Source organism: Nicotiana tabacum, chromosome 22, assembly GCF_000715075.1.
Source record: "Nicotiana tabacum cultivar K326 chromosome 22, ASM71507v2, whole genome shotgun sequence".
NCBI lineage: Eukaryota > Viridiplantae > Streptophyta > Magnoliopsida > Solanales > Solanaceae > Nicotiana > Nicotiana tabacum.
Genome location: NC_134101.1, coordinates 34,409,868 through 34,481,956, shown reverse-complemented (window position 1 = coordinate 34,481,956; position 72,089 = coordinate 34,409,868). Strand labels below are relative to the sequence as shown.

General features: G+C 39.3%; 3 protein-coding genes across 3 annotated transcripts; 2 read left to right on the top strand and 1 right to left on the bottom strand.

The window, feature by feature from the left end:
* Positions 1-56,169: 56,169 nt before the first annotated feature.
* LOC107800503 (mitogen-activated protein kinase kinase 5) lies at positions 56,170-57,333 on the bottom strand. Its single transcript, XM_016623687.2, has one exon. The coding sequence runs from the start codon at positions 57,194-57,196 to the stop codon at positions 56,312-56,314; it is 885 nt and encodes a 294-aa protein (XP_016479173.1). The 5' UTR covers positions 57,197-57,333; the 3' UTR covers positions 56,170-56,311.
* A 1,334-nt stretch (positions 57,334-58,667) lies between these two features.
* Positions 58,668-62,642, top strand: LOC107800505 (glutamate receptor 2.9). Its single transcript, XM_016623689.2, has 5 exons — positions 58,668-59,222; positions 59,433-60,772; positions 60,930-61,242; positions 61,334-61,740; positions 61,849-62,642. Exons 1-5 carry the CDS (start codon positions 58,940-58,942, stop codon positions 62,419-62,421), a joined length of 2,916 nt encoding a protein of 971 aa, XP_016479175.1. The 5' UTR covers positions 58,668-58,939; the 3' UTR covers positions 62,422-62,642.
* A 2,634-nt stretch (positions 62,643-65,276) lies between these two features.
* On the top strand, positions 65,277-69,441 carry LOC107800506 (glutamate receptor 2.8-like). Its single transcript, XM_016623691.2, has 5 exons — positions 65,277-66,047; positions 66,247-67,586; positions 67,725-68,037; positions 68,123-68,529; positions 68,639-69,441. Exons 1-5 carry the CDS (start codon positions 65,765-65,767, stop codon positions 69,227-69,229), a joined length of 2,934 nt encoding a protein of 977 aa, XP_016479177.2. The 5' UTR covers positions 65,277-65,764; the 3' UTR covers positions 69,230-69,441.
* The last annotated feature ends 2,648 nt before the right edge of the window (positions 69,442-72,089 follow it).

The following is a 72,089-nucleotide window of genomic DNA, read 5'->3' as shown; positions in this document are numbered from 1 at the left end:
ATTAAAGTTTATGTTTACATGTGGTATCATGACCCTGGATTGTTTGAATGGTTAATCTTCATAAAGGATATATTTTAACTATATGTTATGTCACTGCCGCAAAAGTAGTGTTTTTGACCAATATTGTCCCTTATCTTTGAGGGTAGGTCTATTTTGGCCCCTCAAATATAACCCTAAGCATATTTAGTCCCTTAAGTATGCTAAAGTGGAGCACCTTTAGTCTCACTCATACAATATGTTCAAAAACTAACGGTGTTATCCAACTCTGATTAATGAAGCAAATCTTCTGCTCTGAAACAAAATGTTTCCTCTCCTTTTATTGGATAACGCAAATTATCTGTCACGACCCAAAATTCCCACCTTCAGACCGTGATGGCGCCTAACATTTCACTTGCTAGGCAAGCCAACGTTAGAATTATATTATTCATTTTTAAAATAATTTTTAAATTTATTAATAATAGAGAATAATTGCGGAAGTAACATTTGAAATATAGTGAATAATCCATAAAAATAACGGTGTCTAAATATCATCCCAGAATTGGTGTCACAAGTGCACGAGCTTCTAGAATAATACAAATAAGGGTCTAAATAAAATAAAGCTGTCTGAAAATAAACACACAACTAAAGTAAAGTAGATGGGGACTTCAGAAACTGCGGACGTCGTGCAGTTATACCTCAAGTCTCCTCTAGTAGCTGAAATCCAAGCAAGTCTATGGTACGCCGCTGGGACCAATTCCGAAATCTGCACAAGAAGTGCAGAGTGTAGTATCAGTACAACCTACCCCATGTACTGGTAAGTGCTGAGCCTAACCTTGATGAAGTAGTGATGGGGCTAAGGCGGGTCACTTACATTAACCTGTATGCAATATTAGTAACAACAACAAATAATAGAAATAAATCAGATAACTCATTTATAATAATTGAAGCCAACTGTAACGACCCGACTTGTCATTTTTAGAATTTACGCCCCGTTCAGTGACTTAAGGTTTCGAGCAGCCTCGCAATATGTATTATGACCCGCGTGTGTGGTCGAGTTTGAATTACGGATGATTCGGAGTGATTTGGGACATTTCGTCCCTGAGATGGAAGCTTAAGCCTTAGGATTTTTACCGTAGTCGGAACTGTGTGAAGACGACTCCGAAATAGAATTTTGTCGGTTCCGTTAGCTCCGTTGGGTGATTTTGGACTTAGGAACGTGTTCGGACTGTGAATCTGAGGTCTGTAGCCAATTTAGGCTTGAAATGACGAAAGTGGAATTTTTGAAAAGTTTGACCGGGGGGTTGACTTTTTGATATCGGGGTCGAAATATAATTTCGAGAGTTAAAACAACTCCGTTATGTTATTTGAGACTTGCCTGCAAAATTTGACATCATTCCGGGTTAGTTTGATAGGTTTCGGCATGAGTTTTAGAAGTTGGAAGTTTTTGAAGTTCATAAGTTCGATTTGTGGTGCAATTTGTATTTTCGGCGTAATTTGATGTGATTTGAAACTTCGAACGAGTCCGTGTTATGTTAGGGGACTGGTTGGTATGATTGGACGGGGGTCCCGAGGGGCTCGGGTGTGTTTCGGAGTGGTTTCGAACCAAATTGGAGTTGTTTGGACTGCTGTTGCTGAAGTATGGTTTCCTTCTTCGTGAACGCGAAGAGAGTCCCGCGTTCGCGAAGAGGAGTTTGAGAGGCTGATGATTTTTCCTTCGCGAACGCGAAGAAGGAGCAGGGTAAGCCTTCGCGAACGCGCCCCAGGCAACGCGAACGCGAAGAAGAAAAGGAAGATAGGGGCCTGGGGTCGTTTGTCCTTCGCGAACGCGAATCTTGGAACGCGAACGCGAACACGAAGGAGTTGGTCAGCTGGTCATCGCGAACGCGACGAGGACTTCGAGAACGCGAAGAGGAAATGATGGGGCAGCAGCAGTTGGCCTTCACGAACGCGACGGTTGTCACGCGAATGCGAAGAAGGATTGGAGGCAGCTGGATTTTTGGCCTTCGCGAACGCGAAGGAATGTGTATCTGGGCAGAATTATAAGTCCCAAAAACGGGTTTTTGAGTTCATAACTCAAAATAAAATTGGGAGCTCGGTAGAAGGTGATTTCTGGAGAGATTCTTGCGTGGGTGTTTGGGGTAAGTGATTCTTATCCAGTTTTGATTAATTTCCATGATTATGTCTTTGAATCCATCATTTAATTCGGATTTAATGGAAGAAAAATTAAGATTTTTGTAAAATCTTCCAAAAACGAAAATATAAGATTTGGAGGTCGATTTGTTATTGGAATGCGATAAAATTGGTATGGTTGAAGTCGTATCGGAATGGGTGTTCGTATTTCATGAAAATTATGTCGGGTTCCGAGAGGCGGGTCCCATGTTGACTTTTGTTGACTTTTTGGAATAAATTTTTAAGTCGACGTATTATTATCCGAAATTATTTTCGATGAATTTTAATGAAGTTATACAATTAATTTGTATATATTTGAATGGCCCGGAGGTCAATTCAAGCAAGAAGGCTATTTTGGAATATCGGTCTAACTTCAAAAGGTAAGTATCTTGCTTAACCTCGAGTGGAGGAAATTCCCCTTAGTCATTGAGTCTTATGTGCAACTTGGGTAATTGAAAATCATGTACGCGAGGTGACGAGTACGTACTTGGTTTATATGTGCAAAATTTATTGAGTTAAAGTCTTGAGCATATTGGGCAGTAAATTGGATAATTGTTGGCATATATTTAATCATCTACTTGTCGTGCCTAAACCCTTGTTGTTGACTCTGTTGTTATATGACAATATGATGTGATTGTTATTTGATTATTTATGAAATTTCGTGAATTTGCTGGCTTGATAATTATTGAAATTTAATTTAATTTTGGATTTTTCCCTCTGCAAATAATTAATTAAATGAGCTTAAGAAGAGGTGTTTATATAATTATTGAAAATTTGATCTTTTATGAAGACTTTGCTTTATGTTGAGTAATTTCTATCTTTATTGATTATTTTTGGGTGTTGTACACATTGTGTGGAGCATTTGGCTATTTGCTGTGAAATTAATTGACTTGGTTGTAGCTTTGAAATTTGGTTGTGGCCATTGGGCAAATTGTGATATGAATTGATTTTTGTTATATTGTTGTGATAATTTCCCATGTAAATTATTGTGTTGTGTGAGTTGTTATTTTGGGGATTTAAGGGTGGCATTTCATCATTGATATTATATAGTTATAAGGGTGGCATTTCACTGTTGTGTTTGTTGGCTATTGATATTGTCTGGGTGGAGCGATACGGGTGGCTATAGGAGTGATAAGGGTGGCTATTGATATTGTCTGGGCGTAGCGATAAGGGTGGCTATAGGAGCGATAAGGGTGGCAATAGGAGCGATAAGGGTGACTATTGTTAGGGACGATATATGATGATGTGGTGTTGTGGTGTTGACAATTTTCATGTGATGTTGTGATTTTCTTGTGTTTATTTTTATACCTTGTGCAACTTGTCTTGTTGTTAGAGAATTGATAATAATCTGATTTATGTTGAACTTGGGAGCCTGTGGTTATTGCCAGGCGGTTTATGAAATGAAATGTGGGCACGAGGTGCCGTGAATTGTGATATGAAATGGGGATATTGGCACGTGAATTGTCCGTGCAGTTGAGATATGAAATAAGGGCACGAGGTGTTGTGAAAATATAAAAATGGGTTGAGACTCGCATTTACGAAAAATATGAAAATAGGCTAAGACCCGTATTTACGAAAAATATGAAAATGGATTGAGACCCATATTTACGAAAAATATGAAAATGGGCTGAGACCCGTATTTACGAAAAATATGAAAATGAGTTGAGACCCGTATTTTGATGATTTTGAAATGAGGTGTCACATGGTGAATTTTTAATTGAAAGAATTATATTCAAATATTTATTTGGAAGGATTTTTACTTAGGAAGTATTATATAAATGAATTGTATTTTGAAAGATATGTTTTTGAGAAAATTGTATTTGAAAAGATTTATTGAAAGAATTATATTTGAAAAATAATTATTTGTGAAAATTATATTTGAAAGGGAGTTATCTGGAAGAACTATGTGAAAGACATTTATTTGAAGGGCTTGATTTAATTGAGTGTAATTGTGTTTATTAATTGTTGAGTGATATTAATGGTATTCTTGTTGTCTGTTGTGCATATCACTCATTGTTTTATTCTGCCTTTATTATTATTTGTTTCCTATTATTTTGAATATCATATTGCACAGGTTATTAGACTAGTGAGTGTCTTGACTGTACCTCGTCTCTACTCCATTGAGGTTAGTCTTGATACTTACTGGGCACCGCTGTGGTGTGCTCACTCTACATTTCTGCACATTTTTGTGCAGAGCCAGGTATTGAAGATATCGGACTTGAGTAGAGTTAAAGCGCGATCATAAGGATTCAAGGTAGAGCTGCTTGGCCGTCGCAGTCCCTTGGAGTCTTTTTATTTCATTGTACTGTTAATTTGTAATCAAACAGTATTGTATAATCGGTACTCGTGATCATTCCATATATTCAGTTAGATTTCGTGACTCAGTACTACCAGTCTTGGGAGGTTGTGTATTGTAATTATTTTCGCTGTTAGATTTAAAAAAATGGCTTCAAAATGTAATAGAAATGGGCTTACCTAGTCTTAGAGACTAGGTGCCATCACAACGCCTGTGGTGGGATTTTGGGTCGTGACAAGTTGGTATCAGAGCTCTAGGTTCATTGGTTTTACGAGTCACGAACGAGTCTAGTAGAGTCTTGCGGATCGGCACGGAGACGTCTGTACTTATCTTCGAGAGGCTACAGAACTGTTAGGAAATTTCCATTTCTTTCATTCTTGTCATGTGGAATTTGTTGAATTTGGAATTTGAACCTTTGTATCTCCATTCTCTCACAGATGGTGAGAACACGTACTACTGGGTTAGCTGAGCAGGCATCTGCACATACCGCTAGGGCTGCAAGAGGCTAGGGCAGAGGTAGAGGCCGAAGTAGAGGTCGAGGAAGGGCACGTGCTGCGACTAGAGCACCTGTCGGAACAACAGTTGAGGAGCCACTAGTAGCTACAGTTGGGGGACAGGTACCAGAAGCAACTGTTATTACCCCAGGACTTCAGGAGACTTTAGCACAGTTCCTGAGTATGTTTGGTACATTAACTCAGGCGGTATTGATCTCTATTGCACCAACCATTTCGTAGATTGGGGGAGTAGCTCAGACTCCTACCACCACTCCAGAGCAGCAGGTACTCGTTGGTCAGGTTCCGGGTGTAGTACCGGTACAACCTGTTATTCCGGTTCGGCCTGAGATCAGGCCCGAGGCATCATAAGAAGAACAAAAGAGACTTGAAAGGTTTAAGAAATATGATCCACCAATGTTCAGTGGTACAACTACAGAGGATGCCCAAGGATTTCTGGAAAATTGTCACCGTATTCTCCGCACCATGGGTATTGTGGAAGTGAGCGGAGTTTCCTTTACTACATGTCAACTGTCAGGCGCAGCGTATCGTTGGTGGTAAATCTATGAAGAAGGTAGACCAGCCGATGCCTCACCACCAACTTGGGCTCAATTTTTGGAAATATTCTTGAAAGAGTTTGTTCCCCAGACTCTCAGAGATGCATGGTGCCCAGAGTTTAAACAGTTGCGTCAGGGCACTATGACAGTGTCAGAATATTCTATCAAGTTCAGTGAGTTAGCCCGTCATGCACCTATTTTGGTTCCTACAATTAGAGAACGGGTCCGCAGATTCATTGAGGGGCTCGATTATGATATCAAAATATGCATGGCTCGAGAATTGCAAACTGATGCTTCATTTCAGCAAGTAGTGGAGATTGCAAGGAAGATTGAGGGTGCTTTAGGCGAGGAAAGGGGTCTAAGGAGGCCAAAAGGTCTCGAAGATATGGAGGGTTTAGTAGATTTTACTCTTCAGCTAGAACCCATTATAGCGGAGGCTCGAGCAGCCGGTCAGCTCAGTCTGCACACCAGATTACTCGGAGTGCTCCAGTTTATAGTGCACCATCGACACGATATTTTTACAGTGGTTATTCCAGTTATCTGGCACAGACTCAGTACGAGCAGCCGCGACCTCAGAAGGGTTGTTATGAGTGTGGTGATACTAGGCATATCATGAGAGATTGTCCCAGACTTGGGAGGGGTGGATTTCATCAGAACACTCCAGCTATAAGCTTTATTCCAGTTGATTCTCCATATGCATAGTCAGCTAGAGGTGGAGGACAGGCAGGTAGTAGGCGCCTAAGAGGTGGAGGCCCGACCCGTTGATTTGATCACTATGATTTGGCTGAGGCCAATACATCAGATGGTGTCGTTACAGGTACAATCCTGATTTTTATTATAAAAGGATATTTTCCTTAATTTGATTCGGTTCTGAATATTGAGGTGAATCCTCCTATTATGCTCCACTCATGGGCGAGTTTCGTAAATTTGCGACCCATTTATATGTGTATCCCTGTTGGGAGATTTAAAGATGTGAGCTCGTGTCTGTTATTTTATTTCTGTACACCATTGAGGGCTATAAATCTAAAAGTAATTTTTATTATTCATTACAATGGGTTTAATGTGTTTCGGAATAATTGATTCCAATTTTTATGAATTATACGCCCTACCGGTAGGAGGGTTCATTATATGTTACGAAAATTGTTTATGAAATATATTGAAAAGAAGAAAGAAAGGAAAATTGAAATTTCAGTGGGCACAATGTGCAAAATACTGGTGATTCGGATTTGAGGACGAGATCCTCGCATTTTTACATGATGTGAAATATTTAAACCGGACTGCAAGCCGCGATGGAAGTTCTATAAGGACGAGGTCCTTGTGGTGAAATATTTATGAGTTTAAGATTCTCCCTTGTGAAATTTAATTTGTGAAATAATATTAATAGGGAGTCATGCCTGTTAGGTTTATTTGATAATGCTTGTATATTTTCTGTTCATATTCATCCATTTTTGTGCTGTAAATATTAAGTTTTAGCCTATGAGGTGAGTGTCCAGGTGGCGTTAAATGTGACTCATTAATCCGAGTAAGTAATCATGAGGTCTTTATGCCTCACGTTCTATTGTCAGTATTGTGAAAATTCGAAACGAGGTGATGGTTAATATGAGATTAATTGATGATGTTGGAATTAATTATGAACAGCTTTTAAGACCAGAGATGTGGTGGTGAGCATACATATGATGTGCTTCATGTCCTGATATCATTATGATCAGTCAATGCTGAGATTAATGTTATTGATATATACCCTGTGATATTTTGTTGGGTTGTGGTTATGTTGTTAGGAGTTGTTTGGGTGTTGCTCTGGCAGGTGGATAGGCCCAATTACAGGGGAGACTCTGCCGAAATTTCTGAAAAATTTGGGAGTTAGTAAAATTTGGGGGATTGAGATTTGCAAGGGAAGAGATAAACTATGTTATGTGTTTTAGGGTGAATGATCCTAAGCGGTAAATAATATAACACCCCAGAGAAAGGTTTGAATTACTTCAACATTATTGATATGTGCATAGGCACGAGTTGCTATAGCCAGTTGAGACTAATATTGTGCGTTGTTGTAAGAACTCGTGCCTTTTTGAAAATATTAGAGCATAAGAGAATGGCCTTAAAGTTTTCAAGTATGGATAAAAAAAATAATCTCAATTGAGATGGTGTTGTCGGACCCGTGTTAAATTGCGGGAATGTAAAATCACTCACAAGTATGTGTGCAAGAATATACTCAGTAATTTAAAGTCCTCGGAAAGATTCTTAGCACATTCGAGGACGAACGTTTGTTTAAGAGGTGGAGAATGTAACGACCCGACTTGTCGTTTTTATAATTTACGCCCCGTTCAGTGACTTAAGGTTTCGAGCAGCCTCACAATATCTATTATGACTCACGTGTGTGGTCGAGTTTAAATTACGGATGATTCAGAGTGATTTGGGACATTTAGTTCCTGAGATGGAAGCTTAAGCCTTAGGATTTTTATCGTAGTCAGAACTGTGTGAAGACGACTCTGGAATAGAGTTCTGTCAGTTCCGTTAGCTCCGTTGGGTGATTTTGGACTTAGGAACGTGTCCGGACTGTAAATCTGAGGCCTGTAGCCAATTTAGGCTTGAAATGGCGAAAGTCGAATTTTTGGGAAGTTTGACCGGGGGTTGACTTTTTGATATCGGGGTCAAAATGTGATTCCGAGAGTTGGAACAACTCCGTTATGTTATTTGGGACTTGCCTGCAAAATTTGACGTCATTCCGGGTTGGTTTGATAGGTTTCGGCGCGAGTTTTAGAAGTTGGAAGTTTTTGAAGTTCATAAGTTCGATTTGTGGTGCAATTTGTATTTTCGGCGTAATTTGATATGATTTGAAACCTCGAACGAGTACGTGTTATGTTAGGGGACTGGTTGGTATGATTGGACGGGGGTCCCGAGGGGCTCGGGTGTGTTTCGGAGTGGTTTCGGACCAAATTGGAGTTGTTTGGACTGTTGTTGCTGATGTTTGGTTTCCTTCTTCGCGAACGCGAAGGGAGTCCCGCATTCGCGAAGAGGAGTTTGAGGGGATGATGATTTGTCCTTCACGAACGCGAAGCTGTGAACGTGAACGCGAAGAAGGAGCAGGGCAAGCCTTCAAGAAACCCGGCCCAGGCAATGCGAACGCGAAGAAGAAAAGGATGATAGGGGCCTGGGGTCGTTTGGCCTTCGCGAACGTGAATCTTGGAATGCGAACGCGAAGGAGTTGGTCAGATGTTCATCGCGAACGTGACGAGGACTTTGCAAACGCGAAGAGGAAATGATAGGCCAGAAGCAGTTGGCCTTCGCGAACGCGACGCTTATCATGCGAACGCGAAGTAGGATTGGAGGCAGCTGGATTTTTGGCCTTTGCAAATGCGAAGAAGGTGTGTCTGGGCAGAATTAAAAGTCCCAAAAACGGGAGTTTGAGTTCTTAACTCAAAATCAAATTAGGAGCTTGGTAGAAGGCGATTTTTGGAGAGATTCTTACGTGGGTGTTTGGGGTAAGTGATTCTTATCTAGTTTTGATTAATTTCTATTATTATGTCTTTGAATCCATCATTTAATTCGGATTTAATGGAAGAAAAATTATGATTTTTGTAAAATCTTCCAAAAACAAAAATTTAAGATTTGGAGGTTAATTTGTTATTGGAATTCGATAAAATTGGTATGGTTGAACTCGTATCAGAATGAGTGTTCATATTTCATGAATATTATGTCGGGTTCCGAAAGGCGGGGTCTCGCGTTGACTTTTGTTGAATTTTTGGAATAAATTTTTAAGTCAACGTATTATTATCCGGAATTGTTTCCGATGAATTTTAATGAAGTTATACAATTAATTTGGATAGATTTGAACGGCCCGGAGGTTAATTCAAGCAAGAAGGCTATTTTGGAATATCAGTCTAACTTCAAAAGGTAAGTGTCTTGGTTAACCTCGAGTGAGAAAAATTTTCCTTAGACATTGAGTCTTATGTGCAACTTGGGTAATTGAAAACCATGTACGCGAGGTGACGAGTACGTACTTGATTTATATGTGCAAATTTTATTGAGTTAAAGTCTTGAGCATATTGGGCAGTAAATTGGATAATTGTTGCCATATATTTAATCATTTACTTGTCGTGCCTAAACCCTTGTTGTTGGCTCTGTTGTTATATGACAATGTGATGTGATTGTTATTTGATTATTTATGAAATTTCGTGAATTTGCTGGCTTGATAATTATTGGAATTTAATTTCATTTTGGATTTTTCTCTCTGCAAATAATTAATTAAATGAGCTTAAGAAGAGGTGTTTATATAATTATTGAAAATTTGATCTTTTATGAAGACTTTGCTTTATGTTGAGTAATTTCTATCTCTATTGATTGTTTTTAGGTGTTGTACACATTGTGTGGAGCATTTGGCTATTTGCTGTGAAATTAATTGACTTGGTTGTAGCTTTGAAATTTGGTTGTGGCCATTGGGCAAATTGTGATATGAATTGATTTTTGTTATATTGTTGTGATAATTTTCCGTGTAAATTATTGTGTTGTGTGAGTTGTTATTTTAGGGATTTAAGGGTGGCATTTCACCGTTGATATTATGTGGTTATAAGGGTGGCATTTCACTGTTGTGTTTGTTGGCTATTGATATTGTCTGGGCGGAACGATAAGGGTGGCTATAGGAGTGATAAGGGTGGTAATAGGAGCGATAATAGTGGCTATAGGAGCGATAAGGGTGGCAATAGGAGCGATAATGGTGACTATTGTCAGGGACGATATATGATGATGTGGGGTTGTGGTGTTGACAATTTTCGTGTGATGTTGTGATTTTTTTGTGTTTATTCTTATACCTTGTGCAACTTGTCTTGTTGTTAGAAAATTGATAATAATCTGATTTATGCTGAACTTGGGAGCTGTGGTTATTGCCAGGCGGTTTATGAAATAAAATGTGGGCACGAGGTGCCGTGAATTGTGATATGAAATGGGGATATTGGCACGTGAATTGTCCGTGTAGTTGAGATATGAAATGAGGGCACGAGGTGTCGGGCAAATATGATGATTTAATTATGGGCACGAGGTGTTGTGGAATTATGAAAATGGGTCGAGACCCGCATTTACGAAAAATATAAAAATGGGCTAAGACCCGTATTTACAAACAATATGAAAATGTGCTGAGACCCGTATTTACGAAAAATATGAAAATGGGTTGAGACCCGTATTTTGAAATGAGGTGTCACATGATGACCTTTTAATTAAAAGAATTATATTCAAAATATTTATTTGGAAGGATTTTTACTTAGGAAGTATTATATAAACGAATTGTATTTTGAAAGATATTTTTTTGAGAAAATTGTATTTGAAAAGATTTATTAAAAGTATTATATTTGAAAAATAATTATCTGCGAAAATTATATTTGAAAGGGTGTTATCTGGAAGAACTATGTGAATGACATTTATTTGAAGGGCTTGATTTAATTGGGTGTAATTGTGTTTATTAATTATTGAGTGATATTAATGGTATTCTTGTTGTCTGTTGTGCATATCACTGGTTGTTTTATCCTGCCTTTATTATTATTTATTTCCTATTATTTTGAATATCATATTGCACAGGTTATTAGACTAGTGAGTGTCTTGACTGTACCTCGTCTCTACTCCATTGAGGTTAGTCTTGATACTTACTAGGCACCGCTGTGGTGTGCTCACTCTTCACTTCTGCACATTTTTGTGCAGAGCCAGGTACTGAAGATATCGGACTTGAGCAGAGTTAAAGCGCGATCATAAGGATTCAAGGTAGAGCTGCTTGGCCGTCGCAGTCCCTTGGAGTTTTTTTATTTCATTGTACTGTTAATTTGTAATCAAACAGTATTGTATAATCAGTCCTCGTGATCATTCCATGTATTCAGTTAGAGTTTGTGACTCAGTACTACCAGTCTTGGGAGGTTGTGTATTGTAATTATTTCCACTGTTAGACTTACATTACCTGTACGCAATATTAGTAACAACAACAATAATAGAAATAAATCAGGTAACTCATTTATAATAATTGAAGCCAACTCAGCAGTCATAACCAATTATCATTTCCATCAATTCTGTTGCAGCGTGCAACCCGCTCTCACAATATATTCACATTCAATTCTGTTGCAGCGTGCAACCCGCTCTCACAATATATTCATTTTCAATCCTCTCATATAATTATTTTTAATCAAGTATATATATTGACTTTTAAATAAGTCTATTGCGGCGTGCAATCCGATCCCCCAAATATTGACTTTTAATATGTCTGTTGTGGTGTGGAACCCGATCCTCCAATATAGACTTTTTAATAAGTCTGTTGCGGCGTGCAACCCGATCCTCCAATATATTCATTTCAATCAATTCTGTTGCGGCGTGCAATCCGATCCTCCAATATATCCATTTGCCAATTCTTATAGAAGAAATTTTCCAAATAAATGCAACAATTAATATAAAATTATAAGACAACAAACATACAATAATTATGATTTAATTATGAAACAAACAATGACAAATAGCAAATTATTATAGAAATGAGGGAGAAAATAGGTAGTTTAATATTTAATATACTAGATGTCAAGTAGCAATTAATGCACATAATTCAAATAAGCACGTAGCAATTATTACAGGAATTCAAGAAATAATATTTGACAAGGAATTGTGAGTGAAACAATTAATATAATAATTCATTCATGATTTAAATGATTTATGATTTTCAAATAATTATGCAAACAATTAATTCGATAACGTATAGACACTCGTCACCTCACCTATACGTCGTTCACATGCAATTCACATAACAAATAATTTAAGGGTTCTATTACCTCAAGTCAATGTTAACCACGACACTTACCTCGCTTTGTAAATTCTAATCAATTACTCGACCACAACTTTTTCTTTTAAATTTATCTCCAAAAGCTTCAAATCTAGTCATAAACAATTCAATATACTCAATACAAATCATAGGAATTAATTCCATATGAATTTACTAATTTTCCGGATAAAAATCTGAAATTTATTAAAATATTCGATAGTGGGACCCACATCTCAAATATCAAAAAACTTTACGAAATACGAACACCCGTTCCGCTACGAGTCCAACCATACAGAAATTATCCAATTCCGATATCAAATGGACCTTCAAATCTTAAATTTTCGTTTTTGAAAGAATTTAGAAAAATCTGATTTTTCTTCCATAAATTCACGGATTCATGATATAAACGAGTATGAAATCATGAAATATAATCAATATAGGATAATGAACACTTACCCCCAATGTTTTCCCGTGAAAATTGCCCAAAAATCGCCTTAACCGAGCTCAAAATGACCAAAATAAGTAAAAATGTCGGACTCTTCGATATATACACTGCCCAGGCATTTCCGCACCTGCGGTACTTGGGCTCGCACATGCGAGCTCACATTTGCGAGAAAAATCTTGCATCTGCGAAATGGGGCTGCCAGGCGAGGCCTCGCACCTACGGAGGAAAAAGGCGTACCTGCGCTGACCTCCGCTTCTGTGATTATTGTGTCCGCTTCTGCGGATGCGCGGGTGCGTGCAGGTTTCCGCACCTGCAGACTTTTGCCCAGCCACGCCCGGGCGCATCTGCGATCGAAGGCTCGCTTCTGCGAGCTTGCACCTGCGGTCAAAAATCCGCAGGTGCGATTACACCAGAAGGCCAAATTTCAGATTTTTGCTTAAGTCCAATTCTTGTTCCGATTTCGATTCAAATCACACTCGGATTACTCAGGACCCCGTCCGAATATACCAACAAGTCACGTAACATAATATGGACTTACTCGGGGTCTAAAATCATGTCAAATAACATCGAAATTGCAATTCACGCCTCGATTCGAACTTTGAGTTTTAAACTTTTCCATTTGCAATTCTCGTGCCAAAACATATTAAATGAATCCGGAATGACTTCAATTTTGGCACACAAGTCCTAAATGACATAACGGAGCTATTCAGATTTCCAGAATCGAATTCCGGCTCCGATATCAAAAAGTCAACTCCGTGGTCAAACTTGAAAATCTTTAGCCTATAAATTACCAGTTTTCGTTAAATGGTCATAACTTGAGCTAGGGACCTCCAAATTAAATTCCGGACATATGTTCAAGTCTCAAATCACGATACGGAGCTATCGGAACTGTCAAAATACTGATCTGGGTCCATTTGTCAAAAATATTGACCAAAGTCAACTCAGTTGAGTTTTAAGGCTCTATTTCACATTTTAATCCATTTTTCACATAAAAACTTTCCAGAAAATTTTACGGACTGCGCACGCAAGTCGAGGAATGATAATTAGTATTTTTTGAGGTCTTAGAACATAGAATTACTTATTAAATTTAAATATGATATTTTGGGTCATCACATTATCACTTTAATTCCTTATTTTTAGATAATGTCTTCTAAAATTTTGACCTTGAAAATATCCCTTTATGTGCAAGTTTTCAATGAGAAAATGATACTGTATAGCCGCTGTAAAACTAATAGGCTAAAAATGTATAAAATTTGTATATTTTATTTGTATATATATACATTTAAAAATTTCGGTTGATTTTTCCAAAAAGCAAAGTTAAAATTTGAAAACAATAGAGCTGCCAGGATCACTTCTAGGCATATTATTGAAGCAAACGAATAACCAGGTTGTATTATCACTTTTAGCACGTGCCAGAAACTATTTACATATGGTAGCGGGAAAAGTATATAAAATTTGTATAATTTTTGTATATTAACATACAAAATATATATATATATATATATATATATATATTATTTTCTCATTGAAAGCTGGCACAGAAGGGGATATTTTCATGGTCAAAATTTTAGAAGACATTATCTAATAATGAGGAATTAAAGTGATAATTTGCGTTATCCAATTAAAGGAGAGTAAACATTTTGCTTCAGAGCAGAAGATTTGCTTCATGAATCAGTGTTGGGTAACACAGTTAGGTTTTGAATATATTGTGTTAGTGAGACTAAAGGTGCTCCACTTTAGCATACTTAAGGGACTAAATATACCCATGACTATATTTAAGGGACCAAAATAGACCTACCCTCAAAGATTATGGACAATATTGGCCAAAAACTCGCAAAAGTACTATTCTAACTCTAAAGCCTTTAATTTGTTTTAAAATCCTGGAACAATTAGACAGACAAATTGACAAAATTAAAAGATTTATGCTTACTGCTTTTGCACAATAAAATGAGTTGAATTTGTGCTTACCCTAGAGATGACTAGATCTAAATTGTATATGTGTTTTGGAACAAAGGAATTACAGAGGACTTAGAACCTTCACGACATAATAACATGTATATTTTAATAGTAAGTCTCCTATTTGGTCAAAATCCTTTAAAGATGTTTTGGGTTAACTTTTCAGGCACTAAGCCAAACTACATAACAATACGGTAAGTAATTTTCACTTGGCTTTGATTTTATATATTTATTCTCCAAATATTTCTAAACCTAAAACTTTGAATTTTAAATTGAAATTTAGGGGTTTTATGTACAGCTTAAGAGGTTGTATTTTTGAAATTTGAGAGTCGATTTGGACCCGATTTTGGAATCTAATCATATATTATGACTCGTAGGGTTATGGATAGTCAGGATCTAACCCGTGAACTCAGGCTTGACCGTGTCGTCCCGGGTTAACTTTTATTGACTTTTAAAAATTAGATTAAAGATTAAAACTTTATTGTCTGGACGTATTAACCTAGTTACGTAAAATTATGAATAATGTTTAAATCCGTAAGGTAGTTGGTTCATCTTAAGTTCAGCCCTACGTTTTCAGTGAAGGTAACAAAGTAATTTATTTTGGGCTACTAAAATTGTTTCGACTATTAAGTCGATAGACCTATTTATTATTTATTTTATGTATGTGATTAATGTTTATATAGTTTGTTAGTCACCAAAGTGATAAAATTAGATTATTTAAAGTATTTACATGAATAAGATCTTCTAATATTTATTTTATGTGTGCATTATATTCATATAGTTTGTTAATCACCAAAGTGGCCAAACTAGTATGTTTAAGAAATTACGCATGCATAAATTGTAGTTTATCCGTAAACTAATGAAATGCCTATTATTGAAAATAAATGGATGAACTAACTTTCACTATTGCTAGAACTTAAGGATTTACCCAAAGGTGGATCAATTATTCTATGAATAGTGAGTATGATGAGGTAAATTAATATTCTTTAGTTAAATATATATTTCCTGTCCAAAGATGTCATATATGTTTGGTTAAGAATATTTAATTACCTATTAAAGACTAAATGACATTTAACTTATGATAGTGTATCGTAGTATTTACCCAAAGGAGAATCGCGATATGCTTTAACTGTTTTGCTGAATCCATATTGATTTGTCAGCATGTATTATCTATTTTGCAGCTATTCCTCTTTTAAGGAAGCTTATTGTTGTATTAGCTTTGCTTTGGCTTCAATCTTTTTGAATAGAGCCTTTTAAGGTGACCGTTGAGAGTGTTACATCGTTTTTTTGAGTTTCTGCTGGAAAAGCTGCGCGAGTGTTTGAGAAAAAGCTTAGATGTTGTTCAAGAGGAGGTGAAGTATTTGAGAAGAAGTGTAGATGTTATACAAGAGGAGGTTGTTGATACGAGTGCTGAAGCTTACAGGTATGTTACGGCTATCCCTCCTTTCTTTTGGCATGATCCAAATAACGATACATAAACGTAATGCTATTTCATAAGTATTTCTACTCTTAGCAGTTAAGGATATCTATGTTAGTTATTCCTGTAAAATGATATTCAAGCATGTCTAAGTATATTCCTAAGTCCCTATTGAGCTATATGATAGAGATGTTAATGTTTATAATATAGTGATACATGCATCATTATTTACCACTGTGCTACGGCTAGTTGGGCAGTCATGCATCATACAATATGGATAATAGTCTCAAAGAGAAGCATTGTATATATATGAGTATAATAAGTATGCATATACGATGGCACTTCAGAGATTCATGTTGATTCTCATATGTCGTTAATTAATGTTCTCTTATTGTTATGTTTCTGTCACGACCCGAAATTTTCCACCGACGGGACCGTGATGGAGCCTAACATTTTATTTGCTAGGCAAGCCAACGTTAGAGAATCATTAACCAATTTCTTATTCCCATTCAATAATTAACAATAATTAACTAAGATAAAATATATTAAGTGCGGAATATCATAAAACTGTATTAATTACTACCACCTAGATCTGGAGTCACAATTCACGAGCATTCTAGAATTTACTACAAGTAATAGTATGAAAGAAATATAATTGTCTAAATGAAAGAAACAGTAGAACAAAAAAGATAGACGAGGACTTCAAGGTCTGTGAATGCCGACAAATCTACCTTGAGTCTCTGGACAGCGGACCAATAGCAAAATCTCGATCAACCCGAGCCGGTATCAAAATCTGCACAAAACGTGCTGAGTGCAGTATCAGTATAACCGTCCCCATGTACTGGTAAGTGTCGAGCCTAACCTCGATGAAGTAGTGACGATGATAAGGCAAGGCACCTACAAATCAACCTGTACAATTTAACAACGTATATACAAATAACAAAAATGAAGAATTAAACAGGAAATGTCGGGAGGGGAATATACTGAGGGGAATAAAACATAAAGAACTACAACAGAATGATCACCGGAGTAGTCAATATACCATGAATCAACAGGAATAGTGAATACAGTAAGGAAAAATGTACGGCATCACCCTTCGTGCTTTTACTCTCAATCTCACCATAAAAATCAATAGAAACGGCACGGCATCACCCTTCGTGCATTAACACTCGCAATATGGCACGGCATCACCCTTCGTGCATTAACACTCACAATATGGCACGGCATCACCCTTCGTGCATTAACACTCACAATATGGCACGACATCACCCTTCGTGTATTAACACTCTCCCTTACCATAATGCAATGCATAAATAACAACAGGGAAATAGAATAACAAGTACAAACCTTACTTCAACATTTGGTTCCATAGTATCAATCTCAACTTTGAAATAAAAACTCAATTATCACCAGAAACACCCTTCGTGCATTAACACTCACAATATGGCACGGCATCACCCTTCGTGCATTAACACTCACAATATGGCACGGCATCACCCTTCGTGCATTAACACTCTCCCTTACCATAATGCAATGCATAAATAACAACAGGGAGATAGAATAACAAGTACAAACCTTACTTCAACATTTGGTTCCATAACATCAATCTCAACTTTGAAATAAAAACTCAATTATCAACAGAAAATTCGTAAATATGATAATGACGATGAATTGACCAACACTTGTATAACACATTGCAATTAGGCCTAGGAATGAGACAATATAAGAAAAACTGAGAAACATGGGAAACAGGTAATTTGGCGGCGCATAAGTACTCGTCACCTCACATATACGCCGCTCACATGAATTTCACTTAGGAAGTAATCTAAGGTTCTTAATTCCTTCAAGTCAGGGTTAGACATAACACTTACCTCGCTCTGAAGGCCGCTTAATTCTCAATCACAGCTTTTCCTTTGGAATTCACCTCCAAACCACTCGTATCTATTCAAAAATGACTCAACAATATCAAATATTGCTAAAAAAATTAATTACATTGCATAAATTTAGATTTCCTAAATTTTCCTCCAAAAAGTCGAAAATCGACCCCAGGCCCGCTTGGTCAAAACCCGAGGTTCAGACCAAAATCTATTTACCCATTCACCCCCGAGCCCGAATATATAATTGGTTTTGGAATCCGACCTCAAATTGAGGTCTAAATCCTCAAATTTCCGAAATCCCTAGTTTCTACCCAAAACCCCTAATTCTACCATGAAAACCTTAGATTTTTAGTTGAAATCTTGTAAAATGTAGTGAAAGATTGAAAGAAACCAGTTTATAATCACTTACCTATGATTTGGGGAAGAGATAGTCTTTGGAAGATCGCCTCTTGTATTTTAGGTCTTGAAAATTTGGGAAATGAATGAAAATTCCCGTCCAAAAGTCATTTTGTTCAGCTGCAGACGTCGCATTTGCGACCTGAGCTTCGCAATTGCGAAGGGGCTATCACAATTGCGAAGCCTTCACAATCCTGCTGCCATTCGCAAATGCGAGGAAAGTGTCGCAATTGCGATCACTGACCTCGCAAATGCGGACAAAATATCGCATTTGCGATCCATACCCCTCCCAGACTCCCTTCGCAAATGCGAAGAAACGTTCGCAATTGCGAACACAGGCTGGCCCAGCTTCTCTTCGCATTTGCGATGAGAACTTCGCAAATGCGACTCAACAGTGATCGCAAATGCCAACCCTGACCTCGCATTTGCGAGGTCTGAGGCCTGCAACACAGCTGAAGCACACCAGCTATTCTTCTAAGTCCAAATCACTCTGTAGCCTATCCAAAACTCACCCGAGCCCTCGGGGCTCCAAACCAAACATGCACGCAAGTCTAAAAACATCATACGAACTTGCTCGCGCGATCAAATCTCCAAAATAACACCTAGAACTACTAATTTAGTACCAAATAAAATGAAATTCTCAAGAACACTTTAAAATTTCTATTTTCTCAACTGGATGTCTGAATCACGTCAAATCAACTCTGTTTCTCACCAAATCTCACAGACAAGTCTTAAATATTATAATGAACCTGTACCGGGCTCCGGAACCAAAATACGGACCCGATACTAACAATGCCAAATATCAATCAATTCTTAAAAGTAAATAATTTCCAGACTTTTAATTTTCACCAAAAATTTATAACTCAAGCTTGGGACCTCCGAATTAAATTCCGGGTATACGCCCAGGTCCCATAATTTAATACAGACCTACCGGGACCGCAAAGCACGGATCCGGGCCCGTTTACCAAAAATGTTGACCGAAGTCAACTAAAATAAACTTTTAAGGCAAAAATTCTTATTTTCATTAGTTTTCAACATAAAAGCTGTCATGAAACCTGCCCGGACTGCGCACACAAATCGAGGAGGGTAAAAATGAGATTTATTTACGGCTTATGAGCGCAGATTCGAGTTCTAAAACATAAGATGACCTTTTGGGTCATCACATTCTCCACCTTTAAAACAACCGTTCGTCCTCAAACGGACATAGAAAAGTACCTGGGTTGGTGAAAAGGTGGGGATATCTACTCCGCATATCGGACTCAGACTCCCAAGTAGCTGCCTTAATAGGCTGACCTCTCCACTGCACTCGAACTGAAGGGTAACTTTTTGATCTCAACTGGCGAACTTGCCGGGCTAGAATTGCCATCGGCTCCTCCTCGTAAGTCAAATCCTTGTCCAACTGGACAGAGCTGAAATCTAACACATGGGATGGATCGCCGTGATACTTTCGAAGCATGGACACATGGAATACCGGATGAACAACTGCTAAACTAGGTGGCAACGCAAGCCTGTAAGCCACTTCTCCCACTCTTTCCAGAATCTCAAAAGGTCCGATATACCTAGGGCTCAACTTGCCCTTCTTTCCGAACCTCATTACACCCTTTATGGGTGATACCCGTAATAACACTCTCTCTCGGACCATGAATGCAACATCACGAACTCTACTGTTGGCATAACTCTTTTTCGTGGACTGAGCTATGCGAAGTCGATTCTGTATAATCTTGACCTTATCCAAGGCCTCCTGAACTAAATCTGTACCCAATAACCGAGCCTCCCCCGGCTCAAACCACCCAACTGGCGACCTACACCGCCTACCATATAATGCCTTATAGGGAGCCATCTGAATGCTCGACTGGTAACTGTTACTGTAGGCAAACTCCACTAACGGCAAAAACTGATCTCAAGAACCTCCGAAGTCTATTACACAAGCACGGAACATATCTTCCAATATCTGAATAGTGCGCTCTGACTATCCGTCTATCTGAGGATGGAATGATGTGCTCAACTCAACCCGCGTACCTAACTCACACTGTACTGACCTCCAAAAGTGCGAGGTAAACTGTGTACCTCGATCAGAAATGATAGACACAGGCACACCGTGAAGACGGACGATCTCCCGAATATAAATCTCTGCTAACTACTCTAAGGAATAGGTAACTGCCATAGGAATGAAATGCGCTGACTTAGTCAGCCTGTCCACAATAACCCAAACTGCATCGAACTTCCTCTCAGTTTGTGGGAATCCAACAACAAAATCCATAGTGATACGCTCCCTCTTCCACTCAGGAATTTCTAACCTTTGAAGTAAACCACCAGGTCTCTGATGCTTACACTTTACCTGTTGGCAATTTAGGCACCGAGCTACATAGGCAACTATGTCCTTCTTCATTCGCCTCCACCAATAATGCTGCCTCAAGTCCTCATACATCTTGGCGGCGCCCGGATGAATAGAATACCGGGAACTGTGAGCCTCCTCAATGATCAACTCACAAAGCCCATCCACATTAGGCACACAAATACGACCTTGCATCCTCAAAACTCTGTCATCTCTAACGTTAACCTGCTTGGCACCACCGTGTCGCACTGTGTCTCTAAGGATAAGTAAATGAGGATCATCATACTGCCTCTCTCTGATGCGCTCATATAAAGAGGACCGAGCGACTGTGCAAGCTAGAACCCGACTGGGTTCTGAAACATCTAACCTTACGAACTGATTAGCCAAAGTCTGAACATCTGCAGCTAATGGCCTCTCACCAACCGGAATATATGCAAGACTGCCCATACTCACAGCCTTTCTACTTAAAGCATCGGCCACCACATTGGCCTTTCCGGGGTAATACAAAATGGTGATATCATAATCTTTCAACAACTCCAACCATCTTCTCTGCCTCAAAATAAGATCCTTTTGTTTGAACAGATACTGAAGGCTACGATGATCAGTAAATACCTCACACGAGATACCGTAGAATCTTCAGTGCATGAATAATGGCTGCCGATTCTAAGTCATGAACAAGATAATTCTTCTCGTGAACTTTCAATTGCCGCGACGCATATGCAATTACCTTGCCATCTTGCATTAATACTTCACCAAGCCCAATGTGAGATGCATCACAATACACCGTATAAGATACTGAACCTGTGGGTAATACCAACACTAGCGTTGTAGTTAAAGTGGTCTTGAGCTTCTGAAAGCTCAACTCATACTCGTCTGACCATCTAAATGGGGCACCCTTCTGGGTCAATCTAGTCTTAATAGTTATTCATAATCAATTACAGAATCGTCAATTAACTTCATGTTAACAAAAATCTCGTTTCAAACCTTCACAATACTAATAACGAGATGCGAGGCATGAAGACCTCATAATTATTTACCCGAATTAACGAGTCACATTTAACGCCACCTGGGCAGGCACCTACCTCGTAGGTTACAACTCAATATTACAACATGAATTTGGCAAATATCCACAGAGAATTTCATACAAAAAAATTTCAGATAAGCCTAGCAGGTATGACTCCCTATTAGTACTATAGTACAAATTTAATTTTCACAACGGAGAATTTAAACACAAGAATTGTTTTTTATCACAAGGATCTCGTCCTTATATAACTTTCACCGTAACTCATAGCCCGGTTTAAACATATCAATTTATTTTAAAATACGAGGACCTCGGCTTCAGCTCTAAATCAAAAGTAATATGCACATCTTGCCAATTGAAGCTTTCCATTTTCTCCTTTTAAACAACTTTCGTTAAACAAAATCATAACACATAATGAACCCCACACCGGTAGGGCATATAATTCACAATTTGTAATCAATTATTCGGAAATACATCAAAACATACCGAAATAAGTACCGGAAAGGCACCTTTAGCCTCACCGATCTTATTAGAGTCCATCATGGAATGATAGGTGTAGTTATCTCCATAAAACCTCCCAACAGAAGTAAACACATAAGTATATTATAGAATTACGAAGCTCACTCATAAGTGGAGCACAATAGGAGGACTCGTCTTGATACTCAGAACCAAATCAAGTTAAGGAAATTATTCCTTTATTTTAAATCGAGGCTGTACCTATAGCGACACCATCTGATGTAATGACCTCCACCATACCATAAAATAAATATAACAATGACTGGGTCTCCACCTCTAGGATGCCTTCTACACGCCTGCCCTCCACCCTTAATTGGTTGTGTGGGTGGTGTAGTAACTGCAATGGGGAACGTAGCCTGAGTGCTTTGATGAACTATACCTCTCCCAAGTTTGGGACAATTTTCTCATGATGTGCCTAGTATCACCGCATTCATAACAACCCATTTGCGGGTTTGGCTGCTCATACTGAGTCTGTGCCAGATAACTAGAATAACCATTGTAGGACACTTATGTCAGTGGTGCATTAAAAGAACTTACTGGAGCACCTCGATTAATTCGATGTGCGAACTAGGCTGGCCGACTACCCGAGCCCCCTCCATAATGATTTATACTCGCAGAGTAGAATCCACTGAATCCCTCAGAACCTCGAGACGTCTTGGTCTCCTTAGTTTTCTTTTTCCTCACCCTGAACACGTTCTAATATCTTGGCAATTTCTACCACTAGTGGAAATGAAGTATCAGCCTATAGCTCCCGAGTCATACAAAATTTTACGATCATAATTAAGTCCTTTAATGAGTCTGTGAACTCGCTTTCTGGCTGTAGGAAGCAAAGTAGGAATATGACGGGCTAACTTATTGAACCCGATGGCATATTATGACACTGTCATGGCGACCTGACGCAATCGTTCAAACCCTATGCGCCATGCATTACGGAGAGTCCGGGAAACAAACTCTTTCAAAAGCATTTCTGAGAACCGAGCCAAGTGGGTGATGTTGTACCTCTTCATAGGCTTGCCACAGACACATGTGGAGAATTACCTCTCCCAAAGCCAATTTCTTCTTTTATTATGCTGACTCAACACTGTTGATCTGACCCATTTCTTAACATACTCTTCGATTCTTCCTTGGGGTAAACTTTACCCCTATTTATATACAATGATCACAAAAGTAGAGCTCCATACAGATAATTCTTAGTCCAGAATCTCGTCAACCACGGTACCTCCTCCGAACCACCCCAAAATCCGCAATCGTGACGTCCACGCTGAGTAGACCTTTTGTAAATTTAATGTTGCTTCTCTAAATCCTTTGGTACTGAAGTATAAAATTATTACGGAGGCGGACATACCGCAAGTCCCAACCTTGTACTCTACAAAATCTCAGGCCTTAAACATATGTAAATTTTGGGAGAACCTTTCAGTACCACATATATACATTTCAGGCCAAAACTGATATATCACATGACTCGCAATCCATTCATTGATAGTGGACTCCCCCACTCGGCGCGAAGTCATAGTTCACCACGTCCGATGGTCCACAATATTAACCTTCACAACTCATATAAATCAACCAGATGCCAAGGTATGTTGCACCCTCCCCAACATTATTCACTAGGTAATCTCTTTATACGTCTGTATCCTCAGTCGGAATCACGCGTTGAGGCAATATTTGCGCATCTCTGGCTCCGTCATAGTTCATCTGCAGCATCACAAACCATCAAAGCACAACTGATACCGAGTGCACAATGTCATACATGTGTAGATACAAAGGAATGTGAGATATAGGTTTCAAGCAAAATCAATGTCGCACGATAAGGAATGAAAGAGGTGATATTGTTCCTAAACTTCATAGCCTCTGAGAGATAAGAACAGACGTCTCCGTACCGATCCTCCAGACTCTACTAAGCTTGCTCGTGAATCGTGAGACCTAGGCAACCTAGTGCTCTGATACTAACTGTCACGACCAGAAATTTCCCACCGACGGGACCATGATGGCACCTAACATTTCACTTGCAAGGCAAGCCAACATTAGAGAATCATTAACCAATTCCTTATTCCCATTCAATAATTAACAATAATTAATTAAGATGAATATATTAAGTTCGAAATATCATAAAACTGCATTAATTACTACCACCCGGATCTGGAGTCACAATTCACGAGCATTCTAGAATTTACTACAAGTAATAGTATGAAAGAAATATAACTGTCTAAATGAAAGAAATAGTATAACAAAAAAGATAGATGGGGACTTCAAGGTCTGTGAACGCCGACAGATCTACCTTGAGTCTCCGGACAGCGAACCAATAGCAAAATCTCGATCAACCCGAGCCAGTATCAAAATCTGCACAAAACGTATAGAGTGCAGTATTAGTACAACCGACCCCATGTACTGGTAAGTGTCGAGCCTAACCTCGATGAAGTAGTGATGAGGCTAAGACAAGGCATCTACAAATTAACCTGTACAATTTAACAGTGTATATACAAATAATAGAAATGAAGAACTAAACAGGAAATGTCGGGAGGGGAACATACTGAGGGGAATACAAGATAAAGAACTACAACAGAATGATCACCGGAGCAGTCAATATACCATGAATCAACAGGAATAGTGAATATAGTAAGGAACATTGCACGGCATCGCCCTTCGTGCTTTTACTCTCAATCTCACCATAAAGTTCAATAGAAATGGCACGACATCACCCTTCGTGCATTAACTCTCATATCATGGCACGATATCACCCTTCGTGCATTAACACTCACAATATGGCATGGCATCATCCTTCGTGCATTAACACTCATATTATGGCACGGCATCACCCTTCATGCATTAACACTATATGGCACGGCATCACCCTTTGTGTATTAACACTCACAATATGGCACGGCATCACCCTTTGAGCATTAACTCTCACAATATGGCACGGCATCACCCTTCGTGCATTAACACTCACAATATGGCACAACATCACTATTCGTGCATTAACACTCTCCCTTACCATAATGCAATGCATAAATAACAACAGGGAGATAGAATAACAAGTACAAACCTTACTTCAACATTTGGCTCCATAACGTCAATCTCAACTTTGAAATAAAAACTCAATTATCACCAGAAAATCCGTAAACATGATTATGACGATCAATTGAACAGCACTTGTATAACACATCGCAATTAGGCATAGGAATGAGACAATATAAAAAAAACTGAGAAACATGGAAAACAGGTAAATTGGCGGCATATAAGTACTCGTCACCTCACATATACGCCGCTCACATGAATTTCACTTAGCAAGTAATCTAAGGTTCCTAATTCCCTCAAGTTAGGGTTAGATACAACACTTACCTCGCTCTGAAGACCACTTAATTCTCAATCACAGCTTTTCCTTTGGAATTTATCTCCAAACCACTCGTATCTATTCAAAAATGACTCAACAATATCAAATATTGCTAAAGGAAGCAATTACATTGCATAAATTTAAATTTCCTAAATTTTCCTCCAAAAAGTCAAAAATCGACCCCGGGATCGCTGGGTCAAAACCCGAGGTTCGGACCAAAATCCATTTACCCATTCACCCTCGAGCCCGAATATATAATTAGTTTTGGAATCCGACCTCAAATTGGGGTCTAAATCCCCAAATTTCCGAGATCCCTAGTTTCTACCCAAAACCCCTAATTCTACCACGAAAACCATAGATTTTAGGTTGAAATCTTGTAAAATGTAGTGAAAGATTGAAAGAAACCAGTTTAGAATCACTTACCTATGATTTGGGGAAGAGATGGTCTTTGGAAAATTGCCTCTTGTGTTTTAGGTCTTGAAAATTTGGGAAATGAATGAAAATTCCCGTCCAAAAGTCATTTTGTTCAGCTGCAGACATCGCATTTGCGACCTGAGCTTCGCAAATGCGAAAGCTCGCAATTGCGAAGGGGCTATCATAATAGTGAAGCCTTCACAATCCTGCTGCCCTTCGCAAATGCGAGGAAAGTGTCACAATTGCGCTCACTGACCTCGCAAATGCGGACAAAAGATCGCATTTGCAATCTATACCCCTCCCAGACTCCCTTCGCAAATGCGAAGAAAAGTTTGCAATTGCGAACACAGGCTGGCCCAGCTTCTCTTTGCATTTGCGATGAGAACTTCGCAAATGCGACCTCAACAATGATCGTAAATGCCAACTGTGACCTCGCATTTGAGAGGTCTGAGGCCTGCAACGCAGTTGAAGCACGCCAACTATTCTTCTAAGTCCAAATCACTCCGTAGCCTATCCAAAACTCACCCGAGCCCTTGGGGCTCCAAACCAAACATGCACGCAAGTCTAAAAATATAATACGAACTTGCTCGAGTGATCAAATCGCCAAAATAACACATTTAACTACGAATTTACTACCAAATCAAATGAAATTCTCAAGAACACTTTAAAATTTCTATTTTCTCAACTGGACGTCCGAATCACGTCAAATTAACTCTGTTTCTGACGGACCTGTACCGGGCTCCGAAACCAAAATACGGACACGATACTAATAATGCAAAATATCAATCAATTCTTAAAAGAAAATAATTTTCAGACTTTCAATTTTCATCAAAAATTCATAACTCAAGCTAGGGACCTCCGAATTAAATTTCGGGTATACGCCGAGGTCCCATAATTCGATACGGACCTACCGGGACCGTCAAAGCATGGATCCAGGCCCGTTTAACAAAAATATTGACCGAAGTCAACTAAAATAAACTATTAAGGCAAAAGTTTTTATTTTCATTAGTTTTTAACATAAAAGTTGTTCGAAAACCTGCTCGAACTGTGCACGCAAATCGAGGAGGGTAAAAATAAGATTTTTTTATGTCTTAAGAGCGTAGATTCGAGTTCTAAAATGTAAGATGACCATTTGGGTCATCACAGTTTCAGTTCTGCCTAACATACTCAGTACATTATTCATACTGACGTCCTTTTGTTGGGGGACGCTGCATTCATGCCTGCATGTATAGATAATCAGTTTGACGAGCCCTCATAGTAGACGAGATTAGCATTAGGCGAAGGATTGGTAAGACTCCACCTCATTCGGAGTGCAGCAGAGTCTATGAGTCATCATGTCAGAGTTTTTCTACAGACTTATGGGTAGGCCGGTACCCTGTCCCATTTGATGTCAAATAATCCTAGAGGCTTTGTAGAACGAGGTTCATTTTGTACAGTATGTCAGAGGCCTTGACAGCCCATATGTATTCATGTTTTGAGAAAAATGGTACAGTGATACAGTGTTGCCCACTTATAGTTATACATTATGAGTTATGGCCATGTTGGACCACGAAAGTTACAGAAGAAAAACAAATGAGTTACAGAGTGGTTTGCTTGGGCCAGTACGGCACCGGGTGCCAGCCACGCCTCCCAGATTTAGGGCGTGACAAAGTGGTATCAGAACAGGTCGTGTCCTAGGGAGTCTACAAAGTCATGCCTAGTAGAGTCTCACTTATGGGTGTGTTGCGTGCCACATTTAAAATTGAGAGGCTATAGGGCATTTAGGAAATGTTACCCTTCTTTTGTTTCCAGATCGTGCCATAGAGCTAAGATGTAAGAAGTCAGTATAAAGTTTTCACCGATTTTTGTATGCACTAGAGGTGCTATCACAATAGAGCTTTAAGGTGTAGATGTAATTTCTACTTATGTGGAAGGAAAGTTATGAAAGAAACAGAAGATACGATGCGAGATTGAAGAGTAAGGTAAAGTAAAGGTGAAGAAGATACAAGATACACAAGTACAAAAGGTTGTGAATAGTCCAGAACGCAGATAGAGGTCAGGTTTTAGTTAAGTATACAGAGGAGACCCTAGCAAAAGTTTTGAAAATCTCAAAGAGTTAACATTCGAGGACGAATGTTTCTAAAGGGGGGAAGGATGTTACATTCCGTACCTTAGCATTAGGATGTGCCGTAGTAAATCCACATGAGTTAGAAGGGATTATGTCTATTAGGAGGTTATAGAGGGTTTAAGACATTATTATTATGCGACCCTGTAAGTTTACAACCTTGATACCGTTAGATATTATGTTAATGTGGTATTTTCTTTTAAGTGGAGTATTTTAGTAAAAGTTTTATAAGTATAATTTTGGATAGTTACCATTATTATTGTTTTTGAATATGGTAAATTATACACATAATATAAGAAAGTCTATGAGATTTTCTTTATTGTAAAGATAGAAATTATTTTCTCACAAGAAAAGAAGGTTATCTTTTTACCTTTTTAAGAATTAAGCATACGAGAATTTTTACTCTTTATATGAGATTAGAAAAATTAGAAGTTGAGAAAATATATGTATTTTTACATGGATGTTTTAATAAAATAATAGTGTATGTATTTATTTTATATGGTACCACATGACCATGATAGTAGGGAACATAAAGTGTGTTAATAATGAGTAGCATTTTAAGTAATTTGAGATAATTCCTAATTAGGTGGATAATTGGATAATTAATAAATTTTAGTGGGAGATAATTCAAAAAAATCTTTGGATAAAGTTACATTATCTCACGTGGCAGCTTTTGCCTTAGAAACATTATGACTCTTACATTCATTAAATAGGTGGCATGAAGACAAAATGAGAGACATGTTAGTGGCAATATGTAGTGGTACCATTGGAACTTTTGTCAAAAACTTCTTTTATCTCGCCCTAGCTGATATGAAGCTATTTTTTTGCTCCATGTTGTCTTACAAGTATGTATGTTCTTAGATTTGATTGAGACATATTAGAGGGATGTATTACAAGTTTTGGTTAATGATTACAGTTTTTGACTGTTAGAAAGCATAAAGGAAAGGTGGAGTAAATAGGTTCGATGTAGACAAAAAGGTTTTGATATAGCTGGTTAAGCTATGACTTGGTGCAAATGTATGCTTTTACTCTTTACTTTTTGAGAAAGTCCTATATTCTATCTATACCAGACTGGTGGCACTGAGGATTATGAAGTTATCAAACTGTATTATTAGGAAGCATGAGGAAAATTTGAAAGAAGTTAAGATAGTAATTATGTCCATAGACAAAATTGAACATGTAAAAAGATTTTCAAGGAAGCTTATTGTTGTATTAGCTTTGCTTTGGCTTCAATCTTTTTGAATGGGGCCTTTTAAGGTGACCTTTGAGAGTGTTAGATCATTTTTTTGAGTTTCTGCTGGAAAAGTTGCACGAGTGTTTGAGAAAAAGCTTAGATGTTGTTCAAGAGAAGGTGAAGTATTTGAGAAGAAGTGTAGATGTTATACAAGAGGAGGTTGTTGATATGAGTGCTGAAGCTTACAAGTATGTTAAGGCTATCCCTCCTTTCTTTTGACATGATCCAAGTAAAGATATGTAAACGTAATGCTATTTCATAAGTGTTTCTACTCTTAGCAGTTAAGGATGTCTATGTTAGTTATTCCTGTAAAATGATATTCAAGAATGTCTAAGTATGTTCCTAAGTCCCTATTGAGGTATATGATAGAGATGTTAATGTTTATAATATAGCGATACATGCATCATCATTTATCACTGTGCTACGACCAGTTGGGCAGTCATGCATCATACGATATGGATAATAGTCTCAAAGGGAAGCATTCTATATACAGGAGTATAATAAGTATGCATATACGGTGGCACTTCAGAGATTCAGTTTAATTCTTATATGTCTTTAATTAATGTTGACTTATTGTTATGTTTCAGTTCTACCTTACATACTCAGTACATTATTCGTACTGACGTCCTTTTGTTGGGGATGCTGCATTCATGCATGCAGGTATAGATAATCTTGTCACGAGCCCTCATAGTAGACGAGATTGGCATTCAGCGAAGGATCGGTAAGACTCCACCTCATTCGGAGTATAGCCGAGTCTATGAGTCATCATGTCAGAGTTTTTCTACAGACTTATGGGTAGACCGATACTATGTCCCATTTGATGTCAAATAATCCTAGAGGCTTTGTAGACAAAGGTTCATTTTGTACAGTATGTGAGAGGCCTTGACGGCCCATATGTATTCATGTTTTAAGAAAAATGGTTCAGTGATACAGTGTTGCCCACTTATAGTTATACATTATGAGTTGTGGCCATGTTGGCCCATGATAGTTACAGAAGAAAAACAAATGATTTACAGAGTGGTTCGCTCGGGCCAGTATGACATCGGGCGCCAGCCACGCCTTCCCAAGTTTGGGGCGTGACAACTGTGTTCAACAGATTGAACTTCTCTGAATGGCATGAACAAGTCCAGTTCCACTTAGGTGTGATGAATCTTGACTTGGTTCTGCTGAATGATAAGCTTGCTGCCATTACTGATTCGAGCAGTGCGGATGAGAAGTCATTCCATAAAGCATGGGAACGCTCTAACAGGATGAGCCTTATGTTTATGTGAATTACTATTGCCAACAACATTAAGATTGCTATTCCACAGACAGAAAGTGCTAGGGAATACCTGAAGTTTGTGGAAGAACATTTTCCTTCTACAGATAAATCTCTCGTTGGTACACTTATGGCTGAACTCACGACCATGAAGTTTGATGGGTCGCATAGTATGCAAAATCATATCATCGAGATGACTAACATTGCAGTAAGAGTTCAGACCTTGGGGATGAAAGTTGATGACTCCTTCTTGGTTCAGTTTATTCTGAACTCATTGCCTCCTGGGTATGGACCTTTACAAATTAACTATAACACTATTAAGGATAAGTGGAATGTTAGTGAATTGTCTAGTATGCTTACTCAGGAGGAGTCAAGACTTATGAAACAAGGGGGTCATTCAATTGACCTCATGGGTCAAGGAGCTGGTAGAGGACTTAAAGTGAAGGCCAACAAGTTCAAGAAGAAGAAAGGACCTGCTAAAGCTCCACAGGATGCTAAGAAGGAACATAAGGCAGATACGTGTCATTTCTGTAACAAGGAAGGACACTATCAGAAAGATTGCCTGAAATGTAAAGCTTGATTCGAAAAGAAAGGTGCAACTATTCCTTTTGTATGTTTCGAATCAAATTTAGTGGAAGTTCCTAATAATACTTGGTGGCTTGATTTTGGTGCAACTGCTCATGTATCTACTACGTTGCAGGGATTTCTTACGATCCAAACTACAAATCCAAATAAGGATTTCTTATTCATGGGAAATCGTATGAAGGCTCCAATTGAAGACATAGGGACTTATCATTTGATCATGGAGACTTGACGTCACCTTGATCTATTACAAACTCTTTATGTACCTTCAGTTTCTAGGAATTTGATTTCTCTTTCAAGACTTGATGTTTCTGGATTTGATTTAAAGTTCGGAAATGGATGTTTCAATTTATATAAGAATGCTATTTTTTATGGTTTTGGTGTTCTTAGTGATGGTTTATATAAATTGAAACTCGATGTTTGTTTTTCTGAATCCCTTCTTACTGTTCAACATAATGTTGGAATTAAACGTAGTTCACTAGATGAAAGTTCTGCTTACTTGTGGCATAGACGTTTGGGTCATATATCTAAAGAAAGGTTAGAAAGATCAGTAAAGAATGAGATTCTTTCGAATCTAAATTTTACTGATCTTAATATATGTTTGGATTGCATTAAGGGAAAGCAAACCAAGCATAGTAAGAAAAGGTGCCACAAGAAGCACCCAGCTTCTTGAAATTATACACATCGATATTTGTGGATCCTTTGATGTTCTATCTATTGGTGGAGACAAATATTTTATCACTTTTATCGATGACTTTTCATATTATGGATACATCTATTTGCTGAAAGAAAATTTTCAAGCAACAGATGCTCTCAAGGTGTTTGTTAATGAGGTTGAAAGGCAACTAGAGAAAAAGGTGAAAATCATTAGGTCAGATAAGAGGTGGTGAATATTATGGAAAATATAATTAATCAGGACAATGTCCGGGTCCATTTGCAAAGTTCCTCGAGGGACGTGGCATATGTGCATAGTATACTATGCCAAGAACACCTCAACAAAATGGTGTTGCTGAAAGGCATAATCGAACACTTATGGATATGGTTAGGAGCATGATGAGTAATTCCTCATTACCCAAATCATTGTGGATATGCTCTAAAAACCGTTGTATATTTATTAAATAGGGTTCCTAGTAAGGCAGTTCCAAAGACTCCTTTTGAACTGTGGACAGGAAGGAAACCTAGTTTAAGGCACCTGCATGTTTGGGGTTGCCTAGCGGAAGATAGAGTTTATAATCCATAAGAAAAGAAATTAGATTTTCGAACAGTAAGTGGTTACTTTATTGGTTACCCAGAGAAATCTAAAGGGTATGTGTTTTTCTGTCCAAACCATAGTTCGAGAATTGTTGAAACCGGTAATGCAAGATTCATTGAGAATGGTGAAGTTAGCGGGAGTGTTGAAAAATAAAGTGTGGAAATAAAAGAGGTGAGGGTTAATGTTCCATAACCCACGAATGTACCTATATTCACACAAATACCAAATATTGTTCCAGTTATTGAAGAACACTTTGACAATACCGAGCAACATTTGGATGAAACACTTCATGAAGAAACTAACTGTCACGACCCAGAATTTTCCCCTGACGGAACCGTGATGGCACCTAATATTTCACTTGCTAGGCAAGCCAACGTTAGAAAATCGTTAAACCAATTCCTTATTTCCATTCAGTAATTAACAATAATTAACTAAGATAAAATATAATAAGTGCGGAATATCATAAAACTGTATTAATTACTACCACCCGGATCCGGAGTCATAATTCACGAGCATTCTAGAATTTACAACAAGTAACAGTCTGAAGGAAATACAACTGTCTGAATGAAAGAAACAGTAGAACAGAAAAGATAGATGGGGATTTCAAGGTCTGTGAACGCCGACAGATCTACCTTGAGTCTCCGGACAGCGAACCAATAGCAAAATCTCGATCAACCCAAGCCGGTATCAAAATCTGCATAGAAAGTGCAGAGTGCAGTATCAGTACAACCGACCCCATGTACTGGTAAGTGTCGAGCCTAACCTCGACGAAGTAGTGACGAGGCAAAGGCAAGGCACCTACAAATCAACCTGTACAATTTAACAGTGTATATACAAATAAAAAGAATGAAGAACTAAATAGGAAAAGTCAGGAGGGGAACATACTGAGGAGAATACAAGATAAAGAACTACAACAGAATGATCATCGGAGCAGTAAATATACCATGAATTGACAGGAATAGTGAATACAGTAAAGCAAAAATGCACGGCATCACCCTTCGTGTTTTTACTCTCAATCTCACCAATAAATCAATAGAAATGGCACGGCATTACCCTTCGTGCATTAACTCACATATCATGGCACGGCATCACCCTTCGTGCTTTAACACTCACAATATGGCACGGCATCACCCTTCGTGATTTTACTCTCAATCTCACCAATAAATCAATAGAAACGGCACGGCATCACCCTTCGTGCATTAACTCTCATATTATGGCACGACATCACCCTTCGTGCTTTTACACTCACAATATGGCATGGCATCACCCTTCGTGCTTTTACACTCACACTATGGCACGACATCACCCTTCGTGCATTAACACTCACAATATGGAATGACATCACCCTTCATGCATTAACTCTCATATCATGGCTCTGCATCACCCTTCGTGCATTAACACTCTCCCTTACCATAATGCAATGCATAAATAACAACATGGAGATAGAATAACAAGTACAAACCTTACTTCAACATTTGGTTCCACAATATAAATCTCAACTTTTAAATAAACACTCGATTACCAACAGAAAATCCGTAAACATGATAATGGCGATCAATTTAACAACAGTAGTATAAACATATAGCAATTAGGCATAGGAAGAGACAATATAAGAAAACTGAAGAAGCATAGAAAAATAGGTAAATTGGCGGCGCATAAGTACTCGTCACCTCACATATACGCCGCTCACATGAATTTCACTTAGCAAATAATCTAAGGTTCCTAATTCCCTCAAGTCAGGGTTAGAAACAACACTTACCTCACTCCGAAGGCCACTTAATTCTCAATCACAGCCTTTCCTTTGGAATTCACCTCCAAACCACTCGTATCTATTCAAAAATGACTCAATAATGTAAAATATTTCTAAAGAAATCAATTATATTGCATAAATTAAATTTCCCAAATTTTCCTCCAAAAAGTCGAAAAAATCGACACCGGGCCCGCTTGGTCAAAACCCGAGGTTCGGACCAAAGTCCATTTACCTATTCACCCCCGAGCCCGAGTATATAATTAGTTCCGAAATCCGACCTCAAATCGAGGTCTAAATCCCCAAATTTGTAAAATTCCCAATTCCCCCAAAATCCCTAATTTCTACCCTTAAAGAACAAGATTAAGGACTAGGAATTCAATAAATGATGATGGAAATTGAAGAAAACAAGTTAGAAAGTGCAAGCCTATGATTGGGTGTCGAAATCCTTCTTCAAAAATCGTCCTAGGTCGAGTTCTATGGAAGAAAATATGAAATTTTGAACAAATCCCGTTTTGAAGTCTGTTTTAATACACTGTACAGGACTTCATGCGTTCGCGAGTGTTTCTAGGTGTTCGCGTAAGGCAGCTCCCCCCAAGCCTTCGCGTTCGTGACCCAGTGGACGCGATCGGGTAGAAGAACATGACCCCCTCCCCCAGGTCCCTTAACCTATCGCGTTCGTGGGAGACTGATCGCGTTCGCGAAGGGTACCACCCTCAATGCTTCACGTTCGCGACCCGTCCTTCACGTTTGCGAAGAAGAAATTACCTCCCAACCTAGTTTACATTTCGCGATCGCGAAGCACAAAATACCTGTGCACCAGCAATAACAAAACAATAGAAATTCTAAGTCCGAAACATCCCGTAGCCTATCCGAAACTCACCCGAGCCCTCGAGGCTCCAATCCAAACATGCACACAAGTCTAAAAAAATCATACGGACCTGCTCACGCGATCAAATTGCCAAAATAACACCTAGAACTCCGAATTTAGCACCAAATCAAATGAAATTCTCAAGAACACTTTAAAATTTCTATTTTCTCAATTGGACATCCGGATCACGTCAAATCAACTCCGTTTCTCAACAAATTTTACAAACAAGTCTTAAATATCATTATGAACCTGTACCGGGCTCCGAAACCAAAATACGGACCCAGTACTAACAATGCCAAACATCAATCAATTCTTAAAAATAAATAATTTTCAGACTTTTAATATTTTTCAAAAATATATAACTCAAGCTAGGGACCTCCGAATTCGATTCCGGGCATACGCCCAGGTCCCATAATTCGATACGGACCCACCGGGACTGTCAAAATACGGATCTGGGCTCGTTTACCAAAATTATTGACCGAAGTCAACTAAAATCAATTTTTATGGCATAAATTCTTATTTTCATCAATCTTTAACATAAAAGCTTTCCGGAAACATGCCCGGACTGCGCACAAAAATCGAGGAGGGTAAAATGAGATTTTAAGGCTTAAGAGCATAGATTTGAGTTCTAAAACGTAAGATGACCTTTTGGGTCATCACATTCTCCACCTCTAAAACAACCGTTCATCCTCGAACGGACATAGAAAAGTACTTGGGCTGGTGAAAAGGTGGGGATAACTACTCTGCATATCGGACTCAGACTCCCATGTAGCTGCCTCAATAGGCTGACCTCTCCATTGCACTCGAACTGACGGGTAACTCTTTGATCTCAACTGGAGAACTTACCGGGCTAAAATAGCCATCAGCTCCTCCTCGTAAGTCAAATCCTTGTCCAACTGGATAGAGCTGAAATCTAACACATGGGACGGATCGCCGTGATACTTTTGAAGCATGGACACGTGGAATACCGGATGGACAACTGCTAAACTAGGTGGCAATGCAAGCCTGTAAGCCACCTCTCCCACTCTCTCCAGAATCTCAAAAGGTCCGATATACCTAGGGCTCAACTTGCCCTTCTTTCCGAACCTCATTACACCCTTCATGGGTGATACCCGAAGTAACAATCTCTCTCCGTCCATGAATGCAACATCACGAACTCTACAGTCGACATAACTCTTCTTCCTGGACTGAGTTGTGCGAAGTCGATCCTGAATAATCTTGACCTTAATCAAGGCATCTTGTACTAAGTCTATGCCCAACAACCGAGCCTCTCCCGGCTCGAACCACCCAACTGGCGACCGGCACCGCCTACCATATAATGCCTCACAGGGAGCCATCTGAATGCTCGACTGGTAGTTGTTGTTGTAGGTGAACTCTGCAAGGGGCAAGAACTGATCCCACGATCCTTCGAAGTCTATAACACAAGCGCAGGGCATATCCTCCAATATCTGAATAGTACGCTCGGATTGCCCGTCCGTCTGAGGATGAAATGATGTGCTCAACTCAACCCGCGTACCTAACTCACACTGAACTTCCCTCCAAAAGTGCGAGGTAAACTGTGTACCTCGATCAGAAATGATAGACACGGGCACACCATGAAGACGGACGATCTCACGAATGTAAATATCTGCCAACCACTCCGAGGAATAGGTAACTGCCACAGGAATGAAATGCGCGGACTTAGTCAACCTGTCCACAATGACCCAAACTGCATCGAACTTCATGTGAGTCCGTGGGAGTCCAAAAACAAAATCCATAGTGATACGCTCCCACTTCCACTCAGGAATCTCTAACCTCTAAAGTAAACCACCAGGTCTCTGATGCTCACACTTTACCTGCTGGCAATTTAGGCACCGAGCTACATAGGCAATTATGTCCTTCTTCATTCGCTTCCACCAATAATGCTGCCTCAAGTCTTGATACATCTTGACGGCGCCCGGATGAATAGAATCTCAAGAACTGTGGGACTCCTCAAGAATCAACTCACGAAGTCCATCTATATTAGGCACACAAATACTACCTTGCATCCTCAAAACTCCGTCATCTCCAATAGTAACCTGCTTGGCACCACCGTGCCGCACTGTGTCTCTAAGGACAAGTAAATGAGGATCGTCATCCTACCGATCTCTGATGCGCTCAAACAAAGAAGACCGAGCAATTGTACAAGCTAGAACACGACTGGGATAAGAAACATCCAACCTCACGAACTGGTTGGCCAAGGCCTGAACATCCAACGCAAGCGGTCTCTCACCAACTGGAATATATGCAAGGCTACCCATACTGACTGTCTTTCTACTCAAAGCATCGGTCACCACATTAGCCTTCCCGGGATGATACAATATGGTGATATCATAGTCTTTCAATAACTCTAGACACCTCCTCTGCCTCAAATTGAGTTCCTTCTGCTTGAACAAATACTGCAAGCTCTGATGATCAGTGAATACCTCACATGGCACGCCGTAAAGATAGTGCCTCCAAATCTTCAGCGCGTGAACAATGGCTGCCAGCTCTAAATCATGAACAAGTTAATTCTTCTCGTGAACCTTCAGCTGCCGCGAAGCATATGCAATAACTTTGCCACCCTACATCAATACCGCACCCAGACCAATACGAGATGCGTCATAATATATTGTATAAGATCCTGAACTTGTGGGTAACACCAATACCGGTGCCGTAGTCAAAGCAGTCTTGAGCTTCTAAAAGCTCATTTCACACTCATTTGACCACCTGAACGGGGCACCCTTCTAGGTCAATATGGTCAACGGGGCTGCTATGGATGAAAACCCCTCCACAAATTGACGGTAATAGCCTGCCAAACCCAAGAAATTATGGATCTCTGTAGCTGATGTGGGTCTAGGCCAGTTCTGAATTGCCTCAATCTTCTTAGGATCCACCTGAATACCCTCTGCTGATACAATGTGACCCAAGAAAGCAACTGAACTCAACCAGAACCTGCATTTTGAGAACTTAGCATATAACTGGCTGTCTTTCAGAGTCTGAAGAACGATCCGAAGGTGCGGCTCATGCTCCTCTCGACTGTGGGAGTAGATCAAGATATCATCAATAAACACAACCATAAAGGAATCCAAGTAGGGTTTGAACACACGGTTAATCAAATCCACGAATATTGTTGGGGCGTTTGTCAGCCCAAATGACATCACTAGAAACTCATAATGCCCATACCGAGTCCGAAAAGCTGTCTTAGGAACATCGGATGCCCTAATCCTCAACTGATGGTAGCCAGATCTCAAATCAATCTTTGAAAATACCTTGGCACCCTGAAACTGATCAAATAAATCATCAATCCTCGGCAATGGATACTTATTCTTGATGGTGACTTTGTTCAACTGTCGATAATCTATACACATCCTCATCGATCCATCTTTCTTCTTCACAAACAACACAAGTGCACCCCAGAGTGAGACACTAGGTCTAATGAAGCCCCTATCAAGAAAATCTTGCAACTGCTCCTTCAATTCTTTCAACTTTAGCGGGGCTATGCGGTATGGCAGAATGGAAATGGACTGAGTGCCCGGAGCCAAATCAATGCATAAATTAATATCCCTGTCGGGTGGCATCCCCGGTAGGTCTGCATGAAACATCTCTAGAAACTCGCGAACAACCGGCACTGAATCCATGGAAGGAACCTCCGTACTAGAATCGCGAACTTAATCAAAATAAGCTAGACACCCCTTCTCGACCATATACCGAGCCTTCACATAAGAAATAACCTCGCTGGTAGAATGGCCAAGAGTCCCTTTCCACTCTAATCGAGGCAATCCCTGCAAGGCTAAGGTCACCGTCTTGGCATGACAATCTAATGTAGAATGATAAGGTGACAGCCAATCCATACCCAGTATGATATCAAAATCAACCATGTCGAGAAGTAAAAGATCTACACGAGTCTCAAGACTCCCAATGGTGACCACACACGAATGATAAACACGATCTATAATAATAAAATCTCCTACTGGTGTGGACACATACACAGGAGCAATCAAAGAATCAAGGGGCACAACCAAATAGGAAGCAAAATGGGATGACACATAGGAGTAAGTAGATCCCGGATCAAATAGAACTGAAGCATCTCTACTGCAAACTAAAATAGTACCTGTGATAACAACGTTAGATGACTCAGTCTCAGGCCTGGCTGGGAAAGCATAACGCTGGGACTGGGCCCCACCACTCTGAACTACGTCCCTGGGACGACCTCTAACCGGATGGTCTCTACCTCTAACGGTCTGACCTCCACCTCTAACGGTATGGCCTCTACCTTTGGCTGCCTGACCCCTACCTCTGGCTGGCTGAGCAGGTGGTGCAGCAACTAGTGCCGGAACCATGGCACGAGAACTCTGATACTGTGAGTTGCTAGTTGTGAGAGGGCAAAATCTAGCAATGTGCCTCAGATCACCACAAGTATAACATAACCTCGGCTGATGTGACTGTTGACCCTAAAACTGATCCTGTCGACCTGAATAACCACCCTGATAACTCTGGAGTGGAGGTGCACTAATAGGAGTTGGTGGTGCACCATAGGCTAGCTGGTCAGAATAATGCATCTGAGGGCCACGACCACATGAGGTACCGTAGGATGCCTGGAGCACTGAATGAAACATCCTGGGAGGATGGCCTCTACCAAAAGTACTCCTGCCTCAAGATGAGGCACCATTGCACTCACCGGAATAACGAGGTCTCTTGTCAGACCCTTGACCTCCCTGAGCAAGAACCATTTCAACTCGTCTGGTGACATTTGCAGCCGCCTGAAAAGAAATCTCACTCCTAGTCTCCTTAGCCATCTACAATCTGATAGGCTGAGCAAGTCCATCAATAAACCTCCTCACCCTCTCTCTCAGTGGGAAGCAGAAGAATATCATGACGAGCCAAATCCACAAAACGGGTCTCATACTGGGTAACAGTCATACTGCCCTGCTGAAGACGCTCCAACTGACGGTGACACTTCTCTCTCAATGTGATTGGCAAATACTTCTCTATGAAGAGCTGGGAGAACTGGTCCCAAGTAAGAGCAGGCGACCCAGCTGGTCTGGTCAACAAGTAATATTTCCACCATTTCTTGGCGGAACCAGTCATCTGAAATACAGCAAAATCGACCCCATTGGTCTCCATTATACCCATATTTCGTAGGACCTCGTGACAGCTATGAAGATACTCCTGGGGGTCCTCTGAAGGAGCACCACTGAAGTGAATAGGAAAGAGCTTGGTAAACATGTCCAATCTCCATAAAGCCTCAGAAGACATAGCTGGCCCATCCCCGACCTGTGCCGCAATAACCGACTGAACTAATCCGACTGGTTGAGCTGTTGGAGCCTGACACTGGGGATCTATCTGCTCTGGAGCGGGAGTGGTGGGAGTCTGGGCTCCTCCTCCAGCCTGAGAGACTGTTGGTGCCATGGGAAATGCGCCAGTCTGGGCCACACTCTCCATAAGGCCCACCAAATGGACCAACACGTCCTAAAGTACTGGGGTGCCAATGAACCCCTCCAGAACCTAAGATGGTCCGGCAGAAATAGTCTGAACTGGAATCTCCCCATCAATATCTATCTGAGGCTCCATTGTTGGGGCTGCTGCTCGAGCTCTGGGTTGAACCCTGCCCCTACCTCGGCCTCTGGCACGGCCTCGACCTCTGCCCCTCGTAGGAGTTTCCACTAGAGGCTCTGGCTGCTGCTCAGCTGAGGAAGCGGTATGTGTTCTCGCCATCTACAAAAGAATAAAAGTAGAAGAGTTCAATCAGTATTGAGAAAACAAAATCGCACGATAGAGGAGAATAAAAGTGAAATTTGTTCCTAAACTTCATAGCCTCTAGAAGATAAGCACAGACGTCTCCGTACCGATCCTCCAGACTCTACTAAGCTTGCTCGTGAATTGTGAGACCTAGGCAACCTAGTGCTCTGATACAAACTTGTCACGACCCAGTATTTCCCACCGACGGGACCGTGATGGTGCCTAACACTTCACTTGCTAGGCAAGCCAACGTTAGAAAATCATTAAACTAATTCCTTATTTCCATTCACTAATTAACAATAATTATCTAAGATAAAATATAATAAGTGCGGAATATCATAAAACTGTATTAATTACTACCACCCGGATCTGGAGTCACAATTCACGAGCATTCTATAATTTACTACAAGTAATACTCTGAAGGAAATACAATTGCCTGAATGAAAGAAATAGTAGAACAGAAAAGATAGATGGGGACTTCAAGGTCTGTGAACGCCGACAGATCTACCTTGAGTCTCCGGACAGCGAACCAATAGCAAAATCTCGATCAACCCGAGCCAGTATCAAAATCTACACAGAAAGCACAGAGTGCAGTATCAGTCCAACCGACCCCATGTACTGGTAAGTGTCGAGCCTAACCTTAACGAAGTAGTGATGAGGCTAAGGCATGGCACCTACAAATCAACCTGTACAATTTAACAGTGTATATAGAAATAATAGAAATAAAGAACTAAACAGGAAATGTCGGGAGGGGAACATACTGAGGGGAATACAAGATAAAGAACTACAATAGAATGATCACCGGAGCAGTCAATATACCATGAATCAACAGAAATAGTGAATACAGTAAAGGAAAAATGCACGGCATCACCCTTCGTGCTTTTACTTTCAATCTCACCAATAAATCAATAGAAACGGCACGGCATCACCCTTCGTGCATTAACTCTCATATCATGGCACGACATCATCCTTTGTGCTTTTACACTTATAATATGGCACAGCATCACCCTTCGTGCTTTTACACTCACAATATGTCACGTCATCACTCTTCGTGCATTAACACTCACAATATGGCACGGCATCACCCTTCGTGTGTTAACTCTCATATCATGGCATGACATCACTCTTCGTGCATTAACACTCTCCCTTACCATAATGCAATGCATAAATAACAACATGGAAATAGAATAACAAGTACAAACCTTACTTCAACATTTGGTTCCACAATACAAATCTCAACTTTTAAATAAACACTCGATTACCAACAGAAAATCCGTAAACATGATAATGATGATCAATTTAACAACACTAGTATAAACATGTAGCAATTAGGCATAGGAAGAGACAATATAAGAAAACGGAAGAAACATGGAAAAATAGGTAAATTGGCGGCGCATAAGTACTTGTCACCTCACATATACGCCGCTCACATGAATTTCACTTAGCAAATAATCTAAGGTTCCTAATTCCCCCAAGCCAGGGTTAGACACAATACTTACCTCGCTCCGAAGGCCACTTAATTCTCAATCACAGCTTTTCCTTTGGAATTCACCTCCAAACTACTCGTATCTATTCAAAAATGACTAAATAATATCAAATATTGCTAAAGAAATCAATTATATAGCATAAATTTCCCAATGTTTCCTTCAAAAAGTCAAAACAATTGACCCCGGGCCTGCTTGGTCAAAACCCAAGGTTCGGACCAAAATCCATTTACCCATACACCCCTGAGCCCGAGTATGTAATTAGTTCCGGAATCCGACCTCAAATCGAGGTCTAAATCCCCAAATTTGTAAAATTCCCAATTCTCCCAAAATCCCTAATTTCTTCCCTTAAAGAACAAGATTAAAGAGTAGGAATTCAATAAATGATGATGGAAATTGAAGAAAATAAGTTGGAAAGTGCAAACCTATGATTGGGTGTCGAAATCCTTCTTCAACAATTGCCCTAGGTCGAGTTCTATGGAAGAAAATATGAAATTTTGAACAAATCCCGTTTTGAAGTTTGTTTTAAACCACTGGACATGCCTTCATCACGATCGTGATGCACATCGGCCTAAGGCTTTCGCGTTCGCGAATCTTTCTACTCAATCGCGTAAGGCAGCTCCCCCCAAGCCTTCACGTTCGCGACCCAGTGGACGCGTTCGCGTAGAAGAACATGACCCCCTCTCCCAGGTCCCTTAATCTATCACGTTCGCGGGAGATTGATCGCGTTCGCGAAGGGTACCACCCCCAATGCTTCGCGTTCGCGACCAGTCCTTCGCGTTTGCGAAGAAGACATTACCTCACAGCCTAGTTTATACTTCGCGATCCGGGCCCGTTTACCAAAAATGTTGACCGAAGTCAACTAAAATCAACTTTTAAGGCATAAATTCTTATTTTCATCAATTTTCAACATAAATTCTTTCCGAAAATATGCCCAGACTGCGCACGCAAATCGAGGAGGGTAAAAATGAGATTTTTAAGGCTTAAGAGCGCAGATTCGAGTTCTAAAATATAAGATGACCTTTTGGGTCATCACACTAACTCACAAATATCTGGCATAAATGAACCACAAGAAATGCCATTAAGAAAATCTCAAAGAGTTAGAAAATCGGCTACTTCAGATGATTATGTGGTTTATTTGCAAGAGTCAAATTTTGACATTGGTCTTAATAAGAACCCGGTTTCATTTTCACAAGCCATAGAAAGTAATGAGTCTGACAAATGGATTGATGCCATGAAGGAAGAGTTAACATCCATGGAATACAATAAAGTCTGGGATCTCGTTGAATTGCCAAAAAGTTCTTAAAGAATAGGATGTAGATGAAGGATTACATGATATCTTCCAAGTATTCCGATAGGATGTAGACTTTCTTGAGGTACCTGAAAGGAACGAAGGATTACATGCTCGTGTATAGGAGATCCAAGAATTTGGAAGTTGTTGGATACTCGAAGTCAGATTTTGCTGGATGTATTGACACTAGAAAGTCCACGTTTGGTTATTTGTTCCAATTAGCTGAAGGAGCAATATCGTGGAAGAGTGCCAAACAGTCTGTCATTGCTACATCCACGATGGCAGAATTTGTGGCATGCTTTGAAGCCACAATTCACGCATTATGGCTGCGAAACTTTATTTCAGGACTTGGGTTGTTGACACCATTACCAAGCCGCTGAAAATTTACTATGATAATTCAGCAGTAGTATTCTTCTCCAAGAATGATAAGTACTCCAAAGGTGCCAAGCAAATAGAATTAAAGTACTTTACCATCAATGAGGAAGTTCAGAAATAAAGAGTGTCACTTGAGCATATTAGAACTGATCTCATGATTGCAGATCCGTTAACGAAAGGTTTACAACCAAAGATATTTAAAGAACATGTACATAGAATGGGTCTTAGCTGTATTTATGATGTTTTGACACTCTGAGCTCATTTATGTGTTTCTGATATACATTAATGATTTCATGTTTCTCATAATGGTATGCACATTTTTGTTTTGAGATATTACAAGATAAGTCTCAATGAGACATTATTGTGGACCATAATATTTTATAGCTTATGGATCTGATACGATGAGTTATTGATGTGGTAGTATATAGAAGGGAGTATGTAGACAAATTATATATATAACCGCCATAACTCACATTTAGTAGTTTATCGTGTTATGGTATTTATGATGGACATTATATGTAACAACCCGGCCGGTCATTTTGAATATTATAACCCCATTTTCCCATTTACTGCTTCAATTTATGCCTTGCTATTGATTTATGACTTATCGGGTTAGTTGGTTCGGGTCCGGAAGGAATTCAGAGTGAAATGATACACTTAGTCTCATAATTAAAACAAATTAAGTTAGAAAAGTGGACCGGATATGGACCTATATGTAAACGACCTCGGATACAAATTCTGATAATTCCAATAGCTTTGTATGGTGATTTCGGACTTAGGAGCGTATCCGAAAGAATTTTTGGAGGTCCATAGAGGAATTAGACTTGAAATGCCGAAAGTTGAATTTTTGGAAAGTTTGACCGAGGGATTGACTTTTTGATATCGGGGTCGAAATCCGATTCTGAAAATTTTAATAGGTATGTTATGTCATTTATGACTTGTGTGCAAAATTTGAGGTCAATCAGACGTGATTTGATAGGTTTCGGCGTTATTTGTAGAAATTAGAAATTTCAAAGTTCAATAGGCTTGAATTGGGACGTAATTCATGGTTTTAGCATTGTTTGAGGATTCGACTAAGTTCTAAGTTCGTATGATGTTTTAGGACTTGTTGGTATATTTGGTTGAGGTCCCGAGGGCCTCGGGTGAGTTTCGGATGGTTAACGGATCAAAAATTGAACTACAACACCTGCTGCAATTTCCTTCTGTTGGAAATTTCTTCTGCCAGATTCGAGCCCAGAAATCTCTCAGAATCGAGCCCAGAAATTGAGTCCAGATATGAGCCCAGATTTAGCCCAGGGACGAGGGCCACGATCGAAGCCATGATCGATCCCTGGGTTAAGGGCGATGAACGAAGCCATGATCGAGCCCAGGGTCGAGGGTCACGGTCGAAGGCAGGGTCGAAGACATGATCGAAGGCCTAGGATCGAGGACCAGGATCGAGGGCCAGGATCGAGGACCTCGATCGAAGGCTAAGATCGAGGCAGAACCGAGGTTGTCTCGGCAGAATTATAAAAATAGGAGCTTCATCCCATTCGCCATTTTTGACAAATTGGAGCTTGAGGAGAGGCAATTTTTGATATATTTTCAAGGAAAACTTGAGGTAAGTCCCTTGTGATCATTTCTACTCCATAATATTGAATTATCATCGAATAATCCGACTAGATTACATGATTTTGAGGTATAAATCGGAGATTGGAACTTACAAATTTGGAAATAAGTTTTGTAGATTTGAGGGTCTAATTGAGGTCGGATTTTGGTAAAATTAGTACGGGTAGACTCATGGTTGAATGAGTTTTCGGATTTTATAACTTTTGTCGGGTTCCGAGATATGGGCCCCATGGGCGATTTTTGAGCTAAATTTTGGATTTTTATGAAAAATTAGTATTTTCTTATGGAATTAATTCCAATAAATTTTATTGACTGAAACGAATTATTTGTGACTAGATTCGAGGCATTCGGATGCCGATTTGCGAAGCAAAGGCATAGCAGAGTAAAGAGTTTCACGTTTTGAGGTAAGTAACAGTTTTAAATCTGGTCCTGAGGGTATTAAACCCCGGATTTTAGTATCATGTGATTATTTTGGAGGTGACGCACATGCTAGGTGACGGGCGTGTGGGCGTGCACCGAGGGGATTGAATAATTTGTTGTTAGCTATATGCTCTCTATGTGTTGATAAAAATTTGACTGTAAATCATGTTAGAAATCATGATTAGGCTATGTGATAGTACTGTTGGAACCCATAAAGGTCGCGTACTTGTTGAATTGCCTGCTAAGTGCTATATGTACTCGGTCTCAGTTTTTACTTGTACATTTTATCTCAGCCTCTGTTATTATTATTGATACATCATATCATTGTTGTTTGGGCTGATTTCATGATTAATAAGAGCCCGAGAGACTGGAGAGATTTATGATTGAGAGAGGCCGAGGGCCTGATTGTGAGATATTGATATCATAGAACGTGAGTTGGCCATGAAGATCCTTATATTATACGATAGCACGTGAGTTGGCCGTGCAACAAGTGAGTTGGCCGTGCAGATCCAGATATTTATATTATGGAACGTGAGTTACCGTGCAGATTATAGCGCTTGGGTTGTAGGAGCCCCTCCGGAGTCTGTACACCCCCAGTGAGCGCGGGTACCCATTGAGAGTGAGTGATGAGGGATGGGATCCTAAGGAGTAATGAGGGTTGGGAGCCTAGTGAGTGATTTTTGTCCAAAGAGGTTGTACTTGATTTCCATTTGTTGTTGCACTTAGTTGCTATCTATCATTATTGTGAAATCTCTTAAAGATTGTTGATATACAGATTACATGAACAAAAACTGTATAAAAATTGATTTGACATTAAACTGCCAGATTTGATAGCATGTCTATTTTTTGCTGGAATTACTAGAAATAAAACATAACTGTGTAGCTCGTTACTATCTTCAGTTCCTTATTTATTATTGTTACTTTCTGAGTTGGTTATACTCATACTACACCTTGCACTTCGTGTGCAGATCCAGGTATTTCCGGACATAGCGAGTGTTGATCCTTTCGCGCGGTTGCTTTTCAGGAGATTTTGAGGTAGCTGTCGTGTTCCGCAGATCTTGTCTCTCCTTCTCTATCTCTTTGTTTACTGTATTTGGTCTCAGACTATTATAGACTATATTTTTCAGACTTGTATTCATATTAGATGTTCATGTACTCAGTGACACCAGGTTTTGGGGAGTGTTTGTATTGTATTTAAATATTATATTTTCAACCTTAAAGAGAAGTTTTGGTTTATTGAGATTATCGGCTTGACTAGTATCGAGATAGGTGCCATCACGACAGGTTGGGATTTTGGGTCGTGACAAGTTGGTATTAGAGCCTAGGTTACATAGGTCTCACAAGTCATGAGCAGGTTTAGTAGAGTCTTGCGGATCGGTACGGAGATGTCTGTACTTATCTTCGAGAGGTTGTAGAACCCTTAGGAAAATTTCACTTTCTTGTATTCTGTCGTGCAAATTTGTTGATTCTGGAAACTAAATTTCTGCTATTCTATTCTCTCACAGATGGTGAGGACACGTACTACCGGATCGGACGGTCAGCCACCAGTGCCACCAGTTAGGGCCGCGAGAGGCCGGGGCCGTGGTAGAGGCCGGGGCCGAGGTAGAGGTCGAGGTGTAGCTCGTACCACTGTTGGAATAGCACCTGTAGTACCACCAGTTGTTCCAGCTCAGGATCAGATTCCAGATATAGTTGAGCCGATAGGATCAGCTCAGGCACCAGTTGTGCCCATTGAGATTGCAGGCATTCAGGAGACTTTGGCCCAGATATTGACAGCCTGCAGTGGTCTTGCTCAGGTGGTTTCGGCTCAGGCAGCACCTGCCACTTCTCAGGCTGGGGGAGGTACTCATACCCCCGTTGTCCGTACTCCAGACCAGGTAGTACAGGGACTTCAGATACCGGGGGCACTACCAGCCCAGCCGGTTGCAGCTGCTCAGGCCCTGGTAGTTCCTGTTATGACAGATGATGAGCAGAGGAGACTTGAGAGATTTGAGAGGCTTTGACCTCCACCATTTAGCGGTACTGAGTCAGAGGTTGCTCAGGATTTTCTGGATAGGTGTCAACCGATGCTTTGGACAACGGGTATTCTGGAGACCAGTGGGGTCTCATTCACTACTTTTCAGTTTTCTGGGTCTGCACTCAGATGGTGGGAGACTTACAAGAGACGTAGGCCTATTGGCACAGCACCCCTTACTTGGCATCAGTTCTCCATGGTCGTTTTGTAGAAGTTCGTACCTCAGTCCAGCAGAGAAGAGCTGTGCAGACAGTTTGAGCAGCTTCGCCAAGGTGATATGTCTGTGACGCGGTACAAGATGAGATTTTCTGAGTTGGCTCGTCACGCAGTCTGGTTGGTTCTCACTGATAGGGAGAGGATTAGGAGGTTCATTGATGGCCTCACAAATCAGTTGCGGTTACTTATGACTAAGGAGAGAGTATCTGGTGCTACTTTTGATGAGGTAGTGGACATTGCTCGGTAGATAGAGATGGTTCGTAGCCAGGAACGTGGAGAGAGAGAGAGAGAGACTAAGAGGCCTCGTGGTCCGGGTGATTACAGCGGTGTTCCTTCAGGGGGTCTGTTTCACCATGGTAGGGGTCGTTCTTACAGACCCGCCCAGACGGGTTGTCCAGCTCATCATGGTGCATCAGCTAGCCATGGTTCTTACAGTGCTCACTCAGGTTAGTCTTAATTTAGTGCACTACCAGTGCAGAGTTCTCATCATGCCTCATCCGCACAGGCTTCTGTAGGTCATTCCTCGGGTTATCAGGAGCAGCAGTTCTGTCAGAGGAGGGGTTGTTTCGAGTGTGGAGAATTTGGTCATTTTAAGAGAGAGTGTCTTAGGATGTTGAGTGGGGTTTCACAGCAGAGTTCTCGACCGACGGCACCAGCACCAGCAGTTACACCACCCGCCTTGCCATCTCGGGGTGGGGGTCAGACAGCTAGGGGTCGCCCAAGAGGGGAAGGCCGAGCAGGAGGCGGGCAGGCTCGATTATATGCTTTTTCTGCCAGGCCAGATGCTGTTGCCTCAGACGCAGTGATCATATGTATTGTTTCAGTGTGCCACATGGAGGCTTCTATATTATTTAACCCTGGTTCCACTTATTCATATGTATCATCATATTTTTCTCATTATCTGGATATGCCCTATGAGTCCTTAGTTTCACTTGTTTGTGTATTTACACCGGTGGGCGATATTATTACTGTGGATCGTGTGCATCGGTCGTGTGTGGTAACTACTGGGGAACTGGAGACTAGAGTTGATCTCTTATTACTCGGTATGGTTGATTTAGATGTAATCCTGGGTATGGATTGGTTGTCTCCATGTCATACTATTCTGGACTGTCACACAAAAATCGTGACGTTGACGATGTCGGGGTTGCCAAAGGTTGAATGGAGGGGTTCTCTAGATCTTGTTCCTAGCAGGGTAATTTCTTATTTGAAGGCCCAACGTATGGTTGGAAAGGGATGCTTGTCATATTTGGCTTTTGTGAGAGATGTTGATGCAGATGCTCCTATTATTGATTTAGTACCGGTCGTGCGAGACTTTCTGGATGTATTTCCTGCAGACCTGCCGGGTATGCCACCCGACAGGGATATTGATTTCGGTATTGACTTGGTGCAGGGCACTCAGCCCATTTCCATTCCTCCGTATCGTATGGCACCAGCTGAGTTAAAAGAATTGAAAGAGCAACTTCAGGAACTCCTTGAAAAGGGGTTTATTAGGCCTAGTGTGTCACCTTGGGGTGCACCAGTTCTGTTTGTGAAAAAGAAAGATGGTACTATGCGGATGTGCATTGATTATAGGCAGTTGAACAAAGTTACAATCAAGAATAAATATACACTGCCTCGTATTGATGATTTATTTTACCAGCTTCAGGGAGCGAGGGTGTTCTCCAAAATTGATTTGAGGTCTGGGTATCACCAATTAAAATTTCAGGATTCGGATATTCTAAAGAAGACATTTAGGACTCGTTATGGCCACTATGAATTTCTTGTAATGTCTTTTGGGCTAACCAATGCTCCAGCAGCATTTATGCATTTGATGAATAGTGTATTTCAGACATATCTTGATTTATGTGTCGTTGTATCCATTGATGATATTCTGGTGTACTCACGTAGCCAGGAGGAGCATGCACAACACTTGGGTATTGCATTACAGAGGCTGAGAGAGGAGAAACTTTATGCCAAATTCTCTAAGTGTGAGTTCTGGCTTAGTTCGGTGGCATTCTTGGGACATATAGTGTCCAGTGAAGGTATTAAGGTGGATCCAAAGAAAATAGAGGCAGTTCAGAATTGGCCCAGACCATCCTCAGTTACTGAAATTTGGAGTATTCTCGGCTTGGCCGGTTATTATCGTTGTTTCGTGGAGGGTATCTCGTCGATTGCATCGCCTATGACTAAATTGACCCAAAAAGGTGCTTCGTTCAGGTGGTCGGATGAATGTGAAGAGAGCTTTCAGAAGCTCAAGACAGTTTTGACTACAGCTCCAGTATTGGTATTGCCTACAGGTTCAGAGTCTTATAGTGTGTATTGTGACGCGTCGCGGATTGGTCTCGATGCAGTACTTATGCAAGACGGTAGGGTGATTGCCTATGCGTCCAGATAATTAAAGGTACATGAGAAGAATTATCCAGTCTACGACCTTGAGTTAGCAGCTATTGTTCATGCCTTGATTTGGCGGCATTACTTGTACGGTGTCTAGTGTGAGGTATATACCGATCATCGGAGTCTACAACATTTGTTTAAACAGAAGGATATTAACTTGCGGCAGCGAAGGTGGTTGGAGTTGCTTAAGGATTATCATATCATCATTCTCTATCATCGCGGAAAGGCCAATGTGGTGGCCGATGCCTTGAGTCGTAAGGCAGAAAGTTTGGGCATCTTAGCATACTTACCGGTAGAAGATAGGCCTTTAGCCTTGGAGGTTCAGGCCTTGGCTAATCAGTTTGTTAGATTGGATGTTACCGAGCCGAATCGAGTTTTGGCCTGTGTAGTTTCTCGGTCTTCTTTATATGATCGCATCAGAGAGCGCCAGTATGATAATCCACATCTACGTGTCCTTAAGGACACGGTTCAGCACGGTGATGCCAAGGAAGTCACTATTGGAGATGACGGTGTATTACGGATGCAGGGCAGACTATGTGTACCTAATGTAGATGGTTTGCGTGAGCTGATTCTCCAAGAAACTCACAGTTCACAGTACTCTATTCATCCAGGCGTCGCAAAGATGAATAAGGATTTGAAACAGCACGATTGGTGGAGGCGGATGAAGAAAGATATAGTTGGGTTTGTATCTCGGTGTTTAAATTGTCAATAGGTAAAGTACGAGCACCAGAGACCGGGCAGATTGCTACAGAGACTTGAAATTCCGAAGTGAAAGTGGGAGCGTATTACCATGGACTTCGTAGTTAGACTCCCACGGACTTTGAGAAAGTTTGATGTTGTTTGGGTGATAGTAGATTGGTTGACTAAATCTATGCATTTTATTCCGGTCGGTACTAATTATTCTTCGGAGCGGTTGGCTGGGATTTATATTCGCGAGATTGTTCGCCTACACGGTGTGTCGGTGTCCATTATTTCAGATCGGGGTACGCAGTTTACCTCACAGTTTTGGAGGGCAGTTCAGCGAGAATTGGGCACACAGGTTCAGTTGAGTACAACATTTCACCCTCAGACGGACGGACAGTCCGAGCACTCTATTCAGATATTGGAGGATATGCTACGCGCTTGTGTCATTAATTTTGGGGGTTCTTGGGATCAATTTCTACCACTCGCAGAGTTTGCTTACAATAATAGCTACCAGCCAAGCATTCAGATGGCTCCATATGAAGCTTTATATAGGAGACGGTGTCGGTCTCCGGTGGGTTGGTTTGAGCCTGGTGAGGTTAGACTATTGGGTACTGACTTGGTTCAAGATGCTTTAGAGAAGGTCAAAGTAATTCAGGAACGGCTTCGCACGGCACAATCTAGACAGAAGAGTTATGCCGACAGGAAGGTTCGTGATGTTGTTCACATGGTTGGGGAGAAGATTCTGCTCAAGATTTCACCCATGAAGGGTGTGTTGAGTTTCAGGAAAAAGAGGCAAGTTGAGCCCTCGGTATATTGGGCCTTTTGAGATACTTAAGAAAATTGGGGAGGTGGCTTATGAACTTGCTTTGCCACCTAGTCTATCAGTTGTTCATCCAGTGTTCCATGTATCCATGCTCCGAAAGTATGTCGGGGATCCGTCTCACATTCTGGATTTCAGTACAGTACAGCTGGACGGTAATCTGACTTATGATGTGCAGCCGGTGGCTATTTTAGACCGGCAAGTTCGAAAGCTAAGGTCAAAGAACATCGCATCAGTGAAGGTGCAGTGGAGAGGCCAGCCCGTCAGAGAAGCTACTTGGGAGATGGAACAGGAGATGCGGAACAAATATCCACACTTATTTGAGACTCCAGGTATTATTCTAAACCCGTTCGAGGACGAACATTTGTTTAAGAGGGGGAGAATGTAATGACCCGGCCGGTCGTTTTGAATATTATAACCCTATTTCCCCATTTACTGCTCAATTTATTCCTTGCTATTGATTTATGACTTATCAGGTTAGTTGGTTCGGGTCCGGAAGGAATTCGGAGTGAAATGAGACACTTAGTCTCATAATTGAAAAACATTAAGTTAGAAAAGTGGACCGGATATGGACCTATGTGTAAACGACCTCGGATTTGAATTATGATAATTCCAATAGCTCCATATGGTGATTTCAGACTTAGGAGCGTGTCCGGAAGAATTTTTGGAGGTCCGTAGAGGAATTAGACTTGAAATGCCGAAAGTTAAATTTTTGGGAAGTTTGACCGAGGGGTTGACTTTTTGATATCGGGGTCGAAATATGATTCTGAAAATTTTAATAGGTATGTTATGTCATTTATGACTTGTGTGAAAACTTTGAGGTCAATCGGACGTGATTTGATAGGTTTCGCGTTATTTGTAGAAATTCAAAATTTCAAAGTTCAATAGGGTTGAATTGGGGCGTAATTCATGGTTTTAGCATTGTTTGAGGTGATTTGAGGATTCAACTAAGTTCGTATGATGTTTTAGGACTTGTTTGTATATTTGGTTGAAGTCCCGAGGGCCTCGGGTGAGTTTCGGATGGTTAACAGATCAAAAATTGAACTACAACAGTTGCTGCAATATCCTTCTGTTGGAAATTTCTTCTGCCAGATTCGCGCCTAGAAATTTCTCAGAATCGAGCCCAGAAATCGAGCCCAGATGTGAGCCCAGATCGAGCCCAGGGTCGAGGGCCATAATCGAAGCCATGATCGAGCCCAGGGTCGAGGGCCACGATCGAAGCCATGATCGAGCTCAGGGTCGAGGCTCAGGGTCGAAGGCAGGGTCGAAGACATGATCGAAGGCCTAGGATCGAGGGCCAGGATCGAGGACCTCGATCGAAGGCCAAGATCGAGGTAGGACCGAGGTTGTCTGGGAAGAATTATAAAAACAGGGACTTCGTCCCATTCGCCATTTTTGACAAATTGGAGCTTGAGGGGAGGCGAGTTTTGATATATTTTCAAGAAAAACTTGAGGTAAGTCCCTTGTGATCATTTCTACTCCATAATATTAAATTATCATCGAATAATCCGACTAGATTACATGATTTTGAGGTGTAAATCAGAGATTGGAACTTAGAATTTGGAAATAAGATTTGTAGATTTGAGGGTTGAGTTGAGGTCGGATTTTGGTAAAATTGGTATGGATAGACTCGTGGTTGAATGGGCTTTCGGATTTTGTAACTTTTGTCGGGTTCCGAGACATGGGCCTCACGGGCGATTTTTGAGCTAAATTTCAGATTTTTATGAAAAATAAGTATTTTCTTATGGAATTAATTCTAATAAATTTTATTGACTGAAACGAATTATTTGTGACTAGAATCGAGGCATTCAGATGCCGATTTGCGAGGCAAAGGCATAGCAGAGTAAAGAGTTTCATGTTTTGAGGTAAGTAACAGTTTTAAATCTGGTCATGAGGGTATTAAACCTCGGATTTTGGTATCATGTGATTATTTTGGAGGTGACGCACATGCTAGTTAACGGTCATGTGGGCGTGCACCGAGGGGATTGTGACTTGGTCCGTCCCGAGAAACTGTAAAGTTGAATAATTTGTTGTTAACTATATGCTCTCTATGTGTTGATATAAATTTGACTGTAAATCATGTTAGAAATCATGCTTAGGCTATGTGATAGTACTGTTGGGACCCACAGAGGTCGCGTACTTGTTGAATTGCCTGGTAAATGCTATATGTACGCAGTCTCAGTTTTTACTTGCATATTTTATCTCAGTCTCTGTTATTATTATTGATACATCATATCATTGTTGTTTGGGCTGATTTCATGATTAATGAGAGCCCGAGAGACTGGAGAGATTTATGATTGAGAGAGGCCGAGGGCCTGATTGTGAGATATTGATATCATAGCACGTGAGTTGGCCGTGCAGATCCTTATATTATACTATACTATAGCACGTGAGTTGGTCGTGCAGCATGTGAGTTGGCCTTGCGGATCCTTATATTATACTATAGCATGTGAGTTGGCTGTGCGGATCCAGATATTTATATTATGGCACGTGAGTTGTCCGTGCAGATTATACCGCTTGGGCTGTAGGAGCCCCTCCGGAGTCTGTACACCCCCAGTGAGCGCAGGTACCCATTGAGAGTGAGTGATGAGGGCTGAGAGCCCAGGGAGTGATGAGGGTTGGGAGCCCAGTGAGTGATTGTTGTCCTAAGAGGTTGTACTTGATTTCCATTTGTTGTTGCACTTAGTTGCTATATGTCATTGTTATGAAATCTGTGAAAGATTGTTGATATACGGATTACATGAACAGAAACTGTATAAAAATTGATTTGACATTAAACTGCCAGATTTGATAGCATGTCTATTCTTTGCTGGAATTACTAGAAATGAACCAAAACCGTGTAGCTCGTTACTATCTTCAGTTCCTTATTTATTATTGTTACTTTCTGAGTTGGTTATACTCATACTACACCTTGCACTTCGTGTGCAGATCCAGGTATTTCCGGACATAGCGAGTGTTGATCCTTTCGCGCGGTTGCTTTTCAGGAGATTTTGAGGTAGCTGTCGTGTTCCGCAGATCTTGTCTCTCCTTCTCTATCTCTTTGTTTACTGTATTTGGTCTCAGACTATTATAGACTATATTTTTCAGACTTGTATTCATATTAGATGTTCATGTACTTAGTGACACCAGGTTTTGGGGAGTGTTTGTATTGTATTTAAATATTATATTTTCAACCTTAAAGAGAAGTTTTGGTTTATTGAGATTATCGACTTGCCTAGTATCGAAATAGGCGACATCACGACAGATTGAGATTTTGGGTCGTGACATTATAGAAGAGATTTGTTTATGCGCAACTAATATTTATATTATTAAATATTAATATTATGTGATTATTGTGCCAAATGGGAGAATATAAGTTTTCCTACGTGTGTGGCCCAATAGGTTTAAGACCCATAATTAATACTTTATCCATTCCAGTTTATATAAACATATTTTCTTTTTAATCCGTTCCAAAAAGAATGACTTCTTTCTAAATTTGGAAATAATTTAGCTTAAACTTCCAATTCTACCTTTAATGAGAAACTTTTATAACCACACAAATACTTTTTGACTTGTTTAGGACCACAAATTCAAAAATCTTTATTTTTTCTTAAACTCCGTGCCCAGTCAAACATGTTCACATAAATTAGAACGGATGAAGTATTTAATTAATGAGCAAATCTCATCCGTCTGATTGGCTACTTGATGGACGTACCAGATTATATCTAAATCTCCATATATTGGTCATCCCTCCACTCATTAAGGTTACCACTTTTCCTACATACAATTTCATCATTGACGGATGTGGTAACGTAAGGCTAGGGCTAGGAGGTAGAAACTAATTTACCAATTAACGATTCCGATTCACGATAATGGCTTCCGATTCAGGTATGTTTTCTTTCACGATTATATGTAAGATTATCATAATGTTCAAGATCCTGGAATGAATTAAAGTTTATATTTACTACAATTAACCCCAGCCCATTGAAGGAAATTAAAGAACCGAGGAGTTCATTAATCATATATAATTACACCAAGATTAAGAGTGAACGGAACTGTCCCTACTAGAAACTGCCCACAACTAACTATTTTATCTTCTGAATGTGCAACTAAATCTACTCAAAACTCTTCTCTTCATTAATCACAAGGTTAGAGAAACTTTTATTACACATGCAATTAATCCTTTTACAATCATCACCTAATGGAGCAAAGCCATTACCAAAAATAAAACAAATCCAAGAGACGATGCCATCCGTTGGAAAAAATTAACAAAGCGCTATAAGATTTCATGAACGTATAAGCTGGGGCAATCCTCAGTTTCTACTTTCAGTTCATACTGTGTTATATAAGGATGGCGCAGCAACTGCTCCGCCGTCCACCTTCTAGAAGGATCCCTTTGCAAACAGCAAGCTATGAAGTCCCGGAACTCCGGAGAAGCAGTAGACGGCGCCTGTGGCGGCTGCGACGTACAAATGGCCGTCATAACACTCCACCAATTCCCACCAGAAAATGGAAACTTTCCCAAGTAAAGTTCCAGGATACTTAATCCCAAACCCCATATATCCTCAGCATATCGATATATATTCTGCTGGCCTGTATTCAGGTCCGTGTTGATTCTCTCGGGACTCATGTAACTGATACTTCCCACAGACAAATCCATGGTTTGCTCCAAAAATCTCGAGATTCCGAAGTCCGCGATCTTCACTTCGCGCATAGAGTTCATTAACATGTTGGAGGGTTTGATATCTCTGTGCACAATATTGCGGCTGTGAAGGTAGAAGAGTCCGGAAAGAACCTGGCCGGTAAAATCAGAAAGGACGGGCTCGTAAGGGATGTGAATCCCTTCCAGAGAGCCGTTATCCATGTACTCGAGAAGGATTTGGATTTCCCCATTGTGATCAAGCACGTCGTGACATTTCACGACGTTAGGGTTATTTACATCCAGGAGAATTTCGATCTCCCGGCACATCTTGGGGCGAATGGAGTCCTCGTGGATACAGGAGATCACCTTGAGCGCGTAAAGTTCACCGGTGGGCCTGTGATGGACCTTGTACACCGAACTACCGAAGCCGCTTCCGATGCGATTGACGCGCATGAGATCGGATGAGGAGGGTGGTGCCGCCATGAATGAGGAAGAGGCGGTGGCTGATGGAAGTCGCATGATGGATAAGTAATAGTGATATGGAAAAAACTTAGGTATGTGTTTTTTCTCCTCTGTTATTTCTTAGAATTAGGGATGGAAAAAGGTAGCAATTATAGAGAGCTAATGATAAAAAGGGCAAAACAGAGAGGGATTTCCTTCAACTCTTGTTGGTTGGGAAAATAGCAATCAAATACACTGATATATAGACGCCATTCAAAGAGAGGATCATAGACCAAAGACGGTGCTCTTTTCTTTTTCTTTTTGCGTTTTATTGGCTCCAAATACTGTGACTAACAAATAGGGCAGAGGAGATTCAGAGAAGAACAATATCAGCTCTTGAATTTGGTGGTTTGTTAAATCTGGCTTGCAATCGGGAAACAGAAGACATTGACTGTTGAATTGACAGAAGTAGAGGAATTGAAAATTTGACCCACAAGCTCGAAAGTTGAATAGTCAAGAATTACACGTACCTCCTCTAAAATTTAGGAATTGTAACACATATAAGCAGTAATACGTTCACTTCAATCATAGGAAACTTCCCAATCAATTACAGTTAGCCAACGACATTGAACTCTACATAATCATCTCCAAAACTCAACAGACCAAGTTTACTTCTGACCTCTAACTGCATCATCATTCCATTCCATGCATGACGTTACGTATTTGGTTGTTGTGTGTGCAAGCAAGTTACTATTGACCAAGTCTAAACTGAAACCGCATAGAATATTTAAGACACAAAGGTGTGGTAGGAAGGAAAATGTTTTCCTCGAAAAAAAAAATTATAGAAAATATTTTCATAAAAAATAAGTAGTTTTCTTACTTATTTTTTGGCGTTTGGTTAGTTAGCAATTTTTTTTATAGAAAATATATAGTCTCGGCAAATATTATGGGAAATGAAATGGTGAGGGCATGGGCGAGGGGAGAGAAAGGGGCCGAGAGAAGAGCGGGTGGTACGTCGGGGCCGCGGGTTGGTTGGGGGAAGGGGAGGTTTGCCAGGGAGGGGGGTTGGATGGTGGGCTGAGGTGTGTGGTTGGGGCTTTGGGTGCTGGGGTGAGGAGGGTGTGAATTGGGGGGTGGGGGTGAAAAAGGTTGAAAGATAAGAGTTTTAGAAAATGTTCTTGTTCATTTCTATAGGGAAGTAAAATGAGTTCAGAAAAAATATTTAAGCTAACCAAACATAAGAAAATTAGCAATCATATTCCGTAAAAATGTTCTCTTTCATACCAAACACACCCTAAATATAGGTATAGTAGCCTCCTTAGAAGATTACAAATAAGACACAATGATTTCTTCTACTTATGGGGTAATTCGTCGAATTTTCAACTGAGCTAGCTCGAAACAATGCCCTCTGTCTTTTGCAATATCCTCTAGATAGTTGGCATCAGATGAATACAAAAGAAATTGGGATTGGAAAATAAGCACCACACAAAGTTCAACCAAGCCAATTTTGTCAGTGTGTTTATTTAGTCAGTTTTTGATTTGGTCAAATTGAGGAGAAAGCGCACTTGCTTGTGGTGTAGAATGTCTGAAAAGTCCTCACTCAATTCTTCATTGAAAACATTGATTTATCTTTGACTTTTTCTACGTTTATGGGATTTGATGTTATTATATTTACCGGTCGAAGTGTATGAATTTCCCTGATTCTGAAGCCATATATTCAGAGCAACCCTTTTTGAGAGAGCTTTAGACACATCTTTGAAAAGTCGTTGCTTGCATAAGCACAACTGGTTTCCCAACTCTGGGACTTACAGATATTTCGAAATGCAAAATCCAAGATGCCACTTCCTAATTCTTTTGATTCAACTTGTCTCCATCATTAGCTTTTGCCAATACATAATGCCAGTAAGTGGTGAAGATGAAACTAATGCTGTAAAGCAGGTGGATATAGGCATAATTCTTGATATGGAAACAACTGTAGCAAAAGTAATGCACACATGTATCTTGCTAGCTCTTGAAGATTACCATGCCGCTAATCGCAGTGCCATTAGGATAGTCCCTCACTTCAGGGATTCCAAGAAAGATGATGTTGAAGCAGCATCCGCTGGTAAATTCTGCTCCATGATATATTCTGTTAAACTAGAATTTTTTACTGTCTTTGCTTCACGAGTCAGATATACTCTTATAGTTAAAGTTATTTATGCCATATTTGCACAAAATATTCTCCTTTTTCCAAAGTTTTCTAATTTCCCTTTGGTTTTCCTTTTTTGAAAGGGATGTTCAGATAAATTCTTATAGTCTGATTGTGTATATGCAGCCATATACTTGCTGAAGGATGTTCAAGTACATGCTATCTTTGGGCCACAAATGTCTACACAAACTGATTTTGTGATTGACATAGGGAACAGAGTAAAAGTTCCGATCATTTCTCCAGCAACAAGTCCTTCACTTTCAGTCAAGGAAAATCCCTACTTCATCAGAGCAGCACTTCCTTCTTCCAGCCAGACTAAAGCCATAGCAGCAATTGTTAAAAACTATGATTGGAGGGAGGTTGTAATCATCTATGAGGATAGCCCCTATGGAACCGGGATAGTTCCATATTTGACTGATGCCTTACTGGAAACCAGCACTTTAGTCTCCTATAGAAGTGTTATTTCTCTTTCAGCCAATGATGATCAAATCCTCAGGGAGCTACACAAAATGAATACAATGCAGACCAGGGTCTTCGTCGTGCACTTGCTACCATCCCTTGCCTCGCGCCTTTTCCTTATGGCCAAAGAAGCCGGGATGATGAGGAAGGGATATGCGTGGATCATCACAGATGTGCTAACAAGTGTTCTGGACTCGGTAGATCCTTCAGTGATTGAGTCATCAATGCAAGGTGTTCTTGGTGTAAAGCCTTATGTTCCAAGATCAAATGAGCTTAACAATTTCACCAAGAGATGGAGAAAGAGATTTCGTCAGGAGTATCCAGACATGGACACAGTAGAACTCAATGTTTTCGGGCTATGGGCATATGATAGCATCACAGCATTAGCAAAAGCAGTAGAGAAGGTGGGCACTACTGCTATCCCAAAATTCAAGAAACCAAACACGAGAGAGAACTTAACGGACTTAGATGCACTTGGAACCTCAGAATTCGGATTTCTGCTCATTGACTATATGCAAAACATAACGCTAAAAACAGGATTAAGTGGTGATTTCCATATAATTGATGGAGAATTGCAGCCTTCCCCATATCAAATTGTTAACATAATTGGGAAAGGAGAGAGAAGCGTTGGATTCTGGATAAAGAAGGATGGAATTTTGTATAAACTGAAGATGAATGGGAAAACAGCTAAGAGTAATAATAAACAACTAGGGACCATCATTTGGCCCGGTGGATCTACTATTTTTCCTAGAGGCTGGGAAATACCCACAAGCGGGAACAAGTTAAAGGTTGGAGTTCCTGTCAAAGGAGGGCTGGAGCAATACATTAAAGTGGAAATAGATTCAAAAACACAAGCAGTTACTGCAACTGGTTTCTGTGCAGATGTCTTCAAAGAAGTTATCCAATCTATGCCATATGCTGTCCCTTGCGAATTTATTCCATTTCCAATAGCACATAGCCCCACTTCTCAAGACTATGATGATCTTGTTTACAAGATCCTTTCTCAGGTAATATCTAATCCTTGTTTGAATTGACCTCTTTAGCTGTATCCCTTATTTACATGCTCCTTTCTGAGACTTTCTTATCTACTTTCTGCTTTTGCTTTTGCTTTTGCTGAGGAAGACCAACCATAGATACTGCACTAAAATTGTTTGCTTGAACCAGGAATATGATGCAGTTGTAGGTGATGTGACCATTTTAGCAAGCCGTTCCAAGTATGTGGATTTCACATTACCTTTTACAGAGTCGGGTATTTCAGCAGTTGTGCCTGTAAGGGATGATGAGAGAAAGAATGCATGGATTTTCTTGAAACCTCTAAAGAGCGAACTTTGGATAACAACTGGAGCATTCTTTGTCTTCATTGGTTTTGTGGTCTGGGTACTCGAACATCGTGTAAATAAAGATTTTCGAGGACCTAAACGCAAGCAAGTTGGGATGGTATTCTGGTTTTCCTTCTCAACTCTCGTTTTTGCTCACAGTAAGTCTCTTAACTCAAACCAAAGTATATATGAAAGCTTTACATTAATTATCCTTGTTTTTCAACAAATCATATATATGGCTGGTTGCAGAAGAGAGGGTAACAAGCAACTTAACTAGATTTGTGGTGATTGTGTGGGTTTTCGTGGTTCTTGTGCTGACATCAAGTTATACCGCCAGTTTAACATCTATGTTAACGGTGCAACAACTCCAACCTACTATAACAGACCTCAATGATCTCATCAAGAATGGAGAATATGTTGGGTACCAAAAAGGTTCCTTTGTCGAAGACATCTTGAAGCGCATGAAATTTGAGAGCTCCAAGTTTAGAAGTTATAGCACATTGGAAGAGTACAATGATGCCCTCTTAAAAGGAAGTAAAAATGGAGGAGTTGGTGCAATTGTTGATGAACTACCTTATCTCAGACTCTTCCTTAACAAGTACTGCAAAAAGTATATTATGGTTGGTCCTACTTACAAAACTGCTGGCTTTGGATTCGTAAGATTCTCACACTCTCAGTAATGTTTTGGGACGTGTTTTTATTTGTTTAGAATGGTTTTGCTGTTTAATCAATCTAATCCATTGTTTCTCCTCAATTTCTTGCAGGTATTTCCAAAAGGATCTCCTATGGTACCTGACGTCTCAAGAGCAGTCTTGAAGGTGATGGAGGGAGAGTTTATGAATAACATAATACAGAAATGGTTTGGGAATGAAACAGATTGTCCAGAGAAAAATGGAATGGTTATAACATCTGATAGCCTCACGCTAGATAGTTTTAAGGGCCTTTTCCTCATAGCTGGTGTATCATCAGGCTCCGCTCTTGTCACATTCTTACTCATCTTCCTTCATCAGAACAGAGAAATCTTAGCCACTGATGATTCAATATGGCAAAAGCTTTCTGCACTAGCAAAAATCTTTGACGAAGAGAAAGATAACTCTAATGCTAAGTCAGAAAAGCAAGAAGCGAATGAAAGCCAAAGAGCTACACACTTCTCAGCAACTGCAGCTTACCCTGATATATTGCCCAATCTTGCCTCGCAAATCCCAGAAATCAGAACTTCTGACGGCCTAGGCGCATCCCCTGAACATGAAGGATTCTCTACACCAGAGGGATTTTCTACACCAGAACCTGGAACTCCAGCTCATGAAACCATTACAGAGGCAAATGAGGAGAGATGATACATATAACTGCTACTACAAGAGATTGTACAGAGATGAGCTAGCTTTAATATAGTTATACCAGATTACATTATAACTTTGTCGCTCTTAGCCATAATATTTGCATCAAGAGGCGGCTCTAGAATCTAGATTTGATTTGTCTAATCTTTAAGTTGTTACCATTGAATTCACTGTAAATTATTGAAATATTTATTATTGAAATTTCACTAACTTTCCACATATATTTATGTGTCGAAATTATTGAGAAAAGGATGCTCATGTCACAAGAATACCCTATTAGTTAATGATTAAATATCCTTAAAAATGAAGATTCTAGCTCATAAGTTGTTTGTTGCTCAAAAGCATAGTAGGCTACAAATGATACAGAATCTGACGCAGAAGAAAAAGAAAGAAATTTTTAAGTTTGACCTGGTTCATCAACAGCTTAATTAATAACGTAAAAACGGATCAGATTATGTTATTTTTAAGATTGTGGAAGAAAGTAGGAGATCCGTGCGCTGTTAGTTCACGGTAGCAGAGAGACAATCTTCTTGTCCAAAATAGAGTTTTTGAGCAGTATTGTCCCTTATCTTTGCGGGTAGATTTATTTTGGTCCCTCAAATAAAACATTGAACATATTTAGTCCCTTAAGTATGCTAAAGTGGAGCACCTTTAGTCTCACTGACACAATATGTTCAAAAACTAACGGTGTTACCCAACTCTGATTCATGAAACAAATCTTCTGCTCTGAAGCAAAATGTTTCCTCTAATTTTATTGGATAACGCAAATTATCACTTTAGTTCCTTATTTTTATATAATGTCTTCTAAAATTTTGACCTTGAAAATATCCCCTTATGTGCTAGTTTTCAATGAGAAAATGACATTGTATAGCCGCTGTAAAAATAATAGCCGAAAAAATGTATAAAATTTGTAAATTGTTTTGTATATATATACATTTAAAAATTTCGGTTGATTTTTCCAAAAAGAAAAGTTAAAATTTGAAAAAAGTAGAGCTGCCAAGATCACTTCTAGGCATATTATTGAAGCAAACGAATAACCAGGTTGTATTATCATTTTTAACCCGTACCAAAAACTATTTACATTTGGTAGCGGAAAAAGTATATGAAGTATATATATATATATATATATATATATATATATATATATCTTTTTGGAAAAATCAACCGAAATTTTTAAATGTATATATATACAAAAAAATATACAAATTTAATACATTTTTCGGCTATTATTTTTACAGCGGCTATACAGTGTCATTTTCTCATTGAAAACTGGCACAAAAGGGGATATTTTCAAGGTCAAAATTTTAGAAGACATTATCTAAAAATGAGGAATTAAAGTGATAATTTGCGTTATCCAATAAAAGGAGAGAAAACTTTTGCTTCAGAGCAGAAGATTTGCTTCATGAATCAGAGTTGGATAACAGCGTTAGTTTTTGAACACATTGTGTCAGTGAGACTAAAGGTGCTCCACTTTAGCATACTTAAGGGACTAAATATGCTCAGGGATATATTTGAGGGACCAAAATAGACCTACCCTCAAAGATAAGGGACAATATTGACCAAAAACTCTCCAAAATATATTAGAGTTTAACTATTTCCAAATATAAAATAATTAAAATTAATTTGTTGGAATTAGTAAATTGATACCGCAAAGGAAAATGAACTTTATGCAATTGAATTGGCTTAAAAGTCAGCTTTAAATCTCTTTTTGACTTAGCCTTCTGAATGAGTTAGCATGCAAAGAAAAGATGAAATTTATTGATATTATTATTAATATTTCAGATTATTAATTTTTGAAAGAAATATTTTTCAATCATCAACCAAATATATATCACAAATAATTTCTAAAAAATTACATTCTATGAAAAATATTTTTCATAAAAGATACCACACTTTTATCGTACCAAAAGTATGTAACGCAATGTTCACTAGCTTCTCACTTTTTTTACCTTATAAGAAAAAACTAGCTTATCACTTTTCAATTTTGTATCCTCTTTTGTCTCTCTATTCTTTGCATTGCAGACTTAGCACAACAAATTCTTTCAATCACTATTGAGGCCTGAGGGGTACCGGAAAGTTTAGGTATGTAGTTAGAACTTCAAGACAATTTAAAGAGTACTTATATATTATTCCAATTTAATCTATACATGGATTTAACCGAACATGGCTAAAAGATTAGATTGATAATATGTCATCGTTTTGCTTTTTATTCTTTTGTGTTGCAAAACAAGATAATCATAATCTAGTGAATCACACATATAATCTTATGAAATTTCATTCAATATCTACAAAAAGTATTCGCTCAAACAAAAGTGTTGCAAACTAAAGAGAAATACAAGTTTAAAAGATAGTAGAAATTTCTATTCTCATTTTGGTTTTCTTTTCCAAATTTTCTTTTTCTTTTTGTCATTTTATAGGAAATATGATTTAATAAAGTTATGTGGCATGAAATAATTCAATAGATGCATACTTTGTTAAGAAATTCAAATGAGGTAGTTTTGTTACTTAAAATATGAATTAATGATATCTGATATTTGAAACCACATGAGAGGTTTATGCAATATTCTTATAATAAACGGGCAATGCAAATCCCCGATGAAATAAGAAAGAAAATTAGCAATGTAGGTGCCAGGAGAATGTCATATTTCTATATCTTACTCTTACATTAACAATTAGGGTGAGCCAATGACACCTACATAAATACATAATCATCTTCAAAACCCAACAGACCAAGTCTACTTCTAACATCTAACTGCGTCATCATTCCATTCCATGCACTACTTTTGATGTGCAAGCAAATTACTACTGACCAATTCTGAACTCAAACCGTGTAAAATAATAGTTTGGTATATAGTAGTTATCTAAGTCTAGAGACAATAATGTTCTCTTCTACTTATGGTAATTTTCATACGATTTGACTGAGCTAAATTTGTCAACTCCCTCTGCGTTTTGTCAAAATATGGAAAGTCCATTCAATATCTCTAGATAGTCGGCATCAAATGAATACAAAAGTAATTGTGGATTGGAGGGATGAGTACCACGCAAAGTTCAAACCAATATCAATTTTGTCAGTGTGTTAATTTAGTCAACTTTTGATTTGGTCAAATTAAGGAGGAATCTTGCTTGTTAAAAGTCCTCTCACGACTCTTATTTGAATGCTTTATTTTTGACTTTTCATGCTACGTTGTTATAGGTACGAAGGCAATTATTGGTTGAAATGTATGATTATATATCCAGAGCTTCCCAATTAAGAGAGCTTTACACACTCTCTGAAACGTAGTTACTTTCAAAAGCCCCAACTGCTTGTTGCCCAACTCTTAGAATATTTACCAGAGCTTTTCAGATGCAAAATCAAAGATGCCACTTCCTGATTCTATTCATTCAGTTTGTCTCTATCATTAGCTTTTGCCACTACATAATGCCAATAAGTGGTGAAAATGAAACTAATGCCGTAAAGAAGGTGGATGTGGGTATAATTCTTGATCTGGAAACAAATGTGGCAAAAGTAATGCACACATGTATCTTGCTAGCTCTTGAAGATTACCATGCCGCTAATCGCAGTGCCATTAGGGTAGTCCCTCACTTCAGGGATTCCAAGAAAGATGATGTTGAAGCAGCATCCGCAGGTAAATTCAGCTCGTGATTTACTGCTTTAAACTAGCATATCTTACTTTCTTTGATTCACAAGTCAGACATACTCTGGTATTATGGCTACTTGCACAAGATAATGTCTTTTTCTCTAAGATACTCTTATTTTCACTTTGGTTTTCCTATTTTGAAAGGGATGTTCAGAAAATATCTTACAGTCTAATTGTGTATGTGCAGCCATATACTTGCTAAAGGATGTCCAAGTACAAGCTATCTTTGGGCCACAAATGTCTACACAAACTGATTTTGTGATTGACATAGGGAACAAAGTAAAGGCTCCTGTCATTTCTCCAGCAACAAGTCCTTCACTTTCAGTCAAAGAAAATCCCTACTTCATCAGAGCAGCACTTCCTTCTTCCAGCCAGACTAAAGCCATAGCAGCAATTGTTAAAAACTATGAGTGGAGGGAGGTTGTAATCATCTATGAGGATAGCCCCTTTGGAACGGGGATAGTTCCACATTTGACTGATGCTTTACTGGAAATTAGCACATTAATCTCCTATAGAAGTGTTATTTCTCCTTCAGCCAATGATGATCAAATCCTCAGGGAGCTATACAAGTTGAATACAATGCAGACGAGGGTGTTCATCGTGCACTTGCAATCATTTCTTGCCTCTCGCCTTTTCTTCAAGGCCAAAGAAGCTGGGATGATGAGCAGTGGATATGCATGGATCATCACGGATGTGCTAACGAGTCTTCTAGACTCGGTAGATCCTTCAGTGATTGAGTCATCAATGCAAGGTGTTCTTGGTGTAAAGCCTTACTTTCCAAGATCAAACGAGCTTAACAATTTCACCAAGAGATGGAGAGAGAGATTTCGTCGAGAGTATCCAAACATGGACCAAGTTGAACTCAATGTTTACGGGCTGTGGGCATATGATAGCATTACCGTCTTAGCAAAAGCAGTACAGAATGTGGGCACAACTGTCATCCCAGAAGTCAAGAAACCAGACACTAAAGAGAAGTTATCGGACTTGGATGCACTTGGAACCTCAGAATTGGGATCTTTGCTCATTCACACTCTGCAAAACACATCCCTAAAAAGAGGACTGAGTGGTGATTTCCGTATCATTAATGGAGAATTGCAGCCATCCCCATATCAGATTGTGAACATAATTGGGAAAGGAGAGAGAAGCATTGGATTCTGGACAGAGAGTGATGGAATTTCATATAAACTGACTATGAATGGGAAAACAGCTAAGAGTAATAATAAGCAACTAGGTACCATCATTTGGCCGGGTGAATCTACTATTGTTCCGAGAGGCTGGGAGATGCCCACAAGTGGGAAGAAGTTAAGGGTTGGAGTTCCTGTCAAAGGAGGTTTGGAGCAATTCATCAAAGTGGAAATAGATTCAAAAACACAAGCAGTAACCGCAACTGGTTTCTGTGCAGATGTCTTCAAAGAAGTCATCCAATCTTTGCCATTTGCTGTCACTTACGAATTTATTCCATTTCGAATACCAGATACCCAAACTCTTCCAGACTATGATGATCTTATTTACAAGATCTCTTCCAAGGTAATATATAATCCTTGTTTGAATTAACGTCTTTGGTTGAATACGTTATTCACATGCTCCTTCTTGGGACTTTCTTATCTACTTTCAGATTTTTGACCCACCATAATTACTGCAATAAACATTGTTTGCTTGAACCAGGAATATGATGCAGTTATAGGTGATGTGACCATTTTAGCGAACCGATCCAAGTATGTGGATTTCACATTACCTTTCACGGAGTCAGGTATTTCTGCAGTTGTGCCAGTAAGGGATGATGAGAGGAAGAATGCTTGGATTTTCTTGAAACCTCTAAAGACCGAACTTTGGATAACAACTGGAGCATTCTTTGTCTTCATTGGTTTTGTGGTTTGGGTACTCGAGCATCGTGTAAACAAAGAGTTTCGAGGACCCAAACACAAGCAAGTTGGGATGATATTCTGGTTTTCCTTCTCAACTCTCGTTTTTGCACACAGTAAGTCTCTTACTTAAAGCACAGTACATATGAAACCTTTACATTCTCCTTGTTTCTCAACAAATGATATGGCTGGTTGCTGCAGGAGAGAGGGTAACAAGCAACTTAACAAGATTCGTGATGATTGTGTGGGTTTTTGTGGTGCTGGTGCTGACATCAAGTTATACAGCCAACTTAACATCTATGTTAACAGTGCAACAGCTCCAACCTACTATAACAAACCTAAATGATCTCATAACAAATGGAGAATATGTTGGGTACCAAGAAGGTTCCTTTGTCAAAGACGTCTTGAAGCGCATGAATTTTGATAGCTCCAAGTTTAGAAGTTATAGCACATTGGAAGAGTACAATGATGCCCTCTCAAGTGGAAGTAAAAATGGAGGAGTTGGTGCAATTGTTGATGAACTACCTTATCTCAGACTCTTCCTTAACAAGTACTGCAAGAAGTATATTATGGTCGGTCCAACTTACAAGGCTGCCGGCTTTGGATTCGTAAGATTCTCGCACTCCAATGGTGTTTTGGAACGTGTTTATATTTGTTTAGAATGGTTTGTATTTTATTCAATCTGATCCATACTTTTTTCTCCATAATTTCATGCAGGCATTTCCAAAAGGATCTCCTTTGGTACCTGACGTCTCAAGAGCAGTCCTGAAGGTGATGGAGGGAGAGTTTATGAATAACATAATACAGAAATGGTTTGGGAATGAAACAGATTGTCCAGAGAAAGATGGAATGGCTATAACATCTGATAGCCTCACACTAGATAGTTTTAAGGGCCTTTTTCTCATAGCGGGTGTAGCTGCAGGTTCCGCTCTTCTCATATTTTTCTTCATCTTCCTTTATCAGAATAGAGAAATCTTAGCCACTGATGATTCAATATTGCAAAAGCTTTCTGTAATAGCAAAAGTCTTTGATGAAGAGATAGATAACTCTAATTCTAAGTCAGAAAAGCCAGAAGGCAATGTGAGCCAAACGGCTACACCATTCGCAGCAAGTGCAGCTTCCCCTGAAATATTGCTCGATCTTGCTTCGCAAAGCCCAGAAATCAGAATTTCCGACAGCCTAGGAGCATCCCTTGCAGAGGAAGGGTTTTCTACACCAGAACCTGGAACTCCAGTTCATGAAACCCTCATAGGGACAACCGAGAGAGATGATACATATAGCTGCTACAATAATAATGAACACAATTGAATAGGGCCCTACAAGAGATTGTACAGAGATGACCTAGCTTTAGGGTTAGTTAAATCACATTATATTATAACTTTGTCACTCTTGGCCGTAATATTTTTATCAAGAGGCGGCTAAAAAATTTAGATATGATGGTTCAATCTTTAAGTTCTTACTATGAATTCATTGCACTTTTGTAATTATAGATTTTTAATTCAATATTTCTTGAAATTCTATTACTTTTCCACTTATATTTATGTTCCATGTTGAAATTACTGGGTTCAGAAGTTGAACCCAATAAATAAGGAAGCATCTGCCTCTGTTTTCAATTTTCATCAAGGTTTTCGGGTGGGCAAACGAAAGATTTCAGAGGAATAGGAACAGAACATCACTTACCAATACTTACAGACCCATTTAAGATGCCACAAGCATAATTTAAAATATCTAGCAAAATTTGCAAATTGCCAACTGAGAAACAAATGGAGCTTTTAGAGGAAAATCCACAGAGAAAAGGATGCTCATGTCTCAAGAACAGCATATTGGTTAATTAATTAGCTATCCATAAAAATGAAATTTTTAGCTCAAAAGTTATTTGCAACTCAAAAGCATACTTGTTAAACTACAAATGATACAGAATCTGAGGCAGAAGAAAAAGACAGAAAACTCTAAGTTGACCTGGTTCATGAACTACTTTTAGTCAATGACGTAAAAAAGGTAAGGTCAGATTATGTTATTTTAGAATTTTGGAAGAGAAAATTGGACCTGGAATATTTGAGAAGGGAACCATTATATCTCCTCTGCATTCCCACAAGTGTTTATGTAACAATTCTGCAGTTAGATGTGTAGATATCCCCTTCCATGGCGGCAGATTCAGTCAAGTAGGAAGCGGAACTGAGGGTTAAATGGGAGGATGAGGTAAAAAAGATTTTGAAGTGTTGTATAACAATTTAGAACACAAAACATATGTAAACAAAACATACGTAATTAAAGGGCTTTAGGATAAGATTAAAAATAATAAAAGTTGTGCATAAATATTAAAATTTTTAAAAAATTAAATTCATTCAAATTATTTCAAATTTTCATTTCGGTCTTCTTTCCCTCTTTCCTCCTTTTCTTTCTTCCTTCTTTCTTCTTTTTCTTCCTCATTCTCTCATTCTCTTCCTTAGTTTCTTCTTTCTCTTCAACTTTCGTTGTTGCTGATGGTTCGTCTATGTCATCTTTTTCTTCTTCATTTTCTTCCTTGTCTTTTTCTTCTTTCCCTCTTCATCTCATTTTCATCTTCTTCTTCTTTTTTTATTTTTCCTTTTTTCTTAGTGGTTTAAAATATACGAGAAAAAGAGAAAAATATGAAATTTTACAAAGTGAGTATTCTGTAAAATACCCTCGAGATATTTTGAGACATTTTCATAAATGAGTATTATGCAAAACATCCCGGGGATGTTTGAAAAATCTCCGTGGATGTTTCAAATATCTCTCGGAATGTTTGAAACATCCCCGTGATGTTTGAAACATCCACGGAATATTTCTTCTGTTTCTTTCATTTTGATGTTTGATCTTTTTTCCACAGATGTATTATCTGTGCAGATATTTTGAAATATCTCAGTAGATGTTTGAAACATCTCAGTAGATGTTTGAAACATTTCTCTAAATATTTTAAACATCTTCCTAAATGTTTGAGGATTAGGAGTGGGAGGATAAAGAAGAGCGTTGCGAGATGGAGGAGCAAGGGAAGGATAGAGAGGAGCGTTGCGAGATAGAGGAACAAGGGGATGAGGAGGAGGAGTAGTAGGAGGAGGAGGAGGACCTTTTTATAAATAAAAAAACTTTGGGGTTTTTAAAAACGGCAAAGGGCCAAATATACCAATATACTTTCGAAAATGGTCTAAGAATACCCCTCGTTATACTATTGGGTTATCTATACCCCTGCAGTCATACTTTGGGTTCAAATATACCCCTCATTTAAACGGAGGGACATGTGTCATCGTCTTGTTGGCCAATTCTAAATATCTTCTAATTAATTAAAAAGACACATTACCCATACCCGAAAAGCAATTTTCTAAAGCATTTTTATTTTTGTAAAAACTGAAAATATTTTTTTTTCCAGTTTTTACAAAAAAAAACTGAAAAATATTTTCTAAAATAATATTTTTGTAAAAAGTGAAAAAAAAAACTGAAAAGCAATTTTCTAAAGCAATATTTTTTAAAAACTGAAAACTGAATGTTTTTTTTTACTAAAAACTGAAAAAATCGAAAATAATTTTTTCTAGTTTTTAGAAAAATATTGCTTTAAAAAAACTGAAAAATAATTTCTAAGTCAATTTTTTTTGTAAAAACTAAAAAAAAACTGAAAAGCAATTTTTTAAAGCAATATTTTTGTAAAAACTGAAAAAATAAATATTTTTTTTTCAGTTTTTAGTTAAAAGAATTTCAGTTTTTTCCATTTTTAATTACTTTAGAAAATTGCTTTTCAGTTTTCTTTTTAGTTTTACAAAAATATTATTTTAGAAAATATTTTTCAATTTTTTTTAAAGCAATGTTTTTTGTAAAAACTGGGAAAAAAATATTTTCGTTTTTTTCAGTTTTTAGTAAAAAAAAATGTTAGTTTTTTCCAGTTTTTACAAAAAAATATTGCTTTAGAAAATTGCTTTTCGGGTATGGGTAATGAGTTTTTTTAATTAATTAGGAGATATTTAGAATTGGCCAATAGGACGATGACACGTGTCCCTCCGTTTAAATGAGGGTTATATTTGAACCCAAAGTATGACTGCAGGGGTATAGATAACCCAATAGTATAACGAGGGGTATTCTTAGACTATTTTCGAAAGTACAGGGGTATATTTGGACCTTCGCCATTTTAAAAATTATGTCATTAACACTAATCACA

What these genes read in the sequence shown, in the direction of transcription:
- LOC107800503 (XM_016623687.2), bottom strand. Translation starts at nt 57,196, where the DNA reads ATGCGACTTCCATCAGCCACCGCCTCTTCCTCATTCATGGCGGCACCA.
- LOC107800505 (XM_016623689.2), top strand. Translation starts at nt 58,940, where the DNA reads ATGCAAAATCCAAGATGCCACTTCCTAATTCTTTTGATTCAACTTGTC. An exon ending in TGTTGAAGCAGCATCCGCTG is followed by an intron (nt 59,223 to 59,432) that starts GTAAATTCTGCT and finishes GTGTATATGCAG; the next exon opens with CCATATACTTGCTGAAGGAT. An exon ending in AAACTGCTGGCTTTGGATTC is followed by an intron (nt 61,741 to 61,848) that starts GTAAGATTCTCA and finishes AATTTCTTGCAG; the next exon opens with GTATTTCCAAAAGGATCTCC.
- LOC107800506 (XM_016623691.2), top strand. Translation starts at nt 65,765, where the DNA reads ATGCAAAATCAAAGATGCCACTTCCTGATTCTATTCATTCAGTTTGTC. An exon ending in AACTCTCGTTTTTGCACACA is followed by an intron (nt 68,038 to 68,122) that starts GTAAGTCTCTTA and finishes TGGTTGCTGCAG; the next exon opens with GAGAGAGGGTAACAAGCAAC. An exon ending in AGGCTGCCGGCTTTGGATTC is followed by an intron (nt 68,530 to 68,638) that starts GTAAGATTCTCG and finishes AATTTCATGCAG; the next exon opens with GCATTTCCAAAAGGATCTCC.